Consider the following 69978-nt stretch of genomic DNA (forward strand, 5'->3'; position numbering starts at 1 on the left):
GGTATTAAATAAGGAGGCCTGGTCGTGTAAGGTCTTGTTGGGGAAACTGCTGACTTTCTTGCAGGTTAAATGCTTGAAGGAATTGCAGACTCAGGCTCCTAGAAAATGAGGACACACACCAAAAATCAGCACCTCAGCACACAACCAGGTGAGAACATCAGGTGGGGAGAGGAAAGCCAGTGCAAGGCCTTCTATCCCAATCTCCCTGCACCCCAGGAAGGATGCAGAGACTGCAGAGAGGAGCAGGTACTGCTGTCCCTGTACCTACCTGGCCACCACTTTTATCCCCTGGGATGGGGTTGCTCTGTGCAGCTCTGCCCAGGCTTTGAGAAAGCTGTTCCAACACTCACATCTGCTGGCTTGTAAATGCTGCTTTTGCCCTGCCACGGCCCGTGGGATGACTTTCAGTGCAGGCTGGAAGCATTCCCCAGGCTCCCATGGCTTTTCCTTTAAGGGAGGAGCTGAGATGTGCCTCAGCTTTGGAGCTGACTGAGCTCTCTGCTGGCATTTGTCACTCCTTGAATATTCTGGGCTAGAGCTTGTGGTCTGGTGTAAGAAAATAAATCCGCCTCTGAGGAAGCTTGAAGAGAAGTTCCAGTATCTGATCAGAGGTTTTGCTACTAAGGATGGGATCAGTTGCAGCTCTAGGAATGCCTTATTCCTCACACTTCTGCTGTGCTAAGGACAGCTGGGATGGGTCACTCTGTCCCTTGTGCAGCATCTGAGCCTTCGACTGAGGTTTCCACTCAGTATGTCCAAGTTTCTGACACCAAAAGCCTTGGGTGGAAACTTGCTTATGTCTGGCTGGTTGGCAGCAGGCAAAACTCTTGAAGGAAGAACAGCTAATTGCATATTCATAATGGCACATACTTGAGAAAAGCCCTTAATTTCTGCTGTGGTGGATCTGGAAATTCACCCCTGTCCATGCTCAGCAACACCCACCCCCAGTCTCTGAAGAATGTGGATCAAGCAGAGCTTTTTGGCCCTTTTCCTCTGAGAAAGAACCACTAATTTCTTCAGTTGGAGCACATTATTTTTTTTAACAAAAGAGCATGATACAGCTCTATACACCAGTTGGAAGCAACGTGATTTGTGTCATGAATACTAATATGCATTTGACGGTATCCTATAAATTCAACACGTTCTGAAGAGCGTTAACAAGAGTTGTAGGAACCATACTTAAATTCTTCCCCTACTTTTTTGTCAATTAAAGGAAAAGGAAGCTAGTGAGAGTCTGTATTTGTATCCAAAACAAATATGGCTTGGGTCACGACAAGACTTCTGCACGCCGTGCTAGACCTGGGTCTACAGCACATTCATTGATTTTTGTCTCCATGAATCACCCTAAAGCTATAGGCAACAAAAGCTGAAGCTATGTAGATGTGATTTCTAGTTCATTTGTTGTTCATTAGAAAGATTTTGTCTCTCTCATTTGCAGCACCCCTGCTGCTGCGTGTTCATTAGGAGAATGGAACGTATTCCAAATATTTCCTAGCTCTGGCAGGGCAGATGGTGGAAAGTAATTATCCAAACTCTTCTGGAAAAGGAGGGGTGGGGGGGGAAACACACCCAAATAACCCCAAGTCACCCCCTACATGCCAGAAGAATTTGGTATTTCTGAGTGCAGACGTGCCGTACACTCTCTGTCTCTCTGGTTGTACAGTGCAGCGTGTCGGAGTGGTGGGAAGTGTGTATGAATGGGAATGTATCACATTACATGTGGGATGTTAGCAGGGCTGGGATTTTTTTTCACAGGAAACTGCATTTGCAAAGAGCACACAGCAACACGCAGTACCCTAAAAGATGTGTGTGAAGGAGTGAGCAGGATTCATTTCCCTAAATCTTCTGGGCAACCCAATGCCTGAGGGAATCCCAGGGAGGGAGGACAGAGCCTGGGCCCCACTCCAGTTTCCAGCCCTGTGCAGAGGCGTGAGGAACTGGAAGCTTCTCAGACATCCCATTGCCATTGCCTGCCCTTGGCCGGCGAGGGCAGAAGGATGTCCCAGTGCTCAGACAATGGTGCAGGAAGCGGCTCTGGCTGCGTTTCCTTTCTGCTCCCTGGAGAGCCGGGGGAGCACACAAGGCAGGGCCAGATTTAGCTCTTGGATCCACATGAAATATCCCTGTGCCGACTGCTCCCTTCCTCCGTGCTGGGGCTCTTGTCTCGGGAGTGGAAGTGGCGCACACAAGGGGAACAGAGGGGCCGAGCCCGAGTGCAGCAGCAGGGCCGGGGACACAATGCGGGGGAAACAAAGAGCGGGGCTGTGTTTGCTGCCTTCCCGGAGCCATTCACTTCTGCTCAGAGCCCGTTTCCTCTTTTCAGAAGCCTCTTGACCTGCAGCTCCCTCTCCTCGGCAGCCAGACCCCCAAACCCCACGGCTGGATCCTAATGCCTCTTCAGATCAAACCAGCAAAACACTCGGCACACAGAGCCCGAGCTGTGTGTTTGCAGCCAGGCTTTAAGCTCCTTGGCGTTGGCACCAGGGGTTCCTGTTTGTTTTCCAACTCCTGGGGACAGCAATGGTGCTCTCGAAGTCACTACAAACAAACCAGGAGAGGCTTCGGCAGTGCCTTATCCAGTGCATTATCCAGTGCCTTATCCAGTGCATTATCCAGTGCCTTATCCAGTGCATTATCCAGTGCATTATCCAGTGCCTTATCCAGTGCATTATCCAGTGCCTTATCCAGTGCCTTATCCAGTGCCTTATCCAGTGCATTATCCAGTGCATTGTCCAGTGCATTGTCCAGTGCATTATCCAGTGCATTGTCCAGTGCATTATCCAGTGCATTATCCAGTGCCTTATCCAGTGCATTATCCAGTGCATTGTCCAGTGCCTTATCCAGTGCATTATCCAGTGCCTTATCCAGTGCATTATCCAGTGCATTATCCAGTGCCTTATCCAGTGCATTATCCAGTGCATTATCCAGTGCCTTATCCAGTGCATTGTCCAGTGCATTGTCCAGTGCATTATCCAGTGCATTATCCAGTGCCTTATCCAGTGCATTATCCAGTGCATTATCCAGTGCCTTATCCAGTGCATTATCCAGTGCATTATCCAAGTGCTGCCGTGCCTGGACTGGGCTTTGCTCCTGCCGATGGAAGGTGCCTCCAGCACTGACCTGGGCTGTCAGCTCAAACCTGCACACCCCAAATCTCACACAAAGAAACACGACAAAACACAGAACTTCCTCAAAACACGGGGGCAAATCGACCTGTCCGTGCCAAGCCACCCAGCCTGGGAGGGAGGTGCTCTGACAGCTGCTCTAAATCCCTGTCAGATTTCCAGAGCTCGCTATCAGTGATGGATTTTCAAGCCCCCTCTTTCTCCAGGCACTCCTGCAGTGAAGTGAGTGGGTGCAGGTGGAGGTGTTGGGGGCTCTCACTCGATTCATTTCATAGAATCACAGAATGGTTTATGTTGGAAAAGCTCTCTAAGGTCATCAAATCCAACCATTCCCCCAGTGCTGCCAAGGCCACCACTAAACCCTGTCCCTAAGCAACATTTACACACGTTTGACATGGAGCAGGAGGCAGGGGATCCCTCTGAGCCCCTGTTCAGCTGTCAGGCAGCTCCATGCCCTGGCATCCCGTAGTTCAGTGCCGGTGCCTACACGTGCTGCAGGCTCTGGGGAAGTGGGATGGGAAACGGATCCATCCCGGAGCCACTGTGACCTTAAACCCCACTGCTCGGTCAGGCAGCCGGAAAAACCAGAGCGTTCCTTCCCACCAGCCGAGCGTGGGGTCCTGTGGGAGCTGCCTTTCCTCTCGGGATGGCCAGAGCTTCCTCCAGCCGGGACTGTCCCACCAGCCGAGATTCAGGGATTTGTGGATCTCGCATCCAGTACCTGAGCCTGTGTTTCCCACAGCCAGGCTGAGTTTTAAACTCCTCTCCATCAGCTACATCCAGTGGCCTTCAGAGATGAGCAGGGGCTGTAATTGATTAGTCAGGGCTCCTGTTAATTGGGCTTTGCTCAACTGTTGTGATATATTTTGTTCCCGATTATTACGCTCTGGAGCCAAGGTTCCTTTAGGTAATTTACGCTGTAGCCTACGTATGTGTAAAAAATTTATTGCAATCATGTTTTTAATTAAAATGCATGCGATAATACTAAAAGCAGAGAGGGAGAGGGAGGGAGGAGAACGCAGATTAAGTTTTTAATTGTTTTAATAGTGAGATTTGTTTCAGAGAGAACAGGGCATATTGGTTTCCTTGGAAACATTGGCGATGTATTAGCTGTATAAATCTAGCATAAAAGATTTGAGAAAGTGAAGCCTTTAGGTTTTAACTGATGTTATAACTCTTTTCATTTGGAAAATAAGATTCACACATGTTCCCAGGAGTCCTGAAACAGTGTCTTTTTTGTGTTTTCTCTTAAACCTTAGAATTTATAATTTCGTAGATTATCAGAATCATTAGAAATCCAAAACTGCAATAACAACAAGAAAAAAACCCCTTCAACAATTCAATATCCCTGATTCATACGATTTAATTAGATGTGCCTGTAAGTTCTCTTTGTGCCAAACAGTACCAGGCTCAGGCAAGGCTCCATGTGATTTGAGAAAGAAGTGCAAAAAATTTGTCTTTTTTAAAGGTTCCAGTAAAACTAGAGATTGTTGGTAATGGACAGGGGGTGATGTTTACATACATCCTGTGTTATTTTATTGTACAGGATGTACAATATACAATGCACAGACAGGTTCAAGCTCAGGGAATCACTGAGGCTGCTGATGATGGTCTGCCCTCACACAAAGTCTTCAAGGCCTCTGTTTTTCCTGACTTATATTTTAGGAAGAGAGCCTCATCCCCAGAAACAGCATGTCAGGTTTGGGGCTACAACAACACTCCAAGGCAGTACAGGAGGTCAAATGTACATTTTAAAGACGTTCTCATCTGAAGTTAAAACACTTTCTCATCATTCTCTTTGAAAAGCAGGCTCTCAAATTATCAATTTTATCTCTGTGAGGGAGGATTCAGCTCTCTGCAGCCAAATGGGACCGAAACAACGACTTTTAATATCTGTGATTCACCTCTGAGCCCAAACTGTGATGATACAGTGCATCTGGGGATCAAATACTGCAAAACACTCTTTGAAACAAAAAGGGGGGGGGAAATAGACTGCAGACAAAGTACCAGATGTAGGATTTTGGACCATCAGAGAATGGATGGCTTGGTTTTAGCATGTAAGACTAATCACTCAGTTGAAATCATTTCAGCAGCTGACTAAATAGACTTATGGAAAAGACATTTATGGGAGCATTTGTGTTCCAGGATCCTCCCTCTTTCCTAGCCCTGCCGTTTGTTTGCTTTTCTGTCTAGCTGGTGTGGCAGCCTCCCCTCTCGCAGGTTTACGAGGCAGCGGTGCCGGTGTCGGCCGTGCCTTGTGCGAGCACAGGGGCCCGGGCAGCCCCGGCTGTGCCACCGGGCGATTGCCGGGGCGTCACGGGGAGCCACCGGCACCGTGTGGAATGAGTAAAGCCTAAAGGAAAGCCGAGTTTAAGGGCACGGGCCAGGCAGGCTCGGCCTGCACAGGGAACGGGGGACCTCATGGCCCAGCCCTGCCTGCTGGCCGTCTGTCCTGCCCGGCCCGAGCCCTGGCTGTCTGTCCGTCCGTCCGTCTGTGCCCGGCTCAGGGCAGGGCACGGTCAGCGCCCGGCACCCCGCAGAGGTGATGCCGTAAGTCCCAGCCTGCTGTGCCGGTTCATGACCGGGGCAGGAAGCGCTGGCACGGCCGCGGGTGCCGCGACGCTCCCGAGGCGCACGGCCCGCAGCGCCGGGGGTCGTGGCGGCCGCGGGCCCGCGCTGTCCCTTTAAAGCGGCGGCGCGGGAAGGCGCGCGCTGCCCCTTTGTCACGGCCCCGGGTCACGGCGCGGTCACGGCCCCGCCCCACGTGGCGCCGCCGCCCGCATTGCCGCGCGCCACGCCCCCTGCGCTGATTGGCTTCCTCGAGCACCGCGGCCGCCGTCGCCACTTCTGATTGGCTGATCCCGAGCGGCCTCTACCGGCGGGGGCGGGGCCGAGCCTGCCCGTGACACAGGGGCCATCTGGGGCTGCCCCGCGGCCTCCGCGCGATTTAAAGGGGCCGCGCCCCGCCGGGCTGGGCCATCTCGGTTCTGGGGGCACGGTCCCGCTGGGTTTGCCATGCGAGACCGCGGGCGCATTCCTGGGGATACCCTTATGGTACCCCGCGGGTGATGGTGATGGCGGGAGGAGGGCTCGGGCTCGCCCTGTGCTACCGCTGAATGGCGACTTAAGACATCTTCAGAGCCTCCTCCTGCTCCCCCCCGAGTTTCCCTGTGGCAGGCGCGGAGGGGCTCCAGGGATGAGTCCCGAGCTGCTGCCCGCAGTGAGCGGGGCCTGCCCGGCCCGGCAGCTCCAGCCCAGCCGTGTGAGGCCAGGCAGAAAAACGCAGGGCAGAGCCTGCGTCTGCCCGAGCTCACCTTTCATGCAAGAAACAAAAGCGCCAAAGCGCAGCAAATGTGTTTTGACAAACACCAGCGTGTGTAGTGTTTTTGCAGTGAGTGCACGGGCATCAAACAAGGCCAGGCCCATCCGTGAGCTGCTCCAGCTGCTCCGGTTCCGAGAGCGGTTCCGAGAGCGGTTCCGAGAGCGGTTCCGAGAGCGGTTCCGAGCTGCCTTCCAGCATCACTCAAGTGCTTCCTCGGATGAGCCTGAAGTCTTCACTTGGCTGTGGCAGAGCTCAGGGTCACCTTGGTTTGCTCTCCAGAGCGCCATTCCCCTCTCCAAAGCGCCTGGTGTTCCCTTAAATCAGGGGTTATTTTATGTCCATGCAGTTAGAACTCTTCCCTCGGCGCTGTTTTATTTTCCATGTGCCATCCCGGTTTCTCTAGCACAAGGAAATGAGGTGTGCTCAGGCGGGGAGCTGGGAATTCAGAGGGCGATGTATTTCCTACCAGTGCCTCAACAAAATGTAAAGGTAGGGTGGAGTCCTTCCAGTGATGTCAGCCGGAGTTATATCAGGCCCCTGATGAGACAGAATGGCTTGGAATTACATTCTGGTGGCTTCAGTGAAAAAAATTCATTGCAAATACTCACTGACTTTTTATTCCTCCTTGCTGGGAATAAAACCTCCTAAGTGGGACCCTTAACTAAAGCTGCTGAGCATCCGTGTCCCCGTGGCATTGTTCTCCTCTGTGGCAGCAGAGATCCTGTTCTAATTGTTGGGAAGAAAACCTGAGTTTCTGGTACCAAGCAGTTAAAAAAATAAACTTAAATTGAGAGTTAGTCACCAGAAAGTGGAAACCATGTCTGGAATTGTTAGAAATAAGGCTTGCTTGAAAATAAATATAGAATTATTCACCATGGTAACTATTGCCCTATTGCGTTAGTGTGTATCGATTTAACATTAATCCAAAGACTAATGCTGTGAAATATTTGGGCTCTTTAATGGACAACTGTTTAGTTAACAAAGCTTTGGGGAGTTGTGGAGTTTTTTTGTTTTGTTTTTCCTTAGGTTGTCTTGAACACGATTTGACTCGTAAGGTTACTTATTTCTCAGATGGATCTTGCTTTTCCATTACATTTTATGAATTTATCCATAGTGCTGTACTGTAATGATCTAAGTGATGCTGCAGTGAGGAATAAAAGGAAAGATTTAAATGTGACTGCACAGGCAAATGCCTGACTTCTGGTCTGGCAATGAGTGAAATTACGTTACAATCCCTGACTAGCAGAGCAGACTGATGTGCCCATGCCCTTCAGTTTGTCCAAGGATCCCAGATGATCTCAGAGCTCCTGTGTGTCCCTTTCCATGGCTGCAGAGCCAGAGGCCCTGGGAGCAGCCTTGGCTTTCCCTGAAATTTTACGGCAAACCCAGGAAGCGAAGGGAGATCTCACAGTTCCAGCCTCATCCTGGAGCCGTCTGAGGTGTCTCCAGGGAAAACGTAAAAAGAAATGGAAAAAAGCTGATCAGTGACAGAATACAGGAGCCAAAATCAACAACAGTGTGTTCTGGAAACGTCCCACAGATGAGCAGCACTCGCTGCTGGGACAGAAGCTCTGACAAATGCATTGGGCTGGAGGCTGGATGGTGTCATTACAAAGAACAGGGTGAAGCATTTAAGTTAGCTGATGTACTTTTAATTTTTACAAGCCCATCTGGGATGACTTTAATTATTTGTTCTTAAATCATGGTGGAAAAATGCTGATTATTCTTAAAGCCACATGAGTCGTTCAGATGAAATGGGGATGGTGGTAAACAGCATTTTTAAACCAGCATCGACTTGCAAACAGTTATTTTTTCTTTATTTTTAAAAAAGCTTGGAAAGATGTGTGAACTTGCAGCAGCCTGCACCTGAAACGGGAGCCTTTATCCACCAAAGCTTTGTGAACTTGTAAAAACTCCCCCCAGAAGGAGCTGATTCATGGGGCGAGGGCGGGCACCTCTGCCCCGCTGGAGCTGCCTCTGCCACAGCTCCAGGGCAGCCTGGGCACTGGGTTCTGGCAGTGCCAGTGCTCAGGCCACCCCATCTCCTGTCCCTGTGCCCAGGGTGATGCCTTTTGAAAGGCAAAGCCGTGCCTGTTGCAGTGGAAGCTGCAGAGCAGGACCCTCCACTCAAGGAACTGTCCTGCCTCAGAAGAATAATCCATTGCTTAGAGCTGCGTTCACTCTCTTGAGACCATTTGAGGGTGTCTGAAAATCCAAGAATTCTGAATCAAACGTGAAATGTGGCCTCATCCACGAGGCTGAAGAGCTCAGAGGGCTCGGCAGGGCTGGTGCTGCCAGCTGGGATCTCACGTGACACAGGGACACGTGCAGTCTTCACCTGGACTTATTTATGGCAATGCTACGTGTTTTAAGTGCAAAAGATGTTAGTTGCAAGCTGGTAGGCTCAGATAAGCTTCCAGCCACCTTTTCTGGCCAGTCAGGCAAGATCCTTTGGAAAAGTGTTGCTAATATTTGACTACCAAGTGTTTTAAACATAATATAAAGATATGTTTCCAGATAAATAATAATAAAAGTCATTTGATTGACAAAGCATATCTGAACTGGAATTTGTCTTCAGAATTTTGACTGTGTGTGTGCCTGGCTTTAACTTTCTTGATATCCTTTCTGGGGCTGGTGGGCCCAGTGTCCCTGGAACAGGGGTAATTTTTCTTCACATTTTCACAAAAAATTCTAAATTTTCATTTCTAAAAATCTGACTGCCACAATATAAACTGAGCCTCCAAAAATAACCTGAAGGAACCAAGATTACCCCTCCTGCGTTACTGATGAGGAAACTGAGGCAGGGAACAAAATAGAAAATAGGATTGGAAATGCTTTGTCTCCAGTTCTAGCACAGATTTTTTTTTTTCCAGTAATTGTCCCTAAGCTCCCTGCACACCAACTCCCACCTCTGGTGCCACCCCAGCACCTTCTCTTGCCTTTGGGAATGGCACTTGTTGGATAATTCACATCTGCCCAGTGCTGGGAAGCACAAACTTGCCAAAGCTCATTTCTGTCCGAGCCACACGGTCCTCTTCCGTGTTTCCTTTGGATTAGTAATTGTTGGGAGTTACCATCTGTTGAGTGGCAAAGAGTAAAAGATTAAACAACCTGGGAATTCCTTGTTCCTTCTCTCCAGGCATTTTCACAGTATTGGATGGGGCTGCAGGAGTAAAGTACAGGTGTGTATTTAACATTAGTTTGTAGTAGTCATGTAGAAATAAATTCCTTTTTTTTGGGCAGGGAAATAAAGGTAAAACCTTACCAATAAGTGCCACTGTCTCTGACCCAGATTTTGAGACCATTCATCTTCTGTGATTGCTTCAGCTTTGTAGGAATAGAATTTCTGCTGGTTGGTTGTCTGTCCCCACCTCGGTGCATCTTCCCAGCAGCATCTCTGGGGAATGCAGGCCCAGCTGGGGACGCCTCAGATACTCCCAAATCCTAAATCAGAGCTATCAACAGTTGTGGGGAAATGTGCTTTCTTAGGAGATAACTGAAGCTGCCTTTATCTCCCAGTAACAGGATTCACCAAGTATTATAGCAGCTACTTCACACCAGTGTAGTTAAGCTTGTTTCAGCATTTTTATTATAAACCTTTGTTTTACAGGTTTATTTCCCAGAAAAAAAAAAATCTGTCTTGACTAAAGCTTAGCACGTTGAGCCCTTAGGGAAGAGAGGATGTTTTTTCCTTTTACCTGTCTTGCAGTGAATGGGGTCACTCCATTTTACAGCATGTGGTTTGAAATAAAAGTGGGAATGTGTCATGAATAGTTCCTGAGCTCTGAGCAGCACCATTGGCACTACCATGGGAGCTAATGGTAGAATTTTCACTGAGCTCAGCCATTGAGAGAGGGAGCAGACTGGCCCTTACAGGTTTATCCCCCACATTTCTTTTCCAATCTTTCCCATTTTTCTGTCTGAAATGCTGCACTGGGGACTGGCTGTGTGAAGTGAGGATGAAGCCCTGTGGCTCAGTGCTGTGGGGCTGGGGCTGAAGGGGGTCCCTAGAGCGGGGTGGGTGTTGAGGAGTGAGCCTGACTTTCGGGTGCTTTTCCAGCAGGATACACAAATCCAGGTGCTTTTGGAGCTGATGTGCAAAAGCTCTGCCAGGTCCTGCTGGAGGCTGGGGGTGCCACTGGACCCACCTGGCCGGGCTCAGTGCAGGTGGTACTTTGAAGATGCGCTGTGGGTGGGAGGGTGCAGTAAATATGACTGGAACATCTCTGATGAGGAAAGGCTGAGAGAGCAGGGCCTGTTCAGACTCACGAAGGGACATCTGAGAGGGGACCTCATCAATGTGTGTAAATATCTAAAGGAAGGGTGCCAGGAAGATGAACCAGGCTCTGCTCGGCAATGCTGAGCACAGCACAAGAAGCTTCAAAACTGATGGCCAGGAATTTCCACCGGAACACGAGGAAGAGCTTTGTTCCTGTGCAGGTGAACGAACACGGAACAGATTGCCCGGAGAGGGTGTGGAGTGTGGAGTCTCCCTCACTGGAGATATTCCAGAAGTCTTCCGGACACAATCCTGTGCCCTGTGCTCTGGGATGACCCTGCCTGAGCCGGGAGGAGGGACACCAGGTGGCCCACGGTGGTCCCTGGAGTCTGACCCGCTCTGCGCTCCCGGGGGTCCCGTGACCCCGGCAGCCGCTGACCCGTCCGGGCGGAGCCGCACCGAGCGCTCCCCCAGCCCCGGTCCCGGTCCCGGTCCCGGCGGCGGCGCGGGGAGGGGGGGAAGGGAAGGGAAGGGAAGGGAAGGGAAGGGAAGGGAAGGGAAGGGAAGGGAAGGGAAGGGAAGGGAAGGGAAGGGAAGGGAAGGGAAGGGAAGGGAAGGGAAGGGAAGGGAAGGGAAGGGAAGGGAAGGGAAGGGAGGAAAGGGGAAAGGGAAGGGAAGGGAAGGGAAGGGAAGGGAAGGGAAGGAAGGGAAGGGAAGGGAAGGGAAGGGAAGGGAAGGGAAGGGAAGGAAAGGAAGGGAAGGGGAAGGGAGGAGAAGGGAAGGGAAGGGAAGGGAAGGGAAGGGAAGGGAAGGGAAGGGAAGGGAAGGGAAGGGAAGGGAAGGGAAGGGAAGGGAAGGGAAGGGAAGGGAAGGGAAGGGAAGGGGAAGGGAAGGGAAGGGAAGGGAAGGGAAGGGAAGGGAAGGGAAGGGAAGGGAAGGGAAGGGAAGGGAAGGGAAGGGAAGGGAAGGGAAGGGAAGGGAAGGGAAGGGAAGGGAAGGGAAGGGAAGGGAAGGGAAGGGAAGGGAAGGGAAGGGAAGGGAAGGGAAGGGAAGGGAAGGGAAGGGAAGGGAAGGGAAGGGAAGGGAAGGGAAGGGAAGGGAAGGGAAGGGAAGGGAAGGGAAGGGAAGGGAAGGGAAGGGAAGGGAAGGGAAGGGGGAAGGGAAGGGAAGGGAAGGGAAGGGAAGGGAAGGGAAGGGAAGGGAAGGAAGGGAAGGGAAGGGAAGGGCAGTCCCCGTCTGGCGCTGACGTCACGGTCCCGCCCGCGGCGGCGGCGGCGCGGCCGCGTCCCCGTGGCCGTGAATGAGCGCGGGGGGCGGGAGCGGAGCGGAGCGGGAGCGGGCGGGCCGCGCTCCCACCGCGCTCCCACCGCGCCGCGCCCCACAAAAGTGCGGGGCTGCCGCGGCCGGGCCCAGCGCTGCCGCTTCCCGGGCCGGAGGGGCGCGGAGCAGCCGCGGGGCCGAGCGGAGCCGCTGCCGGGGGCGCTGCGCCGCGCCGGGGTTTTTTATTTCCAATTTCTGATCGCAGCTGCATTTCCCTCCCTCCGCCCCCCCGCGCCGAGGAGGAGCCCCGGCTTTATGTGGTGCTGCCCGGGGAGCGCTCGGCGGCCGGGAAGTTCTTTGTGTCGCCGTCGCCTTCCCCCTTTTTTTTTTTTTTTTTTTTTTTTTTTTTTTTTTTTTTTTGGTGTGCGTGTTTAAATGTATAACTTCATGGGGCTGAACAGCACGGCCGTAGCTATTCAGCCCAATGTGTCCTGCACATGCAACTGCAAAAGGTCTTTGTTCCAGAGCATGGAGATCAGTAAGTACCCGTCCTGCTGCTCCGGGGGAGGGTGCGGGAGGTGCCCGGGGTGCGGGGGTGCCCGGCGGCCCCGCCGCGGGCGGGGAAGTTCCCGCGGGGGCTCCCGGCGGCTGCCGGGACCCTTGGCTGCGATGCGCTTTCCTCCCGGAGTGGTTTTCCTCCCCGCTGCGTGCGAGCCCCGCTCCCTCATCTGTTGCCGCTGGGATGTCGGTGCGGGTGTGACACGGCGCGGGCCGGGCTGGCGGAGCTGCCCGGGATCAGCCTCCCCCGGCCGCTCCCCGCCGGCACCGGGGCTGAGATCCCCGCTCTTCCCCATCGCGACTCCATCACCGCCCGCGTCTCGCCCTCTCCCCGCCGTGCCCCGGTGCCTCTGCCCCGCGCCTTCCCCTCCGGCGGGGGTGATGCTCGGGGACCCCCGAGCCTCCTCCGGGGCTCTGCGCTACCCCCGTGTAAATCACCGTCCCCTCGCTACCGGACACCCGAGCAGGGCTTCTATTTGGAAACCGGTTCTCCCCGTCTCCAGCCTCTCTGGGCTTTTTGTTCCGAAGGGCGATTTGGGGTTTTTCATTAATATTTTTCAACCCTCGCAGAGTAGCAGTGAGGGCAGTGCCTGACCTAAATATCCACCACTTCTCTATGTGCTCTTTTCCTCTTGGAAATGAAGTGCATGGAGGTGAGAGAGAAGGAATATCACTGGTGAGGGGAGAGGAATGAGTTGGGCTCTTTGGCAGTTTTAAGCAAATGGTATTTTCTGTAAAGGGAAGGTTTTCAAGGCATCCCAGACCGGGAGGGTTGTCAGGATTGTACCCTGCTTAGCGCCTTGTTCAGTGCCATGAAATCCAAACCCTGCACAGACTAATGCAAAATGGCCCAAAAGGAAAACTTGGGAAAGAGTCTGGATTTTGCATATATTCCTGGCACTGCGACGGGGCAGGCTGGCGCTCAATGCGTGCAGGGAGAGCCAGCTGAGCTGTGCCTGTTTCTGCTAGCACAAGATCTGCCCCGTTACCTCCAGCGGGGCTGCAGAGCATCTGTCCCTTGGTATTTTGGATGGCTTTGGTCCAGTGTCATCTGTCTTCTCCTTCTCCAGCTTCATCCTTGTTTAATTCAGGTGTCTGAGTCCCGGAGAAGGTCTGCAGGTATTTGTATACCGGGTACTAAAATGTATTCATTCTGAATTTTAGCATAAACCATACCCTTTGTACTGTATGCACTTTTAATCTTGATTTAATCTCATTCATGTTCAGACAAAACTAAGCTGGATTTGCCTGATTTTATTAACACTACCGGTACTGAATAGACCATTATTCTTCCCTGACTTTAACAGGCCAGGCTAGATGTGCATACCAATAGCAGTGTATAAATAATGAAGATACAGTTCTTTTTTGTATCAGCCAATTGCTGAACATAAACTGTGTCCCACAGAATCCCAAGGATGAGAGACTTGACTTTATGTCTGATCAAGGCTCATGGTTATGATAAAAGTTGTGAATTAAAATGTGTAATGTCTTTTGAAGAAAAATCTTCTATTCCAGTCTAACTCTTGGCATGAGGTTTTGTTGGAACAACTCAGGCTTTTAATTTCACTCCCTGACTTTTCAGAAATAGCATAGTTTATCATTTTCCCCCCCATTTTTGTCAGCATGTGAAGGGCTTGGTAAGATGCAGGTGCTGCTTATGGATGGGGTGTGTGAGAGACAGGGAACAGCAAATTACACCGGAGGAGACCTTGCCTGGATTCGGATGGATGCTGTGGGAGCCTCATGCCTGATGCTCTGGAGGTCCTTTCCTGACTTGTCCCCTGGCCTCTCTCGGCTCTGGGCTCCTGACACTCAGTTCCCATTAGCTCCTGGGATCCTTGGGCTGAGCTCCCTTATTGCTGCCCTTCCTTATTTCATGTTGGGGTAGGTTTCTTATCACCGATGTTATTATTTATTTCCTGCTGATGACGGGCAGCGTTCACTCACCTCTGTGCTACAGGAGAGCTTTGGTGGCACTACAGGGGCTGTTACCTGATCGCTTCCTCCACCTGGCTCCAGTGGAAAGGGCAGAGCTGATAAATAATAAGAGAGATAAATTCATTCTACAGCGTTTTTCCTCCTCCAGTGGCTTGATTTTGTGTATCTTTCTGATACGACTTGAAGGGAACCTCAGAGCAGCTACCACCAGATGCTCCTTGATTTTTCAGCCAAAATGTTCAGTTACCAGGCAGGAATGCCTCAGGAAGGCGGCACGGGGAGGAACACGCAAACTCCGCTGGTTTACAACCCTCTAAATAGGTTAACTGTCCAAGCGATGCCCAAACCCCTTTTCCTCGCAGGCTTTATTCCGTATGGCGGCTGCGGCGCTGCGGTGGAGGAAGCAGCTGGTTTCTGTGTGTGGCGCTCCCAGATTAGGATTATAAAAGGGTTTTTTTGGGGGCGGGGGCGCGAGTCTCGCCGGGCTGGAGTGCCAATATGCCGGGCGGTGCTAAGCAGCCAGACGTCTGCAGCAGTGGGCTCTAATCGCCTCGGCTGGGTGAAGGAGGTCAGGGGTGAGCGGAGTGAGCGGAAGAAGCTGTAAATAACTAATTATTTGGCACGGGCAGCGGAGCGAGGCTCCGTGCCTGCCTCCCCACCTGCCCGCTCCGGCCATCCCGCGGGCACCTGGGCATCCCTGCAGCTCTCTCCGCGCTGGGCGGCTCTCGGCAGAGGCTTTGCTCGTGCAGACACTTTGTTCGTGCACAGGAGTGATATCCGAGGAGTTTGGGATTTTTTGGGAGGTGTTTTTGCATCTCCAGGAGTCGAGGCCGATGCCCCCAATTGCAGCGCCGTGTCCGGCTGGACCGAGCGAACCCAGAGCGAGAGCGGGTTCCTGTCCAAGCCAAGACTTCTAGGTTTTCACATTCTTTGGTTTAATAACAAACCAAATGCATATGGCTCAACCAGGGATCACATCTCCTTTCCACTTTCACTCTGCTTTTCTGGCAAATGCATTTCTTTCCCGACACTGTCATCAGCACTTATGGTTTATTCCAGGGCAGGGTGGATAAGAACTGCGTGCTTCTTTATTCCCCCCACAAAGTTTTCCTCGTGGAGGGAAGCCAGAGCTTCTCCCAGCATTTCAGCAAGCTCGAAAGTGCTTGCACAGAGGATGTTCAGTTGTGGCATCTCAGTTTGACCTCAGCCAAAGCGGGGAGTTCCCTGTGTCTGGCTCTGGGCGGTGTGTCTGTGACAAGCTCTGCTTTTTGCTGAGATCAGCGTCCCAAGGTATGATCCTGGAGGAGCTGAGCACGGGTGGCTTTTGTTTATGGTGGCTCAAGAGCTGTCTGTGTGTGCCTTTGGTCATCTCAGGGGACTCAGCCACTCTGCAGCCCCAGCCCTGTGTGTCCCGTCTCATACCCTCAGCCTGGACAGCACAAGGGTCTTTATTAAAATTACAGTTTATTTTGTGCCCTCAGGTAGTGATTTTAATCTTAGTGTTTTATAATTGATGTCAAATGGGAGAATGAAAAGACGCAGAGAGGGAAATGCAGGGAAAATAGTCAAACTTTGGTTTTCTTTTTCCTGTGGGTGAACACCTGCATTGTGCTGTGCTGCACAGCAGGACTGGCACACGGCACCAGAGGTGATCCTGTATAATCAGAGGTGATCATTTATAATGCCAAGTGGAGGCAAGACATGGTTCATTCTTCCTTTTCAGGCAGTGTCAGGGTGTTTTCAGAGGAGGGTGTTTGCTGCACTAAGTCCTGTTACCTTCTGGCATGGAGGCATCCTGCACCCCCGAGTGTTTGCTTCCGTAGGGTGTTTTTGGATCCTGCTTGTGAGAACACCAGAACTGAAGGGTGTGTGGGGATTAGCAACCATATTCTTTTCCTTAAAGCTAGGAATTCCCAAGGTAGGATCTGGGATTTCTAAATTTTTGAGATATTGAATTAGCTGCTACCACTGCTTCCTTTGCAAATGGGGAGAAGAGCACCCAAAACTACATGTTCTTACTTTTATTTGCTGTTGCTCACCAAATGTACTAATAATTTTAGATTTCCCAGGCTGAAGTTGGTGGTTCGATAAATCCAGTTTTAGAATGAATTTGTAAACCCAAATTTTAAGTGGAGAGACATGAGGAGACCTTTCCAAGGGAAGTACCAAACTACATGGTGTCACTAAGAGAGGGTAATTACAATCCAGCTCCTTTCCTGAGTAACTCAGTGTACAGTCATGTCTGTCAGTGTTGTTTCATTCAGGTAGCAGCAGCCGTCAGAATTTGCTAAGCCTAATTAGTGAAAAAAAAGGTCATTTATTTGCAGTGTCGTCTCATGTGAAAACTGCCAACCAGTTTGCTTCCTGGAGGAAGATCCCATACTGGTGTGTGGTTTGTCTTATCAGATCCCTCCTGTTCTCTGGTACACAGTGCATCTGTTCCTGGCAGGTTTCATCAAAGGGATGAAGCCTGGCTGGAGAGCTGCTGAGCAGAGAGGTGCAAGGGCCACTTTGCTGCAATTAAGTGGAAACTTCCTTCACGCCATGAGCACGCTCCCAGACATCCATAAAGCACAGGAATCATTGGTGTCAATGGGGATGTTTTTATGCAGTGTTCTTCCTGTCTGTGTGGCTGAATTGCTGGGTGATTATTTTATAACTATTTTGGGTGACAGGAGGGTAGGTCAGTCGGGCAGGTCCCAGGTGAGGAAGTGCATCCCAGACCTGCTTGGTCTGCGAGCGGCGCGGCCGAGTCCAGCACGAGGAGGAACGGGCAGGAATTCTGTGGCAGCAGGACCTGACCCCTCATCTCCATCTTCCAGAAGTGATCAATGGCTGCTGTGTTGCTGCTTCCTTGTGCAGGGAATGCAGTAGTGGTCTGGAAGCTCCTCCAGGAGCGATGGGTGAGTGCAGGGTGTAGGGGAGCAGGTCAAGGGTGATCCCAGCGCTGAGCATGGGAACAGCTCCCTGAGTGCCAGCACCTGGAACCAGTGCTAAGAGCTGGAGAAACCCTGCACACACACCCTTCTGAGAGCTGGAGAGACTCTGCACACATGCTCCACCAAGGGCTGACAAGTTTTCAATACTTGAGGAGGTCTCGGGGTACTGCGTGTGTGCGCATGCAGGCATAAACACATCCGTGAAACTTAATTTAGTAATACAGGAAAGTGGCTCCAAATGAACTGGTTAATGAAGTAGTTGGTAACCAGAGAAAGGAGTTTTGGGGTTTGGGCTTTTTTGATTGTTTTTGTTTTTTGTTTGTTTTTTTAAAGCAGATAAATTTCAGTTGTAAGAATTTATCATTGAAATCAGAGGATTTTGGGGAGCTATTGAGAGTAAAGAGAGCTTTGATGATTTGGCAAGAAATACAGCTTCTAAGGCAGCACTTTGATCTGCATTTTAAATGCTTCTTTGTAATGACAGTTTCACAATTTCTTTTCTCATTTTGAGTCAGTTTTGCAGAGGTATGTTTTGAGAGAAAATAGTAACAGCACTCATTATTCTTGTTGGCTTTGGAGCCAGCTAGAACTTGTAGCTCATCCCAGATCTTTTGGCTACTGTGGTAAATTTATGACTGCACCAAAAAGGAAATTAGTAAAGATGTTAAATATTATCAAAGCTTTGCAAATCTTCTGAAATCTCTCCGGTGTGAAAACTAAACTTGAATTAGCATTTCTGCTGTGGTGTGTTGAACACTGTTTATCCAAGCATCCACCTAATACTGCAGGTTCCTGATTTAGCTGTTTTTTTTCCCTTCTGAAGGACACGCTACTGTTTAGCACATGCATCCTTTTAGTCATGACTTGCACCTGAAACCTTGGCTCTAATGACTCCAGCTTTCTAAAGACAACCCTACTGGGAACCTTTTTCCTTCCCTTCTATCTACAGCACCTCCTCAGATAAACTCTTGTTGGAGGGAGAAGGTCATTGGTGCCTGCATATTCTTATATGAGAAAGCTTGTTGCATTAATTCATGTAGCATGGAGTGGAGTAGGAATTTGGAATGTTTGTTAAGGTTTTAATTTAAGTTTTCTATGGCATCTTGATTCCAGTTTGGGGAGAGGTTTATACCTCTCATTGGAAATCAACAGCCTCAAGCATGAGAACAAATAAGCAGGTTTTCCCAAATTGGTTTGGAGATGTGTGGCAGCTCTTCTGCTGCTGGTTTTGGCCTCTCCTGTGGCTCTGATGAGCTGTACCAGGCTGGCAGCTCTCTGCTTGTGGAGCAGGTGTGTAAAACAGGACACACATTTCATTTGCAAGGTAAATTTGCCCAGGAAGTTGGGTCTTCAGTACATGCAGAGGGTACTGGTAGGCCTTAGATAAAGAATGCTGTGTGTACATTTGACTTGCATCCCTCCCAGACTGTCAGTGACTGTGCTCAGTGGGGCGTTATCCCTGTTTTTGGATCTCTTTGGTACAGGGTGCTGATTTGGAGCATGTGGCCCTGAGACATGTCAGTCATCCATCCCACTCAGAGGTGGTACAACCAGGACACTGTCTGTTTTCAGGCTCAGGTTGGCATCAAGTCCACCTTCACTTTTAGCTTGTTTTTAACTAAATGCTGCTTTTTCACTGCGTACAGCGAGGTAGCAGTGCTAAAGCTGTAATCCCTCAGTGTCTCCTTTTTCTCCAGGTAGTCAGACTTGCCATTTCTCACTGATGCAGGACTAGGCTAATGCTCCATTTAGAAGAGGGTGTGTTTTTTGCTGTGTGTGGTGTGTGTGTTCGCATGTCCCAGACTGTGGTGTTACATAAAGACACCTTGCACATCTTTGGAAACTTGCCTCACAAGTTGTCAGTGTTGGTGGATGTCCACAGTGCTTTCAAGTGGTTCACACATTTGTGTTTGGTGTATTCAGTCTCGCACATCTCTTTAATAAAATGCCTCAGACTGGGTAATTTTTCACTTGCAGTATACATTGAAAAACGTGCAGTTAGAAAGGCAAGTGCTTCTGCACATGGTGGTTCTCTGAACCATTCCTGAGACGCTGCTGATGCCTGCAGAGCTGAGGGATTGTGCCTGTGATGGTTTGTGCTCTTCAGCAGGTGCAACAGGATTTCCCACATTTGCAAACTTGGCCCAAGCAACCCAGCAAAGCAGAATTTAGCCTTGGCAAATGAAAACTGATTAACCCCCAGGCTTGGAGCGTACCAAGGATGAAAAAAGTTACTGGCACAAAAATCAAGGCTACTTTTCAAAGAATATGTGCAAGACATGGCTTGGGGATTTTTTTTCCATCTCTTCATTCTGTCCAATATGTAAAGTAGCTGGTTTGTTACTCTAACCCCCTACAAATGATTGTCAGTAATAATTCTGTAAAACTGTGAATCAACTCTGCATGACTTTGTGCAAATAGACTGAGTAATTTCTTTGTTCTTTTCTTCTTACTTTGTAATTGGAGTCTGTAAAAGCCCAAAGGTTTGGTCTTGTGGAAAGCATGATTCATTTATTGGTGTCTGTGCCGACTAGTTATCTTTCAGTAATTCCAGAGTGCTGCTACAAGCCAAGAGTGATTCATACATGGCTAAGTGCACAAACAAATGGGGTCATGGCCATCTGCAGAAACTTTTCTAATCTATTTATGGTATCGGAGAAAGAAGTGGGTGTATTAAGGATGATGGAATAGGTGTCAATTACATTAGTGACTATAACTGGTTAAGTAACGCTCACCATTACTCAAAACCACATCTGCTCCTTGCTAAAGATCACAACAGCAGGTCCTGTTTAAATGTTAATGCAGGTCTGATACGAGAGATGGATTGAGTGTCTAGCCTGCCTCCTGAGGAGCTCTCCATCCTCACAGCTCTTCTGCTTTCCTTGAGATTCAGACAGGGATCAGGAACTTGCACTGGGAATATCTGTAGCTAAGTCCATCTCTGCTGTTGCAGACCTTGGTCATTATAAGCTTTACACACAGAATTTGGCCTTATACTTGTGTTGATGTTCAGGGTAGGGTTTGTCATTGGCACACCAGGCAGAACGGGCTGTGCTGCATCTCACAGTGCTGGTCAGGTGGTCAGTTTTCCCTCAAATGCATCTTCAGCGGTGTAAAATCTTGAGGGAAGATGACCAGCATCTTACCAGGTGGCCTTTCTCTACTTCTGTCCCTTTTTACTAGTTGTGAGAATTAATTCTGCCTTTGTAACTCCGATAACAAAACATCCCTGACTGCAGCTTTGTCAGAACTGTGCTCTGGTCAGGCTTTAGGCTTTTACTTTGGGGGAGACCATTTGTTCCTGCCTTGCTCAGGGATGGAGGAGCCAGGCCCAGGGCTGGAGTTGGTTGTGAGGAAGAGAGAGCTTGGGACCAGTGATAGGAAAGAGCAGGGCAAGAAGCACTCCAGAGGTCTATGGTTGGGGGTCTCTGGGGGGCTCCCTCTGGCCCCCTGGCTGCCAGAGCCTGCCTGCTCTTCAGCCTTGGGTGCTGCAGCTGCTTTTGCACCTGAGATATGCATACCCAAGGAGATCTTGCCCTTGCAGAGCATGGAGGGGTCTCACAGTGCGTTAGAAGCATCCCACACCCGCAGGATGGATGAGTGTTACTCACGATGGGGTTTGGAAGTGGCCACGGCCTTGTCTCCCGAGCCCTGGGAGATCCTTACAGTCACTGCTAAGTTTTTGATTTCAGAGGACTTGATTAGAACACAGAGCTCACAGACTTCAGTTTTTGTAAACTGAATTTAAGCATCAGCACTGGCCAGAAATATGGAAGAATTTGGCAATACATTGTTGTTGTCCTTTGACTGATGTTTTGAGTGCTGTGTTCTGCTGCACCCTCACTGCACGTGCTCCCATGAAGGGACACAAGGCCTGGCTGACTCCCTGTGAGTTCTCTGTGGGGGGGGAGGTGACCCAGACTTTTGCCCAAAGGACTGATGAGCCTCTCCTGATGTCTGAGCAGCTTTCTTCTCCTGCCCTTGCTTTACTTAAGTCAACAGATTGTGTAAGCCACATGCGAGATTTACCTGCAGGGCAAGTGGGAGAGAAGCAGTGCCATTTGGATGAATTCCCAAGAGACATCTAACCACTGAGTGTTCAGACTCACATTTCCAAGCCCAAGTCCTAAAACAGTCCTGAGTCTGCTCGTCGCCTCTTCCATCCGTGGCTTTGGCTGCCGAGGATGAGTCCCAGGGAATTTGCCGGCTGCAGCCGCTGGCTGGCAGCTCCCCTGCGGGCTGGGCTCTGTGCTGAGCAAGCTTGGAAATTCTCCCCCTTAGTGGTTTCTGTTTAATGTTATGATTAATGTCGTTGTTTCTTACAAAAACAAAAGATCCCCCCAAAGCAGAGCGGATCCCCGCACTGCCCACACCCTCCCACGCTGTTTCCCACGGTGCTCAGGGTACATGGGGCTCACCCTTGCAGCCCTGAGCTCTCTTCACAGAGAAGAAGAGAACCCACAGCTCAGCAGCTGAAACGACCCAGGGTTGGGCTTGTCCTTGGTGCCTGGTCCAGGCCTGAAACCAGGCTGGATTTCCTTGTGCTCTTCCCAGGTGTTGGTGCAATGAGACCTCGAGTCAGTGGTTGTCGGTGTCCCCTGCGCTGGCTTGGCTGAAAGGGCTCACTGAGGGCAGATGTCTTTCCTGGAGGAGCAAGTCCTGCTCTTTCTGTGTTATTTTCATTATTTCCACCATTATTCCACTTTACCAAGGGTGGTCTCTTGGCTTCAATACCTCAGAATAGCATATACAGATTAGGCTGTTCATCACTGAGCTCTGAAAGTACCTTGGCCTGCTAGGTGCTCTCATTAGGACACTGAAGAAACAATGATTGATGGGCACTTGCTTCACACAATTCAGGGGAAAATTATCTTAAATTGCAATTATTTCCTATGTAATAAGCAGGAATCTCATTTTTGTTGTTACACTTACATTACTGTAATGGGACTTTGCTTGAATGGGAAGATGTGTTTTCAAATTCAGCATTTCCCTCTCCAACTGCTCAGACACACTCAAGGTGTGTAACACTTAATGATACTGATCACTGGTGTGTAATGCAATCAGGGTTTATGTTTCTCTAATGTGACTTATTCATAGCAGTATATACACACTGCACCTTCCTCAGCTTTTTTTCTGGGAATGCAGGTGCTGGCTGTCCTGTCAGCTGATGAGCCAGAGATGGGCTCAAAAACAAGGGGAGGGGGAAGAAATCTCTGATGGGGGTCCTGTGTGAGGTGCAGAACAAACTGCAGTGTTACAAACACGTTCTGTCCTGCTGATAGCTTTTAATCCTCATTGTCTCATGGGTTTTCTTGATAAATATACTTCTCAACCTCCACTGAGTTGCCTGAATTGTAAGGAACAATAAACATAATGGACAGACTCAATTTAATAGATTTTGCTATGAGCTATTTATTAGTGCAGCTTTTTAAAAAAATAAGGAAAAAGAGATGACTGCATTTATTTACTTGAAGTGCAGAAAGTAGCTCTTGGAAATCCAAGGGAAGCATGCCTGAGTGGGCTCAGTTCAGCTGGTGGCTGTGGAATGAGGGAAGGATCCATCCTGCTGCGGAGCGCCAGCTGGTCTGGAATGGGTTAACAGTGCGTGCAGATGTTCAGGAATTCCTCTTTTGACTTGACCGTGGGGTTTTGCTGCTCTTCAGAGCACAAGTGCACTCCAGTCGCAGCAGGTTCATGGGTTTGGAGATGCCTTTCATCCTCTCCTGTTCTTGCTGCGTGCTCGGGAAGGGATCACGCCGTATCTTGCAGCCATGTGTCTTCCTTGGTTGCGTTCCTAGAGATTTGCAGACCCACATAAAGCATCCATTAAATTAAGCAGAATGGCCTTTAGAAAGCTACGTTTCAAGTGGAAGAAATGCTTTATGTAACGTAGGGGTATGTGAGGGGACCTAAATACAAGCTTAAATTGGCTGTTACGAAAATAGGTATAATTGGGTTTTTGCACAGTGATTTTACAGCTTCTGAGTTTAATGTCCTGATGAAATCCTGCATCCAGTCCACGTGCAGCCGAGGAGATGGGGGTTGAGGAGCCTGAGTAATAGGACTTGTTCTAGGAACCGCCTTGCCCTCGATTGCAAAACTGGACATACCTGCCATTTGCTGTGTCTGAGAGGTGTCTGGGGTGGTGATTCCCTGTCACCTGTATTTGCCCTTCGGTCTCTCCCCTCAGCCGCCCCGTGTCAGGGGAAGGGGCATCTCCAACCGTGCTTGTGACTGCTTGCAGGTGAAAAATGCAGCTGTACCCTCCTAACTGGGCACATGCCAAGAGCTGCAGCTTTGTTTTCCAGCCAGATCAATGCAGTTCGTTTAAGTCGTTGGGTAATTTAGTAGCTGGAGGCACTTCTGTGGGCTTGGCGTGAGAGCGACTGCTTCACTTCCCCCCTCGGGAAGGCTGGGAAGGGTTTCCCTCTGAACCCAGGCTTCCCCAGCTGCATCTGGCACAGGTGATGCTGTGGGGTCCTTGCCCAGCCATTCTGGGACCAGGAGCCTCAGGAAGTGGAGGATATCACATTTTGACCTTGCATCCTCACATTAGTCCCGATGGTTTTTCCTGCTTTATTATTTAAAGCCTTTCCGTTCTTCTGTCTGGGGAGACAGGGTATTGGCTCTCCTGGGTAAAGACTGACCCATCCTCTTTCAGAAAGCTCGTCCCAAAGCAGGTTTTCTTCATGGAATTCAAGGTGCCTTCAAATCCTGTTGGCAGGAATTGGAAGAATAATTTTTTTCTTCGGTCTTCCTTCAACCAGTTAGGCCTGAGACCTGGTTTCCTTTCTAGCTTACTAAGGTCTTGCAAGGATGCAAAAAACTCTGTTGCTTTCCTTGGAATCTCTTAGCCAAGGCATGGGAGGAAAGCCTGGTACTGCGAGACAGGGTGGAAAAAGCTCAGATAGTATTTGCTGCTTCTTTGAAACGATCCCTTTTTAATTGTCTAAACAGTGTTTCAAAGAAAATCTCTGCTCTTCTCTATCTTCTTCCAGCATTATAATTTTATATAATCACTTTTCTTTCTCTAAAAGAATAGAGCGTGATTTTTTTTTTTTTTTCAGAAGGGGGAAGGGATAAATTCCAGATGTTGCTGGGATACACTTTTTGCCTGTGTTTAATGTTTAGTGGCTTTCAGTAAATATGCTCTAAGAGGTGGGGCTGATGTTTTTATTCCAGGACAAATCATCTACAACAAATCCCATCTGCAGATGAAGGGAGAGCATTGGGTGTGACCTGGTGGGGTTAGAGCTGATTCTGCCAGAGACTGAGGCTGGCCCAGGTGTTCCTTTGGGGTCTTTGCCCTTGGTCACTCATGGTCTTCATGCTTCCCTTCCCACACCACTGCTAAGCTCCTGATCCGTGAGCACGGGGGTCGGATCCCTGGCATGGGAGTGGGCACTTCTGCTCTAAACTGGCCCAGGGAATTTTTGGGAGCAGCTCTGCTGTGCAGGCAGCCCTGGCTGGGTGAGGGCTGTCATGTCCTCTGTGCTGTCCCACTTGGGATGCTCAGTTTAGCGAGACTCCCCTGGCAAGCCAGGCTTTTTGGTGCTGGTGTTGCAGCCCAGCAAAGAACATCTGTGTGTCCTGTACCGGTGTGGGGCTGGATCCAGAAGATCCAGAAGCTGGGCTCTGCAGATGGGCAGTCCTTTTCCCTCATTTCTTGCCTTTTCAGTGCATGGCATGCTTGTCCCTCTCTGCAGCCTTGCAGGCTGAAGCAGCAGTGATTTTCCAGCATGTGCTGCACAGAGGCGTTGTGGGACCAACACAGCAGCTCCGTTCCCTGTTTCATGTTTTCACCTGTTTAGGCAAAGTACATCCCTGCTTTGTTGGCAGCCTGTTGGGTTGCACAAACAGTGTAAGACAAAACCACGAGCAGGTGTTGGTCCAGCCAGGGTAATTACTGGTTCTCTGCTGGTAGGCAGAGAGCCTGAGCCACCCTTCCCATGGAGCTGTCTGGCAGCACTGCGGCTGCAGAAGGGCTCCGGGCTCGGCTCAGCCACTCCCTGGAGCTCTTCCCTGCTGCCGATTGCATAAAAAAAGTTTATGCATATAAGGAGGGAGGGAGGAGAGCTGAGGGTGGCTCTGGTCAGGTTTAAAGCACCGACTTTATGTGCCAATTCTTATTTGCATTTAAAAAGTTGGCAAATGCGTGGCTGAACCTAAAAGGCAGATGTGAGGATGGGAGAGGCAGGCTTGCTGAGAGGGGAGAAGCAGCATCCCAAAATCTTGCCTGACTTCAGAGGGTTCAGGCTGGTTTCTCCCACACAGCCCAGACCATGGCCAAAGATCTTGGATGAGACACGATGGGAGCACATGTCCACACACACACAGGGTGTCACGCTGTGTCACCTGGGCTGTGCAGCAGGGAGGGGACAGACATTGCTTTCTACCCTCTTGGAAATTTAGCCAGAGAAGAGCTGATCCTGATCCAGCCAGCTGCATGCACAGGGTTTCTTTTTCTGAACCTTTACATTTCCTTTGGACTCCCACCCTTTTGTGTCTCCCAAGTCATTTTGGCATCCCCTTTTTCTCAGACTCTACATTTTACTTTTGGGACTCCCACCCTTTTTGGCCTCCAGTCTTTTGGCCTTTCACTCCTTTTCAGCCTCCCACCCCTTTTCAGGCTTTGTGCAGTGAGCTGGCTGAGCAGGAGGAGGAGGATGAGGTCCAAGCTTGTTGCCACACGTTGGTGTTTGGCTCGGCAGAATTCCTTTCTTTCCTTTCTTGTCATGCTCGGTGTTGGTGCCCGTTCCAGCAGGGTGGTGGTGCTGCATATGGGCCTGGAGGCTCTTGGCTGCCTGTGGGCATTCAGGTGACACCTGATGTGTGCAGGCCCACTTCTGAACACCCACATGTGAAGCATCTAAATCATCCTGACTTCACATCAGTGAGCCCAGCCTATGACCCCTTGTTATTTAGCTGCTGCAGTAACTGACAGTGACTGCTCCTGAATCTTTTCCTGGGACTAAAAAGTTGCTTTTCTTTGTCCTCCCAGGTACATGGAAAGTAGCTTTTTAAAGCTTTATTTGAGAGCAGTGATGTGCTGATATATTCCCTTGAGCCTGCCAGTCTGCTCTCTTGCTGCAGAGGCAGGAGCAGTGTGAGGAGCGGGCGGTGTGTCCGTGGCCTCAGCGTGCTGTGTCTGGCAGCCACATCCTCCCTTGCTCTCGGGTTAAAGGCCACTTTTATAGGCCAGTAGGACTCCTTCCGATCAGACTGTAGTAATTAGTACCAATTAACCATTATCAGTGACAGACAGTTCTTACAGGCTTCACAAAAGAGTCCTGTGTACACGTGTTTCTCTGGCGAGCATCCTATGGGATGCAGAGCTCCCACCCAGCCCAGAATGTCTCAGCTTGCCAGGCACTGGGAAGGATCCATGTCCTGTAATCCTTTCAGTGTTGCAGGCAGTCACACATTGATGGCTGAGAGAGAAGCCATGAGTTGTCTTTTGTTGCAAACTTTTTGCTGCTTTGCTGTTCTCACTTGGAAATACATCTGCTGGGCATTGCTCCCGGGGTGTCGTGCAAGATTTTGCTGTGGCTCTTCATTTTCAGCACTCCACAGTGCTGTGGGCATGGGGTGTCAGCAGACCCTGAGCTTTCACCAGGCTCAACAGAGTGTGGGGCTTAGCTCTGTGTGTTTGCAGTGGAGACAGTGTGTGATAAACAGTCCACCAGTGCCTTGAAGTGCAGAGTGCTGCCCTGGGCCATGGACAGACAGTCTGGCACTGTTGGATGTGGCAGGGACGTCTCTGGGGTGGGCTGAGTGATCCCAGAAACTTCACAAACCTCTGTGAAGCTTTGGCATTGCTGTCAGGTGAGATCAGGAGAGCAGTCCTGAGGAAGCAGGGCAGAGAGGAACGGGACCTTGTGTGACCTTGTCTGGTGTGGGAAGAGCATGTGGGGTCATTAGCCAGGAGTGGTGGCACCTCTGGTGGTGCTGGCCCTGTGGAGATGGTGGGAGCAGGTGTCTGCTGTCCAGGGGGAGCTCTGCCAGGACGAGTCCCCAGGAGGGGAGCTGGGGTGTGTGTGCAGCCGCTCGGACGTGGCTCCCATCACTGACGGATCCTTTCTGTTTTTCTTTCAAATGTCTCCAGGCACTGAATGTTTAGGTCGCACCTTTCCAGGTAAACTGGGTAAGTGAAGTATTTCAAGAGTTGCCAAGATGTAATTACGAAGGCTGATTGCATGATTGCAGCTGCTGTGCCATAAACACCCCGGTTACTGCTCCACGGAACGGGTGGGACATTGCCGGCCCCCAGAGCAGCAGGTACCTGCTCTCCTGCTGCACAGGGGGATGCAGTGGTGTCTTCAGAGGCTGACTCTGCAAACCTGCTGGCTTTTGTCTATCCATATCTGGCTGCACTTTGGTAATCCTGGATGGGATTTCTTTTTCTTCTGTTGTTCATGTGTAGAAACATGTACAAAAGCTGAGTGTCATTTTCAGCACCAGTACTCTTTCGTTTGCTGCTACTCTGGCAAACTAATGAGCAGTGTTAATTTGAGGAAAGAGGCTCTATTCTATGAAAGTAGTTGGCATCCTGAAACTTTTTTAAGTCATGGGATGTGGGACTTCTGCTGAGTGTGGTCAGAGCATGTTCATGTTCAGCACAGACAAAACCAGGTGTTGGAAGCCCTGTTAAACCAGGCTCCTGGATCTGAGCTGAACCTGTTTGCAAAAGAGTCTTTAAAAATACACTGTTATAATGTTTACGGGTCTGTCTCTCAGTTTAGAACTGAGTTTGTGACAGTACCTCAAAACTAAGGTGTCATTGCTGAAATATGATGTCCCAAGCCTGCTGGGGAAGAATCAGCTAAATAAATTGTTAACAAGTGGTGAATGAATGATTTTAATAAATTGCAAATCAATTGCTATAGAGCTTGGAAAGTCAATAGAGCTTATGACCTTGGCTTATAACCACACTCAGATCCTTAATATGCTTATAATGCCTACAAATCATTCATTAGGCTTTTATCAAGCATCAATTAGTAGAAGTCATAATCTAAAATAAGAGGAAAAAAAGAATTATTTCAGTTCCTTTATTTTGAGCCTGGTGGCACAATTTGGCTGCACAGCAGGATAGTCCTTGCTTATGCAGAAAAGCTGTGAGACACCACCAGTCCCCCCGGCAGCGTTATCGTGGTGCAGACATCAGGCAGGGGAACTGCGGGAGCCTGAGGCTGGGATCAGCCCCAGAGCTGGGACACTCACACCAGCCCGTAGGGAAACTGTCCTGCAGCAATCAATGGTTTATTTACATTTATTTTATATTAACGCTGTAAGATCTCAGCAGATCAGGCGGGCAAAGGGAGCCACGGTGTCCCAGTGCTCTGAGCGGCTGCTCGGGGCGTTTTCGCTCCAGCAAGAGGTGTTTGGCTGTTGCTCCATGGCTGTAAAACTCACACCCGTTTTCTTGTGCTGTGATTTGGGAAAGCGTGTGAGCGGGGATGTGTTTGAGTTGTGCTGCTCTTCCTGCTTTCCCTGGCCTTCCCATTTTGTGTGTGTGTGTGTTTGTGCCTCAGGGAGGCAGGCAGAGATGCAAGTGAAAACATGCGGTTTTCTTAGAATATAAATAACAGAAAATTAAGTATAATTTTTGTTTGTTGTAGAGTCATTCCCTGCAGTCTCCAGTTGTTTGCTCCTTTGCTGCACTCCTGTACTCTTTGTGTTTTTTTCATCTTACCAGATGGATACTATTTGGAGTGTGCTGCAGGACACTTTAGTGATCTTGCTGCGGGGTTAATTGTGCGCCCAGTGAAGAGCTGTGCTTGCAGACATCAGTGCATGCCCGGGCTTCTGAAAGCCCGGCCTGCCAGACGGGGCTGCCTCTATCAGACGGCTTTTTGCCTCGCCTTTGTTGTCTGGGTCCTTGTCTGCAGCTCCAGCCTGGGCCAGCATTCCCAGACATCGCTACCTCCAACACCCGCGTCCTCCCGGAGCGTCCTGGTGCTGCCTGCAGAGTCAGAACCCCGGGGAGAGATGCCCGTGCCCATCCCAGAGAGATGCCCGTGCCCATCCCAGAGAGATGCCCGTGCCCATCCCAGAGAGATGCCCGTGCCCACCCCAGAGAGATGCCCGTGCCCATCCCTATGCCACTTGGGATGAAGCCCTGCACATGGTGGGTCAGAACACCAAACCTGGGCAGGGAGCTGCACTACCTCCTGCAAGGGAGGCTTGGCTTTCTCCAGGCTTTTTTTCCTGGGTTTTTAAGGTATTCCACCATTTCCCTGGTAACTCCTGGGTGTCTGTGAATGTCAGACTCTTGGATTCCTGTAAATGACTTGTGGATCCCTCTTGTGCCTGCTGAGAGGGAACAGTTTGGCTGAGCTGCAGCCTCTGCCCAGATCTGTGCACTGGGGCATGGTCAGGCACCACTGTGTCCCCTCCATGGGGAGTAAAAGAAGAGGTGCTGCAGTTTCTGGTGGATTTTGTGTCAGCTGTCCTGCTTCTCACAGAAGGTGGCTTGGAAATCAGTACAGAGGGGGAAGGAGAGAATGCCCTCAGCAAACAGCTATTCATCTTACTTAGGAGGAGATTGAACTCTGTAAAATCAAAGGGCAGGGTGAAGGGTTTGCACCAAGCAAAATTCACATAGCTAAACATGTAAGTACATGAAAATGTGTGCTTTCTTGAAAGTTTGAGTGAATTCTGAGAGAAGCTGGGTCATGCCGTGCATTCACTGTGTTGCTCCCATGTGAAAATGCCAACGTGCACCGTTCTTTATTTATTGTTGTGGGTTTGGGCATTTTGTTATATTAGTCTTAAATGCGTTTGTTTCCATAGCTGCGCACTGCTGATAAATTCCCAGTGTGGGATCTCTCACTCTCCTTGTGTATGTGCACCAAAAATAAATCCCAGGCAGTTGTCAGGAGATGAGCTGCTGCCATGGCAGGTGCCAGGCTGTGAGGAAGTTCTGGCTGGACCCTGCTGAAGCTGCAGGTATGTGGCATCTTGCTCCGGTGCCACCATCCAGTGTCCTGCCACAGCTCCTGGCTCTGTTGGTGCCTCAGTAGTCCCAGGGACCTGGAGCACCTGGGGAAGGAGCTGCCACAGCACTGGTGATGTTTTGGAGATGGGGTAGGAAGCAACCGAGGCAAGTGGAGAAGAAAGTCCTCATCCCTCACCTTTTTGTTGTGTAAGGTGTGGATGTGGTGAGGTGTGCTGGTGAAGGATTGGCATCTGGTGGCTAGCAGGATACTGAAACTCCTCTCTTGCTCTGAATTCATTGTATTCCCCATCAGCTGTTGATTTATCACCTCTCATCAGAAGGAGGTGGGGATTTAATAGCTGTTTAAACGATCTCGGTTGTTGGGTCTGGTTTTGCTTGGTCTCAGGCTGTAACTCCAGAGCTCCAGCCTGGAGCTGGCAGGAGTGGGGGGTTCCCTGCAGCAGCCTGAGGTGGCTGCTGGCTGTGCCCAGGGTTGCAGGTCCCATGTGCAGCGGTGCCACTGGTCCAGTGTCACTGACCAGTGTGCCCAGGGTGCCACCGTGGGTCACACTGGTTTTACATCTGTACTGCTGGGCTGGAGCACATCTTCCAGGTATTTACCTTCAGGAACAGTGGAACTAAAGGGTTTTGTTTTGCCCAGAGCTCTGATCTGTGGGTTCCCAGGTTTGTGTGCAGCCCCATTCTGTGCTGGGTGTGCTCGGGGCAGCTGCTGCTCCTGCTGTCTGTGCTGGCATGGTCAGGGCATGGCCAGGGCATGGGATCACCCCAAAACCTCATCCTGAGGGCACATGGGGATGGTTGGCCGGGAGTGCCTCCCCTCACTGCTCTGCCGGGGGTGTCCTTAACCCCCCTGAATGCTCTCTCTCCTTTAATGCATCTTTTTAAGTACTGGGTAGTACTGTTTTCTTTCTGGCAGAGATGAAGAACGAGGGCTTTTAATAGGTCTTTTATTTTCTCTTCGTGCAGTTCCCTGGCAGTAACCTGCCATTAGCTCCAGCATTTATTTAGGTTTATGTTTGTATTTTTATGTGTGGGGAGCTCAACACTGGGAAGCCAAGGGGTTTGATCAGGGTCACACAAAAAATACGTGTATAAGGTTGGGATTTCGGCTTTTTCTGAGTGTCGAGCTGACCTCTAGGTTTGGCAGAGAGGGAACATCTTGGTTTGTCCCCTTTTGACAGAGCCGGACAGAGAAAGCAGAAAATAAAGGCTCTGTGGAAGGAAGCATATATTTTTTCTTTGCCCCTTCCTGTTGGCAATCTGCACGGGGCTGGAATTGCAGGATCCCTGCGTTCAGGAGCGTGAGGATGCTGCGTGCGAAACACACGGAGGCAAAGCGGGGAAACCCGGGGCTGGCAATCTGACGGCTTCCTTCACCTCCACGGGTTCCAGCTGTGCTGGGAAGTGGAAGCAGTCCTGCAAACCCTTCCAGCCGTGTTGTGGGGAGGCAGGGTGGGCTGTGCGGGCCCCCTCCCCCGGCAGCAGCGGTTCGGGCGCTGCCGCAGCTGCGGCCGCCTCGCTGCTCCTGCCCCGCAGCGCCTCCGAGCCCGCCCTGTCTGAGCAGCCCCAGTGTGCCCGAGCACAATGCTCCCTTCACTCCCCGGCAGACTGCAGGTCTAGACGCTCTCCTTGCCTTTTGTTGTCAGGGTCACAGGTTAGGGAGCGTTCCCAGCTCCTTTTCCCTCCGCTGATCAGGGATCGCTCCCCGCGTCCCTGCGCCGGGGCACCCCTCCGGAGGGAGTCACCCCGCTGGCCAAACACACGCAGACTTCAAATTATTGTGGCAGCTCCCAGAAAGAAATGTGCTTTTGAAAGGCAGTCGGGATCACCCCCACTCCAGTTCTTGCCGGCACAGATGCTCAGCTGACACCAGCTAAATAGAAACCTTTTAGCCCTTGCCAGTAAGTCTGGAGCAAACTGCCAAAAAGCATCGAGGACCAAGACACAAAACGAAGTCAGGCCCGAGCAAAGTACTTGCAAATGAAGGATGGAACTGATGGGTTCTGTCTCTTGATTTTTAGCACATGAGGTGCTTCAGTCTCAGGATTGTTTTTTGTTTTTTTTCTAAATACAATGGTGGCATTTTAAAGGTTTTCAGCAGATATAAAGCAAGGAAGTCCCCTAGCAACAAAGGGAAGGTTTTTCCCTTAATGCGGGCTTTTTTAACGTGAAGCGTTTGTGAAATTTTTCTTCCCCCTTAAAGACAAGTTTAGAGAAGGAGACATTTTTAGTGGCTTTTAGACATGTTTAGAGATGGGACTGTGATGTTGTCCCTGTCCCAGCCCACCCTTGTCAGCCTTGCCCTGGCCAGGAGGTGCCTCTGGGATGCAGCCCCTTGTCTGGAGGAGGGATGTGCAGAGGGGGGAATGGTTTGATAAAGAAGTTGGGAACAACTTTTTTCTTCTTCCTGGCAAGAAGGCATAACAAAAAATTGGCAGGTTCATGCTTTTTAATATTGAATTAAAATCTATTAAATAGTCACAGAGAGCCAAAACCTGGAATTGCTGTTAGGCACTGCTTCTTGGTAAAGTGAAATGCTTCTGGATCTGGCTCACTTCTGCATTTTGTGTGTGTGTGTGCATGTGTATCATGTGTGAAGAATGAGTCTGTGAAGCTGAAATAGAGGTTTTAAATAGAAATAATGCTGGCAGCTCTTTCTCCCTGAATCCAGGGCTATTATGTGTCTGGCTCTTGCCAATGTGAGTTGCAGAGGAAGTTCATGTGAACTCCATGGCTGATTTGACAGCTGCACAGCCACAGTGGGTTCAAAGCCCATGCACTGTTGAGCAGAAGCGATGACATTTTTTGGTGTTTCTTCTTTTCAGAGGGTGAGGGCAGACCAAGAGAGCCCCAGTCCTGGCGCATACAGGGATGGGCATGTTGAGCAGTGGTGGCCCAACTCTTTCCCCAAAGCTTTAGCTGTGGTCCCAGATGCTTCCACGCTCAGGGGGATGTCACTGCTTTGTGCTGCCTGGGGGACACGAGGGGGACACAGACCATCCTGCTGGAAGTGGTGGAGACCACAGAGCCTCCAGACCTGTCCCTCTCACCCCTGTGAATCCTCATGCACCTGTGTGCAGTGGGAACAGTTTGGGGTTAATTCCTCTGCAAACCCGCAGTGCAGTGAATGATGCTGCTTGTATGGGGCGTGGGGGGAAATAATGTTAAATTAAACTCTCCGTAAAGGAAGAAAAGCATCCAGCCCCATTCTTTACTGCTCATTTTAGTAATTTCTTCCAGATAACCTACACATCTGTGTCAGTGCAATTAAAGCAGAAATTCTGTCTAATGAACAGTTGTAGCCCTTGGGCTATTGCGGAATGAACAATGAAGTTGGAAACAGTCTTACTAAAATAATAATTAAGAAACAAGGGTTGGGAGACAGAGGGAGGTGCAGATGAGGTGGTGGTGGGATGCTATAGGGTGAGGAGCAGAGAAGAACTGAATTCAAGCTGGTTCTGGACTTCCAGGGGTGACTCCCACCGTGACCCCCCCCCGTAGAAGGGACTGGGCAGTGAGGTTGGACCAGGGGCTGGGCACAGGGTCATGCCAGGGCCATGTGGTCATGCCATGTCACAACAAAACAGTCTCAGGCCAGTCTTGCCCTGGGAAGCGTTGGCCCAGGGATGGCTGTGGCCTGGCCCTGTCACAGGCAGCGTTTGCCCTCCTCTTCAGCAGATCAGTGATTTCGCCTGTGTGTTTTATTTTGGGGTTTTTTGGTTCTTCAACAATTGATGAAGCTCAGAGAGGAAGGAGAGTGTTTCTTTTGTTAGACAGGATTATATTTTGTTTTGCTTTTCCCAGAAAACTGTCCTTTCTCAGTAAAAAAAACAACACTCAGCACACCCACATAGTTTGCTTTAACTTTCTTTTCTTTTTTGCATTCCTGAGGACTGGGACTGGGCAGGCTCAGCTGTGTAAGTGATGGGGACTGGCCAGTTTTTCTCATGTGATACAGTTTATTCTTTTGTTTCGAGGTAAATAAAACCAAAAAATTCTTTTTCAGTGTTGTTAACCCTTGGGGTTATAATAGTGTTTCTCCACAAGTCATCATTTTATGCAAATAAATCAGTTAGAACTTGGAGCTAGCTTTTTCGAACTTAATACACTCCTATTTAGAAATGCATGTGCTGCAGAAAACTACTGACATCTCAAATTAATAAATTTTTTTAAAAAATAACAAATTCCATAAAGAAAGAGGCCAGAGAAATCCCACTGGAATTATACATTGGAATGATTTTAGTGGGATTTATATCTATGAGCTGTGGGGGTTTTGTGGGGTTTTTTTTCCTTTTGAAATGGTTGTGAACCAGAGTGATTACTTATCATTTTCATTTTAACTCCGTCTGACAAATCGTTTTAGATGGAGAAAGCAATACTGCGTCTTTAAATGGCTACTCTGTCAGCGCATCTTGCAGGGCTTTAAATGCCCTTTGTTATCGCAGTCTAGACAGGACGCAGGCAGAATATTTGATATGTTATAAGGCAGAGATGTGACAAGGTTGAATTAATTTACTGGCTTATTTAAAGCTGAATTTCAAAACATTTTTCCTTACAAACTTGTCTTTTTCTCTCTCTATCCTATATATATTTTTTTTTCGAAGTTCATGCAGTACGTTTCAACCATTTAGACTGGGAGAGGAGACATTGGCTTACTGCAGCCTGCAGTACTTTAATTGCCCTTTTTATGACTGTCTAGACATCATGCAGATGCATGTTTGTGGTGAGAAGACATTTCCCCCTCTGGTTATACGATAGTCTGAAGCCTTTACATTCCCTATCTCCTTACCCCCTCTGCCTTGGAATGCGCTTTACTCCCTCCACCCCCGAAAAATCACTTTTTCCCTCAGTTTTATTTTTCGAAGGACACTTGGGCCCCCGTTTTCCTGCTCTTTTCCACATGCTGGTGTGCAAGCGCTTCTTGGGGCTGGAGGTGTGAGGAGGGGATGGCTCTGGGGTGTCCCCGCACCGAAGGTGTCCCCGCACCGGGGGTGTCCCCGCTGCCCTGTCCCCGCCGTGGCTGCGGGTCCCCCGTAGGAGCGAACACATCGGCGGGAGTTTTAGTTATGCAAATCGATGCATTAATTAACCCCGTTGCTATAGCTACTGCTTTATTGTTAAATGCAGTGAAAAGGGGACAGGCTGTGTCCATGGATAATCCTCCCGTCGGTGCTGTGCCCTCTCCCGCCCTGCGCCCGGTGCAGGGCAGCTGCCGCATCCCGCATCCCAAATCCCGCATCCCACATCCCACATCCCGCATCCCGCATCCCGCATCCTACATCCCGCATCCCACATCCCGCATCCCACATCCCGCATCCCAAATCCCAAATCCCGCATCCCACATCCCACATCCCGCATCCCACATCCCGCATCCCACATCCCGCATCCCACATCCCAAATCCCGCATCCCACATCCTACATCCCACATCCCGCATCCCAAATCCCGCATCCCAAATCCCGCATCCCAAATCCCGCATCCCGCATCCCACATCCCACATCCCGCATCCCAAATCCCGCATCCCACATCCCAAATCCCGCATCCCGCATCCCAAATCCTGCATCCCACATCCCGCATCCCAAATCCCACATCCCGCATCCCGCATCCCGCATCCCAAATCCCACATCCCAAATCCCAAATCCCGCATCCTGCATCCCAAATCCCACATCCCAAATCCTGCATCCCGCATCCCAAATCCCACATCCCAAATCCCGCATCCCAAATCCCACATCGCACATCCCGCATCCCACATCCCACATCCCACATCCCGCATCCCACATCCCGCATCCCACATCCCGCATCCCGGCGGGCAGGTGGCGGGGCAGGGCCGGCCCCACAGCGGCCAGGATGGGCCAGTCGGGGCTCCATCGCCTCCCCCCGAGCCCATTGTGGGGGCTAACCCGGGGGACGGCTCCCCACAGCCCCCCTGCCCTGCGTGTCCAGGGATGGGACGGGGGAGCGGGACAATGGGGCTGCAGCAGGGATACAGATGGGCCGGGATGGGCTGAGAAGGGGCAGAGCACCCGGGGATGGGGATGCCTGGGGAGGGCAGGGATCCCTGGGATGGAGATTGGTTTTTTTGCGGATGGCAGGGAAGTCCAGGATGAGGATGCTCAGGGAGGCCCAGGATGAGGATGCTCAGGAAGGACAGGTGACCCCAGCCCTGTTCTTGGCCCCAAACCCCATCTGTGCCTGGCCTTCTCTTTGTGTGCATCCTCCTAAAACCTGCACATGCAGAACTCCCCAACGAAACAGACTTCCCAGCAGATATGCTGTGGGAGTTAAAACCTTTCTCAGGCTGTTGCTGCAGCTGAGGTGGAAGTAAATTTATTACCTTTAATTTTGTCAGATTTGGGGCGGTTGTACTCACCTCCCCCATTCACTCTGGTGTGTGTGTGTGTATATATATATATATATATATATATATAAAAATATAATTTTTTTTCACATCTCTGTGAGAGTGTGCACATGCATTCGCTCCCATCTGGTGGTAGCGACCAGTTCAGACCAGTTCAAGAGCTGAACTTGAATCCTGCAGTGACCAGACACAATGTGCCTTGTCTGGGCATTTGCATGCATTTTGCATACTTTTTCCCTGCAATCCATAATTTTGCCTATAACTTAAGATTGTCCTTGTTCCCTGGGAGTAGCTTGCCTTGTGAAAGGTCACTCCTCTGGCGAGTGTGAGCTGCAGAGTGGCACAGATGATAACGGCGCTTGGGAAGAGGCAGAGCAGGGAGTGTTCCCTGTTTTTTGGCCCTGGACCGTGCTGAGGAAATCCGGTCGCAGTTGCAGCCCTGCCATGACCTGTGTGGCTTTGGCCAGCTTGCTCAATCTGGATTTCAACACCGTCTGCGAGCCAGGGCAGCTCCTGTGGCACTGCTGCCCGGGGCTGCGTGTCCTGGAGCCCCTGGGGGAGCTGCAGCCTCAGGACACGGGCATGGCTGGGTCCCCAGCACCGTTCCCAAGTGTCAGGGGGCTCCTCGGGGCTGTGCTGGTGGATATTCGAGGTGGTGTGAAGGAGCCACGCTGGTATGGAGTAGAAATGCTGGAGGAGCACAGGTTACCCAGCCACAATTCGGGGTGCTTCGTGGCTTTTCTGCACTTCAGTCGTGTCCCTGAGGCGGGTGCTGGGGGTGAGCTGATGGTGTTGTGCTCATGGCAGGGAGGCACAGGCACTGCTGCTGTCAGTGTCTCCCTCGAGGTGCCCCTGGTCCCGCAGAACTTGCTGGGCACCGTGACAGGGGCTGGCTGCTGCCACCAGGGCACCTGGAGCTGCTTTGGGCTCCGACAGGGTCGTGGCTCAGCGCACTGGGAATTGACCAGTGGGTGTTTTCCCCAAGAATAAGTGGAAATTTAAACTTTCTAGGGGACAGCCAGGGTGGAGAGACACCTGGTGAAACCTGGTGTATACAGCATTTGTTCAGCTGGGAGAGGCTGTGGTTGATGCCAATGCCATCCACAAACCCCCATCTCCACACCCACTGTGTCTGCAGTGTCCCACTCACAGGACAGCCTGTCCAGCTCCCTGCCCTGCTGCTGCCTGCCTTTCTGTGTGCACAGCAAGTGCAGCCTGCCCGCTCCTCGTGACCTCCAGAATTCAGGGTGCCTTGTTGTGCTGGGTGACAAATGAATCCCATGTTCCCTGGTGTCCCCACGGCAGCAGGAGGAGGGAGCAGGCTCCGGCACTGCCGGGTGATGCTGTGGCGCAGGTGGATGCAGCTGAGGGAGGCTGCAGGTGCCCTGGCAGTGTGAGGCAGCTCTGTTGCAGTGGGAGACAGGGCTGGGAGGAAGCTGGAATCAGAAACCCAATCCCTGTAATTGCTGTTAGCTTTCTGGAGAGGGGCAAATCCCTCCCTGCATGGAGCACTTGCTCTCCTTGGAGCGTCCGCGTCTGGCAATTTGTCTGTCGAAACAGATGTGGGCAGCGACAAACATCTATTTCTATAACTAGAAACAAATTTGGTAATTGCCTCTTTCAACAGGACTTGCTCAAGCAGGAAATGAAATTCCTAAATGGCAGTTAGCAAAAGTATTTATAGCTAAGTTCATAAATGAGATGTGCTTTCCTTTGTCATGAGTTTCTGCTGGGTGGAAGGAAAAAAAACCCTCTACAGTAGCAAGCCACATATTGATCAGGAGTGTTTCCAGGCTATACGAAAATACTTATTTATTAATGTGTTTATTTTTATTGGCTGTTAGAAATACCCCTGACAAACAAAACCTGTTTGGTCTTTCAGGGCCAGCCGGTGGGGTTTGATCCGGATATTGTGTGCTGTGTTTTTTCACTCATTATTTGGTAGATTTATTTTTTTTTTTTTCTGGTTCAGTCTATTTATGATTGCAGATGGTAAACTCTTTATTCTTGTGTCCCTCTCTTTTGGTTCTCTTGTTCAAAGGGGTGGGTGATCTGCCCTCACCCCGTGCCCAGACATCATCCAGGCCTTTTTGGCCTCCATGCTTTTGGGAAGCAGGAGATATTTTGGATGTTCTCAGCTTGGTGGGGACCATGAGCCCTGCTCAGCATTTTCTAGTGAGCAAGCAAATTTACTTTTCTTTTAAGTGCAAAATCAAAATGACTTTATTCTTTTAATCCAGTTCAGCTGTTCTCACCCTTGGGAGTAACTTCAAAAGCCATGTACTCCTTCCAGTCATCTCAGTAGGCTGGGATCAGCCTGGCTGTGTGTGAAATACCTTGTCTAAAAATCCTGGGGGAGGGTGAGAGAAATAGACACAGAAAAGAGAGAAGGGGTTGGCATATATGAGATTTCAGAGAGTCTGTGTGTCCCAAGGAACCTTGTTAGTTCTCATTGCTCTGAGGGAGCTGTCTCATGTCTTCAGGAGTTTCTCTAAACAAGTGTCTGGTTGACAGGTCTCTGCTCGGAACCAGGCAGCGTCCTGGCTGACAGAGCTGCTGACCCCAGCTCTCACATTTGCCATTTCCCTGTAAAAGTTGAGTTCTGCCCTGCTGATCCTGCCTCTCTGGCCCTTGGATGCGTGTCCTGCTCCCCACAGCTGCCACCGAGCTGGGTGAGCTCGGGAAGTTCACCTTCTGAAAACAGGCCCAGTGGCACGGCCAGGACAGTTGCTGTGTTTTTTAAGCACTAAAAAAAGTTCTGAGGCCTAACCAGTCTGATATTTCTGTGACTGTAAAGCGTAAAATGGGGCTGTTTCTTTAAAACGATCAAAAATGGAGGTGGAGGGTTAGGCCATCATTTGCCAGTGACTCAGAGGATGTGATGCTTGATCACCTGGGGGGACATCTGAAGAAAAAGAACTATATTAAACACAGTTATGGCCCAAGGCTTGGCACTATGAACAGGACTTCTTGAGGCCCTATCCCCTGTTTTCCAGCAGTGTTTTGGTGGTTTTTTTTCAACTGGCTCCTTTTCTAAGTCTCACTTGCTCCCTGCCCTCCTGCCCCATCTCAGCCTGTCATCACTGGCTCGCACGGTGTCATCTCTGCTCCCTGCATCACAATTGACCCTGCTGGTCCAGAAATGAAGTTTATCTGTTCACTGTCCTGATGATGCATGATACAGGCCCAAAATGATCTCTTCCCAGCTGTCCTGCCTGTTGTCCCAGACCTGGTCCTGGCCCCTTTGATGCCTCAGTGTTGCTGCAGCTGCAAGGTGCTGCCAGTCAGTGCCAGGAGCGGCACTCTCAGTATTGAGATCATGGTCTGTGTCTATCTGCAGTACTTCCCCTGCTGTCTTGTAAACAAACACAATTGTTGACAATCTGATGGGCCCTTCCTATCTGGTTTTATGGAGGTATTAGAAGATAAATGTAGCAGATGCTAATACAAAAATAGTGCAGTAATGACTTTGCCTGCTCTGATTGTTTCTGAGATGACCTAACAGATGAGTGAGGGTGAGTAATCTGCCATCTGAAGTTCTTTGTTCTTTCATCTCTTCTTTGCTGTCCACAGCCTCTGAGAGGGAGAACACTCTTTAAGGAGAGTAAGAGTATGTGTGAGTGTGTAAGAATGTGTAAGAGTGTGTGTGTGTTTGAGTGAGTGTGTTAAGAATATATAACTGTGTGTGGGTGTGTAAGAGAGTGTGTGTGTTCAGAGTGTGAGGGTTTTTTTAACTTTTTTCCTTAGGAGTTATGGCAAGTGCAGCAACATTTCTTCATTTTAGCCATTATCTCCTGAGTAACTTCACTTCTTCTCATCACTTCTCACATGATGCACAATTCCAGTACATATAGAAATTGTAACTGAAGCTCAGGGATGACTGGTTTGACCTGCAGATGTGTGTTATACCTGGCTGAAAGCACAGGTCATCTTGGCTGAGACCCTGCCTGTAAGCTGTTCTGTCCACCTGTAAATGATAGCTGGAGTGTCTGGAATGATTGCAGCAAAATACAGGTTTTGGTCTGTTGTTTTTATTCTCTTTTATACTTGTGGTGGTTTGGAGAGTTTGTCTTCTGCAGAGATAGTCTGCGTGGAAAGAAGAGCATTAATAAAGTTTATAGGAAGCATTTTATGAACTGAAATGTAGCTGTAAAAGGCAAGGCAATGCATTTAAAGTGTAATACAGCCTCACCTCCCCTGCGGCTGTGAGGGTGCTCCCAACATCACCATTGACTCAAATCACTTTCCCTCCTTGTAAATATATTAATTAATTTGAACTTGTGGGTGCCAGTATTTTGTTTACAAGGACTCGAGGAAGCTCCCAGATGTACCTACCTTCCTGCAGCAGCTTTTGTGGAGCCATGAGTGTGGTCTGCAACGGGAAGAGTGTGGCTGGCACCTCAGTGTAGGACCCACACATAAAATCCATAGATTTCAGACACTTCAGAGCTATGGTCTTGATGACTGGGCAGCAGGGTGGGCAACAAAAGCATGAGCTTCTTCTGAATACAGGAGAGTGGAGTCCCCAGGCTTTGGGAAGCAGAATATCTTTATCCCTCATTAATCCACCTCCATAATCCACTGCGAAGCCCTTGTCCAAGGCCACGCGTGGTTTGAAGTGGCAAGCGAGCGGTGAACGTGAAGAATGGGACGTGACAAGTGCTTCTCCTTGGTCACGAATATCCCCTTTTAGGGTGGTGAGAATCTGGGGGGAAAAAAATGCTTAGTTGCAAAACAGTTGCACGCACAGTGCCCGGCTCCCTGAGCTGCCGTGTCTAGACAGAAAATACGGAAAAGCAGGTTGTGTCACTTAAATGTGATGTCTGAACCTGTTAGTTTGAAATGTATTCTGGAATAAAAATTATGCAAAATTAAATTAGTGTGACCTTGCTTTGCATTTGGAGGCGGAATATGCCCATCTTGTAAAGCCTAGTGCATTTATAACACTTCCCTTGGGGAAAATTACAGAGAGAAATGGAATGAGGTCTCTTCTAATTGAAAAGTGACAATGATTAGGAAGCCAAATACAAAATGTGTTGAGTATTTTTTTCTTGTTTTGTTGTGTGTGTGTTTTTAAGAATACCAGTAGAATTATAAATTATGTGCTTTGCAGTTTGGCTTGTTTTTCATTCCCCAAAGGCTTTTTATTAGCATAGCAGCTGAATTGCACTTGTATAATAACATATTAACTCAAACTTTGGGTTTTTAATGATCTTTCTTCATTAGTTTGACTGAGCTGCTTGGATAAAAATCTTACTGAGTATATCCAGCTTTCCAGTGTGTTGGGTTTGTTTTCCCTTCTGCAGAAAAGAAGTCCATGAAGACAAGTTAAAACAGAGGGAGAGTTGGCAGAAACTTTGGTGCCTCGAGTGGGTATGAGTCTCTTGAAACATGAAAAGCACAAATTGAGTGTGTGGGATATTTTTTTGTTTGTTTGGTTTGACTTTTATTTTTTTCCAAAGGCCAGATTGGGCAACCTGAGTGTTCTTGGGATTAAAGCTCATCTCTGCATACGGGGTGGGTTTGCTCCTGGGCATGGGAAGGCTGGGCTGCTCCTCAGAGCCTGGGCTTGGGGTAGAGATGGGGCAGGAGGAGCATCCCTGCTGGAAAGCAGCATCCCCTTTGTTCTGGTAATCATCCTGTGCCTTTTCAGCTCTTGGTGAGCGTTGTATAATCCCCAATTACAGCAGACTCAGAGCACTGAGGGATGGAGGAGACACTGGTGTGTTTTCCCAGATGCTGATGCAATTCCCACCCTTTCTTCTGCTTCAGACTCTGTTGATTCTGTGTCTGTGTGTGCAGGAAGCCTGGTTTAGGTCATTTGTAAGTGACACATCTCATGTGTTCCTTCCTGGGAAGGAGTTGGGGCAAAATGGCCAAAACTTCACCTGTGTCACTGAGGCACCAGGACCAATTTAGCAAGGTTTGCTTCATTTAAGGGATCTCTTGTCCTAGGAAAGGAACTTTTCTTTACTACTACTCTGGCCATGGTTTTCTTTAGAAATATAACCCCTTTTAACACAAAAGGAAGTTTTCCATCACTGGCTCCATTTATATTTTTTCTTGTGTTTTCTTACTGTGGCCAAAGCATATGCTGCATTTTGAGGCTGAAGTGACTCATCTTCTTAAAACATTTGGGGTTTTTTTGCTTAGTTTTTTCTTTTCCATAATGATTTGTGCAAAAGGTGAGCTTTGCAACCAGGCTGGGTGGCTGCTCTGCTGCCCACAGGGAGGGCAGGCACAGGGGCTCTGGGGTCTGGGGGGTGACCAGGGAAGCACCCAGGGGAGCTGTAGGGTTCCCTGGGCCTGCCTGGGGTGCTGGGGGGATGCTGTCAGTGCTCAGTTACAGCTGGCACCAGGACATGTCTTTGGGATATGTAGGGACACCCCTGCACAGTGGGGGTGACATGGGAAGAGTCACTGTGCCTGTTTTTAAATGGTTTTGCATCGTCCCTTTTCCCAGCCCTTTAGGTTTTGGTGTGTTTGTGCCTGTGGTCAGTCTGGGTTCTGCTCAGAAGCTCTTGTTCCAGCACAGGACACCAGGGGCAGCTTTTGGGTCCCACAGATGAGCTGTGTTGCTTTGGGGTTGGATCAGATTTTTGGGAATGTGGTTTTCTTCCATGCTCTTCCTCTCACAGTGGCATTGGGCAACTTGTTGGAGTTGCTGTGAAAGACTCAGAGCTTGTCCTTTATTCTATCTAAAAATCATTTTTAAGGCAAAACTCCTGTACAATGGTTGGCTTTTAACCCCTCTCTTCCCACACTGTGTGCAACCTTCCAGAGTAGAGACAGCTGCATTTCAGGGGTGCTGGAAGGATCTGGGCTCCAAGTCCCTCATCCATCCAGCTAGAAGTGCCAGATAAGGCTCCTGCTTTCAAGGCATAATTCTGCTTTCTGCAGACAGTGGGCAGAGCTGGTGGAGCATTTTGGGCAGTGGCAGAAATAGCTGCTGTTAAGCAGAAAGAGATCCAAGGTAACTGGCAGCACTCACCACCTGGACTGTTTTCTTGACATTTATTTGCTTTTACTGGCACTCAAATGCCACCTGTCAGGAGAAAACTTTCCATTAAAAAAAGTCCCCCCAAAAAACCCCAAACAAACAAAGAAAAAACACAAAAAAACCCCAACCAAAAATGTAATAAATTTGCCTGACTCAGCAGAAGCCACCCCAGCTGGTGTGAGTGGTGCTCTTGGAGGTCTGGTGGGCCTTGCTGTGTGTCTGCAGATGTATATGTGTGTTTGTATAGATTAAATATAGATGGCAGCATCCATGATAGCTTAGGGCATGGCTTTCCCAAACTGGATTTTATAGCTGTCACTGCTGAGAAGCAAAGTGCAAATCCCTGGAATGATTGAATTTTGCTGTCTGGCCCCTCCTTTTTGCTGGGCATTGGAGTTGCTGCTGCCCAGTCCTGGGCACTGCTGGCGTGAAGGGAGCTGGGGGGAAGGACTGAGCAGTTTGGGAATGGCATGTACTCCCTGGGCACCAAATTCACGGAAATAATGACCCAGCACAATGTTTGCCTCCAGTACTCGATTTTCCTAAGCCTCAGAGAGGTGTGAGGAATTATTTCCTTAGGAAATTTTAGGAGCGCCTTCTCGCTGCCTCCTGCCAAGTGTCTGCAGAGTTAACCGGATAGTCTGTTGTTTGCTTGTTCTTGTTTGTTTGGAGGGGTTTTGGCAGTTTTCCTTTCTGCCAGTTGAAGCCACTCAAGCTGCCGCTGTCAGCTGGCCGAGCCCCGAGCCGAGGGCTGTCTGGAGCTGCGGGATGCGGCCCCTGGCAGACGCATCGCACCCATCTGGCGTCTCACCCAAAAGCAGGAGGTCTCCTCGCCTGCTTCCTCTGCTGGGTGGGCAGCCCTGGGGATGGGGGCTGCCACTGCCTGCTGTGCTGTGCTGTCCCCTGGGCCACCACTGTCTGACCCCTGGGACAGGAGGGACGTGTGCTTGTGCAGGGATGTGCTAAGGAGGGCTCAGTCCCGTCCTCCCTGGAGGAAGGAGTGGTGGTGATGGGGAGAGAGCTGCAGAAATTTAGCTTGCATTTAGCTGACCTGTTCCATTAGGATGACTTCTGTTGGTTTATGGCTCTGCAGCCCCAAGAGAGGCACGTGAGGCACTGGGATGCTCCTGGGGGACATCCAGGAGGTCTTTGGGAAGTCCAGTCTGTGCTGTAGCCAGGAAACACTCTGCAGTATAGATTGTCTGCAAAGATCTCTCCTGGAGACTCTTCTGTGACACTGAAAAAGTGAATGAATGAGGTTTTTGTGGGTTCAGGGCACACAGAGCCCTGTGAGAGCTGTAACAGGAAGGGTTGTCAGTGTTGTCTCAGCCACTTCAGTTGTCCTTGTGCTCAGTTACCTGCTGCTATTCCTGATGGCTCAAAGTCTGTCTGTCTCTCTTGCAGCGGAGTTGGAGTTTGTACAGATAATCATAATCGTGGTGGTGATGATGGTGATGGTGGTGGTGATCACATGTCTGCTGAACCACTACAAACTCTCTGCACGATCCTTCATCAGCCGGCACAGCCAGGGCAGGCGGCGAGACGAGAACCTCTCCTCAGTAAGTCACACCCTGCTCTTCCAGACACACATCATGTTTGGCCTTGGCATCATCTGTCCCTGTTTTTGGGTGTGGGGGGTCTTTTAGGGGTGCCTCTGGCTCCTTAGGGTGCTGTGTGTACGGACAGCCATAGCCTCTGCCTTTGCCCTGAGCTTTGCATTTCAGGTTTTACATCAGTAAAAAATAAATGACTTCACGCGGCTGTTCTTGGCCTGTTCCTGACACCACCACCCCCAGCTGCTTGGGGTTCATATGCCTTGCTTTAGCAGTCCCAAACTATCCAGTCCTTTGGCTTCAGTTAGAGTCTCCAGTGACTGTGTAAAAACTTCCTGCCTGCCCTGCAGAGAGCAGGAAATCCTGACTGTATTGCTTCCATTTTCACCAGTGCTGCTGCCATTACTGCGGTGGAAGGGACAGAAAACACTTGTCAGCCAGACAGGCAGAGATCTCTCCAAGGGGATGTGCGAGAGGCTCTCTGTAGCCCTCTGTAGCTCTCTTTTCATAAAAGCCTGAGGAGAAACGTGTGAATTGTACCTCTGACAGGGATTTGAGGGACGCCGCGCCAGCCTCGAGGCAGATGCTGGTTCATGCAGTTTCCTCAAATATAGTGGCTCAGAGAGACTTAGGAGGATGTATAGAGAAAAAGCATTACATTTCCACTGCTGCCTCCATGGCTCTGTCTTTAGTGCAGGGATGTCTTGTACTGATACTTGTCTTTTTTAGCATTCACCCTGAAGTGAATTCACCCTTCAAATAGTGCTCCCTCAAGGTCACTGCTGCCAATCCCTCCTCTGCAGGCTGCCAGGGCAGGCTGGACACACAGCTGGTGCTGTGGGGTGCTCTGTGTGGGGCTGTGCTCCCCTGAATCAAATCCATACTTGTTGCAGGAAAAAGATCGAATACAGGAATTGCTTGGGGTTTTTTCCTTCTGCTTTTCCATTTTCTTTCCTCTATTTTTTTTTCCTTTTGAGAGGGATAGCTGAGCTCTTTCAGTAAGCCAGCCTTCAGTTGCAGCTGCCCAGGGCTGTCCCTCGTAGCTGCTGTTTTTGTCACACACAGCAGACAGAGGTCCCTTCTTGGCCCCTTTGGGAGGGGGATGCCCCATGGGGGGAGGAGAGCTGTGCAAACCCCAACCCCATTAACCCCTCCTCGTTCTGTGGGCTGTGGAGCACCTCTCCAGAGGCACAGCGTGATCCCAGCTCGGGGTCAGCTGTCATTGCCGCAGCGGGATCTGAGTGCTGGGAATGCCTGATCCCACGGGATGATCCCACGTGAAACCAGCTGGTGTGAGGGTGGAGATGGCTCAGGCACCTCCTGCTTGGGGGATCAGAGCCCAGCTCCCCACACATATCCCAGCTCCACCCGGAAATCTTTATGGTCCCGCTTCCAGCAGCGGCAGCAGAGTGTGGGCATCCGAGCGCATGAGTTATTTAAAATAGCAGAAACATTGTTTTCCCATTTTCAGATTCTTTCATTGTATTACCATGCCTGGAATGTTTTACCTGCACAATGCCAAATGTGTCGTTTTAAGTTTCCAAAGCAAAGTTCAGATCAAGCCCTCTTTATTTTAATACAGTAATTTTTCTTTTCTTAAGTGGCCTGCATTTATTTTCTTTAAAAAGAGTTAAGAAGGCTAACATGGAAAGAAAAGAGAAAATCACATGGAGATTGACCCAAAATTTCATGTTGAATGAAAAATTGACTCTTCAAAAAACAACTTCCTTTTCTCCTTTATTATTTTTTTCTATTTTAAATTTTACCAGGCCAAAATTTCCAGCCATTTTTTTGGCTCAGCTCTGTTACTTATTCAGCCTTCAGACACATTAGTGATTAAATGGCTTTTCATCAGTGTTTTACATCTGCACCTCTGCTTAACCCTAGTGAGGATGTGGAGTCTTTAAAGCCTTTTTTGGAGCTAAGGAGAGAAATAGGAATGTATAATTTTGGGTATTTTTTTTTTCACTTTTTCCTGTCTTTATGGTTGTTCCCCATCTCCCTGCCCTGTCCATGCTGTGTGTGCAGCACTGATGGAGTGGAGCAGAGATTCCCTGTGGTCCCAGCACCCTCCTGAAGGGACAGAGAAGCCCCTCGTGTGCTAACGAGCTGGGAGCTCGTTACAGTGGGATCCAGCATCATAAAGACCTTACAGGCAGCACCTCTCAGGCTCAGCACATCTGTCAGTGGAAAACAGCTCCAGTCTGAAGGAGGGCTGCAGCCTGGCAGGGAGAGGCCTCACTGGGCTGGATACTGGTTTATGCAATCCATTAAACTTGCTCTGAACTGGTGTTGGGCTTTTTTAAATCCCAAACTTCATTTTGGTGTCGTGACCGCAGACGGGCACTGGAGCTGCATTCACGCTTTTCATCTGCTGAAATATTAAAGCAGTTCATCCCATGGTCAGGATGCTGCTGGGTCTGCTGGAGTTGTCCTTTTTTGTAGCTGCAGCTCAAAAATTACAGCTGAAGGAGAAATTAATTTCCCTAAAGGGTTTTTTAATGCGGCTCTCACTGGCAAGCAGTTTTTGTATTACTTCATGCACTTCTCCATCACTGTTCTCACTGTACTTAAACTCTTGTCTCCTTATGACAAGTACCTTTTATTTTCCAGAACTAAGAATATTTAAGAAATGCTACTGATAACTTATTTTTTGCTATAAGAATAGCATTGTCCCTGCACTTTTGGAACAGTGGTATCCCACACTCCCCAGAAGATGTAGTGTAAGTGCAATTTCTGAGTACACCTTTGTCCCCCAAAATAGAAAATGAGTCTTCCTGAAGGCTCAGAGACTTAATCTGTACCATGCAGCTTTACAGAGCAAATTCTCTGACATCACTAAAACAAGTAGTTCTAAAAAAGTTGAAGATTGATGTCTAAAAAGAGATTTTAAAGTAATTTTAGGTTCTGCAGCGAGTCCTGCAATACTTGCAGAGGCTTTTACAGCTGTGTTGCTCACCAGACAGCGGAATCCTACCTTTCATTTCAGAAACCTGTGGCTTTCTAGACTGTTCGTTGTTGAGATGGATTCAAGTCCTAAATACTCTGAAAATCAGAGATGGTTGAGGGGAGGCTGAGGGTTTGCAGTGATGTTGCTCCTGCAGATTTCCTTGGCTCAGTGGGGCTGTGGAGCCATCCCAGGGCCAGAGTGAAGGGTAAAAGCAGGGGTGTATTGTGTCCCTGAGGCTTTGCCCTCCTCTAACTACTGATTTCCAGCAGTTTTAATCTTGCTGTGGAGTTTTTATGGGAGCTGAGCTGCTCCCCAGCTGGGTTTCATGGCAGTGTGTGAGGCAGAGGTTGGTGTTGGGGAGCACTGGGTGCCTGTGGTCAGTCAGCCATGGGCACAAGAGCGTGGCCAGGCCCTGGAGTCCTGGGAGAGGTTGTCAATAATGGCTGCAGACACCCAGCTCCTACAGAAAATGAGTTTCCTGTCTGCTCCTCCTCTCTCTGCACATCCCATTTTAATGCTGTTTCTGCTGGTTCGCTACTCTTGCATCCACGTGTTGCCCAGGGCACCATTCCTGGACCTCATCTGTGCAAACAGATGAATGGTGTGTGAGCCAGAGCTTTGATTCCAAGCACAGGGGCAGGATCCTGGGGCAGGCTCTGGGTGAGGGGGCACAGGGCAGGGCATGGTTTGGGTGGAGCAGCCCTGCTGGGGTGTCCCAGCTGAGCCTGGCAGGGCTGGGAAGCACCAGGCTGCAGCCACCCTCGTGGGAGCTGGCTGACATCACTCCCGGGAAAGGGGGGAGCAGATGGGATATTGCCATGGCACTGCCCACTGCCAAGTTAAATATAAAACATCTAGCAGAAGGCAGCAGGGTACTCGCTGCTCAGGAAGTCTGCCACGGGGGCACGGCAAAGTAAACACAATTTTGGGAGTGCTTCCCGCTCCTGCCCACTGCTTGGGCGTCCTTTGGGATGAGGTGACAGGCTGGCAGCGCTGTGGTGGCACTGGGAATCCTCCCTGGGCCCTTTGGTGTCAGTGCCTGAGCACAGAGTTGGAGGTGAGGATTTGTCCTGTGGCAGATGAAGTTCCTGTGCTGGGGGAGTTTGACTGCAGACTCTCCCTGCAGGCACGGAATCCATGTAAAATGGACCAGCCTAAACAGTCGATGCCTGTGTAAACAGTTGCATGTTGGAGTCTCGAGGTCTGGAATGGAACAGGGCTGTCTTGCTCGGGAAGGGCTGTGGGGCTGCAGCTCAGCCAGCACATTCCTCAGCTGTGGCCAGGGAACGTGCTGGCATTGCAGCACTTCACCTCTGCTCCAAGGAGATTCACCTGAAAAAGCCATGGAGAAGGGGGAAGACCCTGGCCAGTCTCATTTCCATTTAAATCACCATTTTCCTTGCACTGACACCAGCCCTGCCTTGAGGTTTCTGTGCAGAGCTGAGCTTCAAAACCCAGAACCTGATGGATTCTCTTCGTACCTGAGACCACGTGCTGTGCCGAAGGAGAAAATACATTCCAGCATTGGGGAAAGATGAAAAAACAGGAGGGTGGGGGATATAACAGGTGATTTATTTGGAGATTTTAACGTGGTGCTGGTGCTGTGTTTGAGGCAGGTAGAGAAACAGGAATTCTCATAGGGGGAATGTGTGTGGTTTGCTCAGACCAGGCTCTCAGTGCAACAATTAAAGGGGAAAAGGGGGTTTCTTTTTCCCTTGGCATTTTTTTTCCCACTGGTGCTAAATACTTCTGCCTGTGCCTGGCTTACTAGTGCCAGAATTGGAGATTCACCTGCAAGGAACTGGGAAGTTCCAAGTTATAATTACAAGCCTTCTGGCTGTTTTCCTCCAGCTCTGCCTGCCAGAGGGATGTTGCTATATGTGAATATTAGCAATATTTAAATATTGCAGTTCCTAAGGCAAAAAAGTCTGGGGTGAACTAGGCGTGCTCAGAGTATCACCAGCAGATGGGAAGAACCTTTGTTTGTTTGTTTTGATCATGAATTGTAAACTAGTCTCAGGGTTTGGGGGAAATTGTGGCTTCACCGTGCCCGGGGTTGTTGGCACTGAGGTTTGGATATCAGGATCAGGGTGATGCTTGCAGTGTGAGAAAGCCTCTCCCAGTTCAGTCTATTTAAGCCAAGGACCACTTACTCCTTGGGGAAAAATACTCTGAAACCATCCTGTTGCTACAGTATTTTTCTTTTTTTCTTTTTTTTTTTTTTAAGCCAAATCAAAATTAGACTCAACATTTGGTTATTCGCTTATTATCTTTATTTTCCCATGATGGCTGTGGTTGTGAGCATCAGAATGTGGGTGTGAGGGTTTTTATTTTTTTGGTTTGGTTTTTGTTTTTGTTGTGTTTTTTTTTTTTAATTTTGTCATTATTTCATGGAGCATTTTTTGATGTCTTGTGAATCACCCACGGCTCATGGATCACAAATTGAAAAGTACTCCTCTGGCATGTTTGAACCGGGGAAAGAACCGTGCTGGGGGTGTGGGGGCGGGAGGGGGGAAGTCTGCAAACGGGAGAGGGTTGTTTGCTGGTGCCATTCTCATCATTCATTCTGCAAACGATCCATTAAATGGAGATGGAGGAGCAAGGGGAGGGAAGTTTTGATCCAAGGGGTGTTTTCAGTGCTGATGTGGTCACATTCGAGCGCGCATTCCACGTGATGCCCAGCACTCATGATCGTAGCTGGAGATGGAGTTGGTGCAGGAATGCGTTGGTGGCAGTGTCTTCTCTAGGTGGCACCTGCCACGAGCTGTTTGCACAAGGAGCGTGACCCCCCTGGCATCAGACTCACCCTTCCCTCTCTTCTCCTTTCCCGTGCAGGAGGGAAGCCTGTGGCCTTCGGAGAGCACGGTGTCGGGGACCGGCATAACCGAGGTGAGGTTCCGCGGCTGCCGCCGCCCGTCCCGCTGTCCCACCGCGCCCTCTCGCACCTCTCACCCTCTTTTCTCTCCCGTCCCTTCCAGCAGCAGATCTACACCCCGCGGCCCAGCGAGCGCCTGGCAGTGCCCTCCTTCCTGCAGAGGGACCGCTTCAACCGCTTCCAGCCCACGTACCCGTACCTGCAGCACGAGATCGACCTGCCGCCCACCATCTCGCTGTCGGACGGCGAGGAGCCCCCGCCCTACCAGGGACCCTGCACGCTGCAGCTGCGCGACCCCGAGCAGCAGATGGAGCTCAACAGGGAGTCCGTGCGCGCCCCCCCAAACAGAACCATCTTCGACAGTGACTTGATAGATAACTCCGTGTTCGGGGGGCCGTGCCCCCCCAGCAGTAACTCTGGCATCAGTGCCACCTGCTACGGCAGCAGCGGCAGGATGGAGGGGCCGCCGCCGACCTACAGCGAGGTGATCGGCCACTACCCCGGCTCCACCTTCTACCAGCACCAGCAGAACACCAACGGGATGCCCCCCATCCTGGAGGGCAGCAGACTCCATCCCTCACAGATCAATGGCCTTGAGAGCACAACGACGACGACGACGACGATGGCGTGGAACAAAGAGAAAGAGAAACAGAAAGGGCACCCCTTTTAAAAAAAAAAAAAAAAAAAAAAAAAAAAAGAAGAAAAAAAAAAAAGGAAAAAAAGTTTTAAAAAAAAGGCAAGAAATTAAATGAAACACTCTGCACTTCTCGTTGAAAGAAAAAGGAGAGAGAGAGTTGAGGAAGATGAGCAAAGAAAAAAAAAAAAAAAAGCCCTTCCCCATCTCTCGTGTATAAATATTTACTTGTTATGTCTGGTCTGAATGCACAAGCCTACCAAGCTTGCAAAAACATTTCTTTATTGAGCTGTGTCTAGACGTTTAAAAAGGAAAAAAAAAAAATCAACTGTAGTCTTTTTTTTTGTTTGTTTCTAGTTGGGCTGTGTGTGAATGCTTTTCTTTTTTTTTTGTTTGATTATTTCACTTATCTTTAAAAACAAAATATTTGCACAAAAACCATTTTGTTTAAAGATCTGCAATATAAATATATAAATATATATTAAAAATAAGAGAAAGTGTATGTGTAAGGAGCAGGAGTATTTTTGTATTAGAAGAGGCCTATTCAAAAAAAAAAAAGTTGTTTTCTGAACTAGAAGAAAAATGGCAATTTTTTGAGTGCCAACTCAAAAAGCATGTATTACATTGTAAAAAAACAAAAAACAACAAAAAAAAAATCAAAAGCAGGGGTTTAGAGTTATTTATATAAATGTTGAAATTTTGCACTATTTTTTAATATAAATATGTCAGTGCTTGTGTTGGTCGAAGCCTCTATCATGTCTACCATGAACCTGTTAAGGGATCTATGTGGAAGTGAAGAACAAAGTAGCTGGAAGGGGAGGAGGATCGCTGGAGTGGAGATGCCAGCCCTGGGAGGAGCGGTGAGCAAGACTGCAGCTTATGCAAATCCTTAATTTTCCAGAGTCCCTGCGCGTGGCTGCCGACAGCCACGGCTTTTATACATTCCCTACAAAGCAAGAGGAGTTGGTGTGTGTCTGTTTGTCACCCGGTGGGATTATTGGAGTAACAAGGTAAAATGAAAACTCCCTGCTTCCCTCAGTCAGGAATGACTGAAGCAGGCAAAAATTACTTGATTTTTCTTTTTTTTTTTTTTTTTCCCCTTTTTTTTTTTTTTTTTTTTGGACAACCTCTAACTTTTTGGAGGGGAGGGTGGTGGGGGTTGAGAATAAACTGTGTCTGAAGGAACAAAAGTGTTTTTTGGTTTATTTCTTTCCATGTTCAACTGAAGGGCCCTGTTGGAGCCAAAGCGGTTGTGGAAGTCGATGTGAGGAGCTGGTAACTCACCCACTGGCTGCCCTTCAGCTGGGTTTAAATGTCTCTTTGAAAGGATGAGGTGGAAAGTGTGGTGGTGGTGAACATCATTTTCATTTTGTTTCAACCTCCCAAACCTCAATTTGGGATAAACGGGCACAGCCGTGTCCCGCGGCTCCGCCGTCCCTGCTTGTCGCTATTTTTTATATTCTCCAGCTAGAGAGGCACCAGGCACAGTAGATGGAAATGAATCTGCTCCTGTGTTGTATTAATTAAAAGCTACAAAAATAATGCTTAAGGCTTTAGAAGCAACCTCCCCCCCTTACCTCTTCTGCGACGTCCTCCCCCCCCAGGTCCCGCCTGGTTAATTTATCTCGGTTTTGGAAACAATTTGTCTTGCTCTGCTCTTGTTTACATTTTGTGTCACCCCGGTGTCTGGTCAGGGCCTCACCCTCGCCGTGAATTCGTGGGTGACCGAGTGGGTGAGTGGGAAAGCTGAGAGAGCGAGGGGGAGAAGGCAAAAGGGAAGAATTCCGTGGTGGGTCCGGTCTCTGCGAGCGCGAGGAAGGGTCGGTGGGGAGCCACAGAGAGCGAGGATTTTACAAGGGGGTGTGATTCCATTTCCTGCAGGATGCTATCTAGTAGAGTGACATAAATGAAAGATATAAAGGCAATAACTATTGTTTTTAAGCAACTTTTTTATTACTTGAAAAAGAAAAAAAAAAGCATAACCATGAGAACGGTTTTGAAGTTCTGACCATTTGAACAATATTTATATATATTTTAAAGAAGATGATGAATAGCTGAACTTGAAGTTTGATCATTATTTTTTTTTGCTTTTTGCTTTTTATTTCTGCCTAGAAATAGTCCTGTACCTTCTCAGTACTTCAAACTGCTTTTCCACAGCTCTTGAAATCTTCATAGTTTCACAGTCAAGTAACCTAAATTTCGATGACCTAAAAAAAAAAAAAATAGAAAAAAAAAAAGCCACAAAAAAAAAGTAATGCAAAGGAATAAATCTAGTTTGTCATGAAAGGTACAAAACTGATGAATTTGTACGAGTTTTTAAAATGTATCTTTCCTTTATGTAACATGTCTATTTAGTGCCTTATTAAAGAAACAGTAACCCTCCCTTATTAGAGAGAGGGACACAAAATCATCCTTAGCATTACGAGTAACCAGCGTCTGGTCTCTTGCTCCTTTGGACCTTGCATTCACTTTTCCAGTCCCTTTTTCCCGGAGCAGCTCCCTGTGCCTGGCCACACCTGCTGCTCCCTTGGCCGCTGCTCTGCTCCGACTGTTCTTAGGGAACTTGAACACGTTTTATGCACATTATCCTGCCCAGGGAGGTGGGAATCTGTGGTGGATATTGTAAATGAGATACCAACCAAAAGAGAAAGCGAAATATAATATCTACTGCCCTCTTGAGCCAAAATGCGTGAATAGTGTTGTTGGGGTTGGGTGTTTGCTCTTTTTGTTTTGTTTTTTTGGGGAGGGAGGGGTGGGTTGTTCAGTGATCTGAACTTGTTTTGTTATTTAAAAAATACGGTTACCTCAGCAGATTTTGGGTGGAATATGCATCACATGTTTAAAACTGAGCAGTGAGTAAAGAGGTGGTGTGTGGGGACCAGAGGTTGTTAAGGAATGAGATTGTCTTGTCACAGGGTGTCACCTGGCCACCAAACCCTGTGGAAAAGTCAGGGAAGTGGGCAGGGGGCTGGATAGGCACAGAGGGGTAGTGGGAGAGGGTCTGAAGATGCAGTGCAATTGAACCCAGCTCTCATGCTTGAAAGTCCTCAAAATTTCAACCAATTCTCTTTTTCTTTTCCCCCTATTTTTTTTCCCTCCCTCCCCAGTCCTCTCCCAGTGTGAGCTTTTATTTGTCTAGCATCACCCCAAGCTCTGCAGCTGAGTGATCAGTTTGTTGAGTTCCTGGGCCCAGTTTCACTTACCTCTTTCTCTAGTTTGGGGAGCTTAATGAGTGTGAAATGGGTTGGCTCATCAGCACCAAATTTCTGTTGCAAATGATGCCTTCCAGCCCATCCATACACAAACCCCAAGCTGCCACCTCTCCCTGCTCTGCTGCAGCTCCAGTGGGGAGAGCCCCAGGTCCCAGGCAGTGGGTGCAGCCCCTCAGCAGAGCTCAGTTGTTATCTTCTGTCTTTCTTCTGTCCCTCCCTCTCTTTGCAGTCCTGAGAACTGTGTATTTCCAGTGCAGATACCAGATCTGGGGCCCAGATCAACTCCAAGTTCTTGAATGGGTGTTTAGAAATAATGGTCTGTTCTTTTTTTTATTATTATTATTATTATTGTTGTTGTTGTTATTGTTGTTATTATTATTATTATTACTACTATTTAATGTTACTTTTCACCTCGGGGTCCATTTCTTCCCCATTCCCACATCCCAATTTGCCACCAAGGCAGGGAATTTGCTTTGCACACCCTTGCTGATGCCCCATTCCCTCTGGCCTTGGTGCAGCTCAGTGGAGAGTGGTGCTAGAGTGTCCTGCAGCTGCCAGCACAGAGATTCAGGCCCCTTAAAACTGATTTATTTTTAAAGAAATACAGAAGAATCAAGGCATTGCTAATGCTTAGCAACCTCACGTCCTAGCCTGCCTTTTTGCTCGGAGTTTTAAGTCGTGTTAGCTTTAAAAGGGGTTGTTCATCCTACAGAGTTTCTTAGCTTACAGTATGGCAAACAGCATCCTTAAAGTGCTCCCAAACCTTACTGGCCTGGAATGGGAACGTGGCTTTGTTGATTCTGGTGGGGAGGAAGGATGGGTTTCATTTGGGGCTGACACTGGTCAAACACGTGTTCCCTTCACAACCCTTGGTTACACCAGTTTGAAGATTCAGCTTTACTAATCCAGCGTGTTGTTTTCATAAGTGTTACAAAATTCATTCTGTCTTAAGTGGGGTCTGAGGAAATCCAGTTGCTTTCTGGAGAATCACCCTTTTTTGTATGTGTATTGAATTATAAAATTGCACTAACTGCTATATTAAAAAATAAAGAAATCAAAGCCCAATGTTTTCCCTAAGGATTGGGAAAAGATCGAATCAGATGTGTAGCATTAACAGTGCTAGGCTGGAACAGATTGAATTTTAATCTCTTCTGTCTCTGTACTGCTCAGAGATCTTCTGTGTACAACACAAAGCTACAAAAACAAACAAAAAAAAAAACCACAAAAAGAAGTTTTCCAGAAACTGCGCTTCAAATTTTTGCTGTACTATAGAAGCTCATGAAGGACAACATTAAAGTCCTAATTTGCCTGCCTTATAGACACATTTCATTGTATTAATATTTTCTTAAACTTCCAGTTGCATTGTGTTGGCTTTGGAGTTTGTTATAGGCAGTCCTGTATCCTGAGTTCTGTTCAATTTAAACTTATGTAAACTATTGACAGCACATGCAATGCAGTACTTATCTATATTTTGCTGTTTTAGTATGAATATGTACTCTGATGCCAATTTACAAAAATCTGTTGTAAACGCTTCTTGTGTACCAGTAACCAATAGTGGCAATTATATGTCATTCTAAAAGCTGCAATACTTATACAATAAATTTTACAATACTTTGGAAAATTTGCCTTCACCTTTTGCTTTGTTACCAAAAAAAAAAAAAAAAAAAAGAAAAAAAAAAGAAAAAAAATCAGGGTTTGTCAACACAATGTAATTTCAATTTTCCTATTTTCTTCTGGAATGTTGGAAAATGAATCTGCTCAGTTTTGGATATTTGTGTGGGTTCCCCCCTTCCTCGTTCTGAACCACGGCCCCACCTCTGTACTGCCACCCGTGTTGTCCCCGTGGAGCTGTAGCTGGTTCCTGGTGTATTTGCATGCTCCATGTGTGTGTGTGTGCGTGTACAACCGTTTCCTTTCGAGTAGATCAGGTGGCACAGCTCCAATCCCAGAAGAAGCATTCCTGGTTTGCACCACCCTGTCCAACACTCGTGGTCCTGCCTTTCAGCCAAGAACGTCACTGATGCTCAGAAGGTCTTAACTTGAATAACGTCAGTCAACAAGAACTGCCTAGATTGACTCAAATCCTAAGCACAGAGAATTTGTGTGACCTTTTTTTTTTTTTTTTTTTTTTCCTTTCTGAATCTGTGGTCAAATTGCAGAGATCACATTAAAGCGATTGAAAACTTGACTGTTTGCAGGGGGTTTTCTTTTGTGTGGCTGAAGGATGGCTGTCCTGTAGATTCACCCAGACCCTGGGTTCCCTCTTGGGGCTGGGGGATGTGGAGTCATTAATCCCTGGGTTTTGCTGCCCAAGCCCTCAGTGTCCCCAGGCTCTCTCTGGCTGGGCACAAACCTGTTTTGGGTGGCAGCACTGTTAGCAGCGGCCTGGCTTTGGCAAGAGCTCCTCCAGCTGCTTGGGATGGGCAAGTGGTGGGCACTTGGCTTTGATTTGGGCACGAGGAGCTCCTGTGGGCTTCAGCAGGATGCTGGGATGCTCTTTCTTGTAACAAAGCCCCAGGCTGATGGTCAGCTGGGAGAATATCTCTGGTAAGGAATCAATCAGCTTAATTGCAGCCCAGGGAGGAGAACCCCAAATCTGCCCCTCTGGCCCCAATTCTGAACCGTGCCGTTCACCTCCGGGTCATGGATTGTTCTGGGGGATTCCTGGTGTCCTCTGTGCATTGCTGCAGGAACAACAGCCCGGGGTGACACAGTGCTGGGAAGCAGCTGGCCTTGGTTGGAACACTTTTCCCTGTGGTAGGAAGTCAGATGATTTCAAGGCTGTGCCAGTGCTGTGACCCCAGCGCTGGCTCGAGCAGCTCCAAACCCTCTTTCCCATCTCCTGCCCAAAGAAATGCCAAAACACAAAATTTCTGAGAGCAGGCAATGCCCCTGCCCCAACGCCAGGACCACAAACATCAAGTGGAATACACGCACCTTGCCCCAGGCATGGTGAGGCAGGGAAAGGGCAGGGTTTGGTCTGAAACGCTGTTTTGAAATGACATTTTTTGGAATCACAGCTGAAACCAACATCTTCCCACAGAAAAAAGAGAACTCTGCTGAAACCACAGTTTCCAAAAGAGAATTTTTTAAAATGACAAAAAAAAAAAAAAAAAAGGAAATCAAGTTCAACCAGTGCAGTGTGTGGGAATGGGCAGAGGTAGCTGTTACTAAGCTACCTTTCCACATCTGTTGAGGAGATCTGGGGACACTGCAGCACCACTGATTGGCAAAAGATTATTTTTAAATTTTGGGGTTTTGGTCAGGTTGTTTTTTTTCAGCTCAATGGAAGAAACAACTTTGTGACTTTTGGAAACCACAGGTGGCAAAGCCTTTGATTTCAAACAGATTTCTGTGCTGCAAATGGAATGGGAGTTAAGAAATCATGTTCAGATTTTCCCTGTGCTTTAGCATCGAAGCCCTTCTTGCAGATCTTGTGGGCCTCCATGGTGTGCTGGCTGGAAGCTGCAAACTCCCACTGCAGAGAATTTAAACTTCATAGAACCACTTTTTGTTTTTTCTTTTTTGTCTCTGTATTTGCCCTGTTTGTCCTGATCCAGCTCTTCTCTCTGCTGCTGCCTCTGCTGTCCACTGGAGTCCTGTCCCTCCTGCTCTCGTGGCAGATGATTCACTGCTCACGCTCATGTCTGTGTTTAATCTGGTTTGTGCCTGGAGGGAACGAAGAAAAACCCCTCTGGGGCTTGTCCAGCTCTAGTCCTGGTGCCCAGGGATGGTCCCACCAGTGATTCCTTCCCAGGAAAGACGAGGATGGCTTGGGATGCTTGAGGTGGGGAGGGTGTGAAACCTGGAGGCAGCCTCTTGCTTTTTAACCTGCTCAAGTTGCATTTCCCTGGGTTGATTTATTGGAGGTTTTTTCCTCCATGCTGTGCAGGCAGAGCCCTGTCTCACCACTGAGGGAGGGGAAGCCTTGACCAGGGATAGAAACCCTGAGTAAAGTGGCTGGAAACAGATTCCCCCTGCAGGGATGGGTTTCACTGAGATTTGTTAAGAAGGCAATGTGCTCTCACAGGGATCCTGCTGATGACTCTCACAGCTGTAATGGGAATTTACTCCAAATACTTGCTGCCCCCATTATAAAAAAAATAAAAGGAAAAAAAAAAGTGTAGAAATTCCCACTGCCTTGGCATAAAACAGGACTGTGTAACAGTATTAGTAACAAAAGCAAAAGACCAGACAGGAGAGAAGAGGAAATAATTCCTGCCTTGGGCTTCTAGACATGCTCTAGACAGGCTGGAAAAGTACTGCCCAAGGGTCAAAACTGATTCCCTCTCCCTCTTTCCCCAGCTCAGGAGCCCTGCAGACAGCTCTCCCCTCTCCCTGGAGCTCTCAGGGGCTTTGCTCAGGGATGGGCAGGGGTGGGCAGCTGGCCCAGGTGGGGGATGTGGCCCAGGTGGCCACGATCTTGCCATGGCCCCAGAGGCAAATTGAAGCAGCTCCAGGGAAGATGCTGATTTGCTCTGGGGGTTTCTCTTTTCTGTTGAGTCAGAGCAATAGGAGGGTTTGCAGAGCCTTTCCTGACCGGGTTTCTGAAGCTGCCTGGATGACGTGAAGAAAAGATAAACCCTCTGAAAGAGCTGCCACCTTTTTTTGAGGTGAGATTGGGATTTAAGGCATTTTTAAGGGTACCCAGAAGTGGGTTTCAGGCTGTCCTGGAGTCACACACTGCCAGAGCCATAGGTGTACTTTTTCTTCCTCTGTGGCTGAAAGCCCATTGACCAAGGCAGCTCCAGGGCCTCCTTCCTGTCCCCTTCTCCCTGGGGAAGCTGTCCCCTTCTCCCTGAGTGAGCAGGGCTGCTGGGGATCATCCCCACGCTGTCCAGCAGGTCAGGCTGGTGGCTGCACCACCTTTGAGTTTTCTCCCTGTCTTCTGCCCACGGAGAGCCTGTTGTCAGGTAAGATTGAAAGGTGCATCAGTGAAATTTAGAGCTTTGGCTGACCAGACTGATGGCTCTGCCCTAGACAGGGGAGAGGTGACATGGAGCCCTGCATGCAGTGAGCTTGGAGTGGGGTTTGCAATGCAGAAATGGGGGAGAGCACTGACTGCAGGATTCATCACTTGTGAGTGGGTGTTCATTCCCCCCTTGCTCAGTCCTGAATCAGTTCAAATGCACACGGTTGCCTTGGGATTGATTGTTATCAGCAGCAATAAATCACAATCACAGCAGCCAGTGGTGAGTTTTGGATGACAGTCAAAATGCTGCTCCTCAGAGCGTTTATCTCTGCGACGGCAGGGAACCTGGACATTGAACAATTAGATCAGCGTGGCTCTGTGAAGCTGCATTTGATTAAGAGAGTAACTGCAGTAAAGTTATTGCTTGGTGTTGCTGTGCATTGCTAATAAGCAGCCTGGCTTTAAAAACAGAGAGGCTGGAGCAGAGAACACCTCTGCATCGCTCTCCAAGCAGCACCAGGACCCCACCTTGTCCTTCCTGCTGTGGCCTCGCTGCTGCTAAGACATAAAAAGGAGAGAAGAGGTGGCTTTTTCTGCAGTGGAAGCGTGGCACAGGTGTCCTATCTTGTTTCCTCTTTCCACAGGAGCTACTGGGTGAGTTCAAAGACTTTTCAGATGGGTCCAGGTGACCCAGAGCCTGTGGGCAGGGCGTGGGGCAGTGGCTGAATGTCCCAGACAGTCCCTGCAGTGTCACAGGTGGGAATTCCCAGTTTGCCACTCTGTGTTCCCAACAAGGGATGGGCTTGGCCACAGCTCCTGCTCCAAGACAGCACCATTGAATCCACATCTCCAGTACCAGGAGCCACCAGCTGCCTTTCTGTCTTTACAGATTTCTGCTACTTGGGCCCATTAAGGTGGGAATTAAACATCCAAAACACTCCAGCTCTAAAATAGTCATGCAAGCTCACAGTCCTGCAAGACCAGCCCCTTCTGGGTGTTTTGGGGAGGGTCTCTGCAGGTCTGGGGTGATCAGCAGAGTGTGAGGGAGCTAGGTTAGGTTTTAACCTGGGATCAGTGCACACCAAGGGCTTTCCCAGGGAAGAAGGCTCATAACACTTCTCAATTCACGATTGCTCCAGACAATTTACTAATGTGCACACACAATTTTTATTTTTTTTTTCTCCTTGAATCTCAAGCCCAGGCTCTGCAAGGTTCAGATGAGCAGAACCAGGTTAACAAACAAATGTTGAATGACCCTCGAGGGCCCCACTGCCTATATCCTCTCTATTTTTCTCTTGAGAGCTGCTGTTTCTCTCTGCTCTGCTGAGCAGGTCTGTTGATTTTCTGTTCTGAGGAGGAAAGCCTGAGGTTCTCCAAGAGCCTGGCCCTGGTGCTCTGCCTCCCTGCTCCCAGGGCAGCCCTTCCATGGGCATGGAGGAGCCTGAGCTAAATATAAGCTGTGGAGGGGAAAACAGGGGGAGTTGGAGGAGGTTGAGCGAGAGGATCTGTTTATTTTCCCTCTGATCTCTGAGCCCTGTTATGTTTTATTGCTTTGCAAACAGGAGGTCTGGAACGCTTCCTTCCCTCCTGTGCCAGTGCAAGGTCAGCTGGGTGCATAATTCCTGCACTTGAAGGAAAAAATACCAACTATTTACAGTAATGTTGTACAAGTGGCATGAAACTGGAACTCTATTTACTTTCTCCAGGCCAGGTTTTACTGTAAATGCCCAAATAAGCTATTTATATAAACAATTTCTGTATATTTGCTCTGTGCCTGGATGTATTTCCACCCTGCTGCTGAGAATTTAGATCTGATGAGTAACCTGTGGCAGAAGAGCAACTTTGATTGCAGAAAACCCCCTGGAAGGTGATGCAGGCAGGTGCTTTATGTGCAGTGATCTCAAGGAAGGTGAGGCACCTCCATCACGCTTGTTCCTTCCATCTGCAGAAGGATGTGGTGCCCATAGCCTGGCAATGCTCCCAAAGAATCCCATTTTGGGGTGTGTGGTATTTGAGAAGCTGTGTCAGAGAACAAAGCAACACCAAGGAATGTAACTGAGATTCCTCGTGCTGTAGAAAAGGCTGGCATGAGGTAAGGCATGAAGGAAGCAGACTAACTCAAAAAAATGTGTTCAGGTTTACTCAGCTCTTCCCATCCGTCAGAACATGCCCAAGTCCTCAGTGAGGTTTCAGCTCCGAACCGAGATCTCGGACTGAGTCATGAGCAAATGTAACTGTGAGTAATTGCTGTAGCCAAATGTCAGCTTGGAAAACGGGCTTTGTCTCTTCTCTAAGAGTTCTGGTTTATGGGAAAAGGCAGTGGTTTTCCTTTCTGCTCTGGCTGTCGGTTCCCTGTGTGGGTAAAACACAGTCGCTGCTCCTGGGGGTGTGTGGGAGTTCGGCACCCCAGGGCTGCTTTCTGTCTTGGTCCTCAGCTTCTGCACTGCCTTTGGGCTTGGGCCAATGGGACAAATGTCATCCAGCACAGGCACATGCTGCTTTTAAAGAAATGCTGCATTCTCAGCCTTACACAGAAAAAACCCTCCCCAAACCCTGAGGCACAGCATCCTGCTGTGTGGCCCTCTCTGTGCCCTCTCTGCTCCTGGAGCCCTGTGAGCCCAGGACTTGTCCAAGGTCCAGCTGCACAAAGAGCCCAGTGCCCCAGCCCTGTCCCCAGTGCAGCCCAAGGGCTTCATGGCAAACCCAGGGTGACACTTCCCACCGCTGTGATCCCTGACCTGCCTTTCCTGGATATTGCAATTTCTCCTCCAGACCTGGCTGAGATACAGGGTGACAGGCCAGAACTCGAGTGGAATCAAAATTGCATTTTAATTATAAACATTTGTCCAGAAATTAATGTTTCTGAACTAATGTTTCTCTCCGACCAGTGTGTTCAGAAGCAAATGACTCTCACTAATTGATTTTCTCCTGTATGATGGGAATTGTACACGTAGAAATTCAACCATGCATAATTGAAAATCCCCCTCTTTCAGCAGGTATCCACATAATCACTCAACTGATGTTTGCTTGTCCTCTGGCAGATATCACCTAGGAGTCACATGGCTGGCTGGAGGGAGCTAATTTTTCCAATTTTTGTTCCTTGTGCCGGATTAAACATTGAAAATCACTCTAAACAGGCTTCCATATCAAATAAATTTGCTTATAATCCCAAACATGTACCCATGAGGGAAGGTTATAGATGGCTTTCTCCTTTGGAAATGTGTATTTTATACCTTTACACCTCGGAGATCAGTAATCCTGTTTGTCCCAATAAATAAAACAGTTTTGAGCAACTTCCAGGAGCCTTTCAGCAGTGAAGGCAGAAAGGATTTGGAATGGCTCTGAAGCCCTTGGCTCTGCTGTGCCAAACCAAGTGCCTGAAACCCCCAGGACCCTCCCAGAGAACTGACAGCCCGAGGGAGTGGGAGCAGAGGAGAGAAGTGTAAAATCAGCTGTGAAACTGAAAAGCTGTGATTCACTGTCAGATTCTCCTAAGAGGCAGGTGAGATCTTGCCCTGCTGCCAACCAGGTCTTGAGGGTGACAACAGATTTCAGTCATTTTAGGAGGTTTGGGAGCGAGTCTGGTGTGGAAATGGGTGTGTTTTAGGGGAGCTTTGGGGTCGTTGTGATGGTTTTCATCACTTTTGCCTCTCCCAGTAACACCCACGATGGGTCCCAGCATCGTGTGGTGCTTTACAGGAGTTTCCCCAAGGTGCTTTGACCTCTCTTACCACCAGCCTTAACAGGCAAAACTAATCAAGGTTTGTTCAAAAGTAATTTTTCCTCACAGCTTCTGTTGAGGAGCAGATAATCAGGTTTTATTTATTTATTTGTTTGTTAATAAAGCTGTATAACAGAGGATTTCATCATTCCAGTGATACTGAATGCAATGTGCTTGCAATAATTAATGCCACTACTAATGGAGGATTGGAATTTTGCCTTAATTATATCATTAAGACACATTTCATGCATTTAATTGTTTTTGTAAAATGACAGCCAAGCTCTCCTGCCGCATATTTCCCATTTCCAGATTCAATTACTTCCCATGCAAGGGCAACCTGCTAGTAATGGCCTCTCACAGCTTTTGCTTTCCAGGGGAAATCAAGTGGGTTTTGGTTAGATATGCCAATACTTTTCAGGTTAGCAAAGCTTTTACGTGTTGTTTGTCAATGTTAGTGATGAACAGATGCACTGAACTCTCCCTTCCTCCTTGCTGGCCTGGATTTAATGAAAAATAGGGGTGGGGGGAAGGGGAAAATGTGTCAAGACAGAACAAGAAAGTTAAAAATCAGTTACAGGCTTGATCCACATGCCCTGCTGCACCTGTGGGAGGCTAAGTCTGGGTAAAATACACCGTGTCTGGTCCAAAAGCAGGAGCCTTGGAATCAGCAGCCTCAGAGGGGATGATGCTGTGATTGTTCTCATGGGACACCACCAGCCAGGGGGCTCAGGGCTTCCTGTGAAAAGGTTCCTGCTTCTTCTTTGGAACTGAGCTTGTGTCTGTAAGGCCAGAATCAGTCACCCAGCAAGCCCAGGCTCCTGGAGAGGCACCTCAGAAGTGTGTGAATCAGTGAGGTCCATTGTGCTCCAAAGCAGGACCCAGAGCCCTTGGCAGTGGTGACACACGTGGATTTGTTTGGGATGAGTAAATACAGTTTTCACCAGACAGGAATTTATAGTTATGTCTGTAGCTTCCAGCTGCTCAGGGGGATGGGAGTGGTGTGTTCTCTCTAGTTTGTGCCTTCTCTGTCTGCAGCTCTTTCCCAAATCTGTAATCATTGCTGCATAACTACATAAAGGCAAAGTGCAGGGTGGGGATGGTAGGAAATGGGAATCTCTGCTGCAACACAGAAAATATCAAGTTGCCTGAGGGTCATCACTGCTAGATTTTGGACCATCTGAGATAAGCCAAAGCCTCCCCAAATGCCATGAAGGTGGCTATGGCTGTTTGCAAGGCAAAGCCAGCAGCCCACAGGTGGAATGTAACAAAAAGCAGGTAAAGCAAGAGGAGGAATGCAAGTGGATTGTGCAGGAATGGAAACTCCCATGCCAGGCAGCAGACACAGCAACTGCTGAATAGTTTGAAAGCCTTTCCAAATTGTTCCTGCAGCACTGACTGTGGGAAGCATTTGGGAGCAGGTTTTCCTCTCAGACTGTAACCACGCTGCTGACTTGACAAGCCCTTGACCTCAATTAGTTCCGTTCGTTATTGGGAGCCCAGTGGGAGTGAAGTCAACTGTGCTTTCCTTCTCTTCTTTCTTCCCATCCTCTCTTGCATGGTGTATGAAAGAGCTGAAACTTGGCCACGGCACAAGCCCCCTTCAGCCCTTGTTGGGTTTTGCCCTGGGGGATCTGCAGGAGAGGTGGAGGAGCCCTGGGAGCTGTGCAGACAAGGATGGAGAGGAATCCATCAGAAGAAATGTCCTGCTGGATATGCTGCACGTCTGCTTTGCCACTGGCCTGCTGGAAACCTTGAGCAAGAAGCTTCACCTGTCTCTCCCTTGTCTAAAAAATGATGAGGGGAATCCAGGCATCACATCCTGGTTGCATGAAGCCCACTTGCAAAGATAACTGAGACACCAGATACAAAAAATCTAAATAAGAGGTGTGAGAAGCACTGATTTCCTCTGTACAAAGCAGAGCAATGCAGTCTCAATCCTTTCTACAAGGAAACTGAATTCCCAGTTCAGTTTTGCTTCTAGATTCTGTGTCTGGAGTGTTTCATCAATAAATACCTTCACCCCCCAGCCCCCTCCTTTCTGTGATTGTTAGTAACAAATTTATGTTGTGTTTCATTTCAGGTTGTCCAACAAATTTTGGAACAAAACTGAGCACCATTAATTGTCGTTCTCAGAATAAACCAACAACATAATTTATCAATGTGGCAATAACAGTAATGTTGTATTTCCCAGTCTTGAAATACTTGGATTGGAGATGACAGCATTATAATTGAAAATAATGGTAATTATCTGTCTGCAAACATGTTTTGCTGCTATGCTCAATATCTTCTTTGAAACCAGTCATGAACAGAAGTCACCATAAGCAACAATAAACTAAAAGTTCATTTTCCTAGAGATTGGTGCGCTGCATCTGTTGTGTGGGAAATAACTCTGATTTTTCTTTTGTTTCCAAAGTGGTCTGCGGATGGAGAACTTCAAATCAATACCATCAGGAAAAATCAACTGCTTCTATTTAGCTGAATTTGAAATGTTATATGATAATAGGAGTGTTTTTGATATATGGATATATATGTATGTACACCTTGAGATCATTCATATGGAAACAAGACACCTGCTGTATCAAGATGAGAAGGGAAAATCAACATAATTCTTCACACTTCCCTAGTGAAAATTGCCAAATATATGTTGTCAAACTGTGGGCAACATATCGAGCTGGGAATGAGCTGAGCACTGCCTGAGCCCAAGGACCAGCATTTCCTGCAGGGCTCAGGGCCCTGGGCACTGCTCCCACCTGCCCTGAGCTCCAGGAGCCTGGGCAGGGGCTCAGGCAGGTCTCACCCAGCCCCAGCAAATTTTGGTTGGGTGTTTTTTCTGGAGCAGGCTTAAACTTGAATACTAAAATACATTCTGAGTCCTTCCCTGGAAAATAATGTAGCAGGGCAGGGATGTTTTAGCTTGTGTTTTGTACACATTCCCTTTTTTATTGCTGGTTTGAAGTCACATCTCCCCTTTTGCCTTGCCAGTGCCAGCAGGTGAGACACCCATCCCAGCTCCCCAGCAGGGACAGGGGAACCACGGAGCAGCATCTCTGCAGAGCATCACCAGGGCTGGCAAGAGCCAAATGAGAATTTTGGAGCCTTCCAACTTGGATATGGGGCAGGAGGAGGCTGGCAAGAGCTTTGAAGGTGACAGCCCACAGCTGGACTCAGGGAGGGACCCTCGGTGTCAGGGTGGGGTCCAGCACCCCTCCACACAGCCATTTAACACCTTCTCCTTGGATCCTCATTTCACTGCCAGCTATTGAAGTGATTCCCTTATGAACTAGTTTCTGTTGTCCTTATTAACCAAGGACTAATTAATTATTAATTAAGCAACCAAGGCTACTTATTAATTCAACTTCTTAATTAAGTATAGGATGCTAATGAGGCAGCTTGTTAATTGAGTTGTCAGGGGAAAGTGAGGATGGAGAGGAGGATTTTTTTCTGCCCAGTTCCTGTAGCAGAGCCAGAAATGTGGCTGTGTGGGGACATTGGTCATGGGAGCTTCCTGAGTGGGGTCAGGCAGTCACAGCTTGGGAGAAGTTTTATTTACATTTATTCCCTTTTCTTGTCAGCCCAAAACAACCTTTCAAGAAGAGACTGCAGGACTTGCAGCCCAATATTTCAGTGCTATGTGCAGGACCAAGCTGGGCAAGCATGGGGACAGGACCAGTGTGCCCAGGAATAGAGGCATGGAGATGACCTGGAGCTGTGGGGCATCATGGACAGCAGTGGCCTCCTGCTTTTCTCAGTCTTAATGAGATGCACAAATGGGAATTTTTCTCCTTGAAATGCCTTTAGCCTAAGACAAGAAGAGTCTGCAATTTACAGACAACAACAGGAGCAAGAGATGAGGAGCTCTCTGCCTTGCCAGAGCCTTGGCAGGGAGACCCACATTTCTCTGGCACATTGGACTTACCTTGGGTGTGCCCCAGCCCTGCTCTTTTGTTTGCAGGATCAGGCCAGGACCCACTGAGGATCCCTGAGCTGTGAGGACAAGCTCCTCCAGTGCTGAGACTTTGTGGGACAGCCCCACACAGCATCTTGCTGGGCATTAGTGCCAGGTGGCCAGGACTGGCACGGTAATTCCAGGATGTTTTCTCTGGAAAGTTTGCTGATGGGCCATTTCTTATTGCCAGCAAGACTCCAGCATCAGTGGTTTGTTCCACTGCAAATGCCATTCCCCAGGCAAGCTGAAAATAAAACCTTTTCTAATCACTTCTGAAAGTTTCTGAAAAGATCTGGGGGAGGGGGAGAGCTAATGAGGAAAACACACAGCTTTAGAAACAGGAGAGCATTCCCTGAAGTCAACAGAATAAAAAAAAAAAAATCTTTTTGAATATTCATTTCTACTGAGATTTTCTATCGCTATAATTAATTTGTCACAAATACCTTGACAAAGCATTTCTGGTGGAGTGATGAAGGCTACAGGCAGAGGTTTACTTAGCCTCTTTTGAAGGAAAATAACTAGCTATCAAATAACTTTAAACTCCTAAAGCTTTTCTGGCTTGATCCTGCTTTCATTAAAGAATGTTACTTGGCTTTGAAGACATTTAAAGCCTTTGCAAAATTGTTATATGGATTTATTTTTGGGTTATTCGGGTGTATTGGTGTATTATTCATGGACACTTTGAGAGGCATTGGCTGTTTGTTTTCTCTTCATGGAGAAGGACACAACAAAGCCTTTAAAGCACCCATGGAGCCATTCAGGCTGAGTTCTGCTGGTTTTCCCCTTCCTTCCTGCAGAAACTCAGGATCCTTGGCACCTTTACCCAAAAGAAAAGATTTCTGGCAGCAGTCCAATAGCAGATCAATGCTGAATATTTCAAATGAGTGACAGGTAAAGACTCTGCCTCCTTAGATTGATCAGGATCCCTGCTGGTCCGTGTGGGGAATTCAAGTCTTCAAGGTTTCCTCTCCTGTCTTTCTACCTCCAAATTTCTGCTCAATGACAGGACTTCCTTGCAGGACCCAGCAACTGACTCAAAGCAGCAAAAATATTTGTGTGATGGGAGAAGGATGAGGCTGGATTCTGTAATCATTCCTCACCCCAAGGAGCACCAGTTCAATCAGATTGCTCATGAAAGGAAGCCTTCACTGATGTGAGTAATCGTGGCAGATTCTGGCCCTGAGTTATTACATGAAACCATCTCAAGCTCAGGAGAAAGCTGCGCGACTCAGACCTAGCTTTAAAAAATAAAAGTTTTAAATCCCAAGTTAGGATGTGCCATTTGGCTCCTGCTGAAGTTGGGCTTAAAAGGCAGCACTGAATAATAAAAAAGATCAAGCTTTTGATGTTAAATTGCATGTTCAAGCATAAAATCCAGCCTTGATGATGAAGCTTAGCCTGGCTTATTTCACTCGGGCAAAGACACTAAACAAGAGCCTTACACTCTTTCTCACTTAGAGGAAATGTCTGTGCATTTAAAATAAGCAAAAAAAAAAAGTTTTGACAGATAAGTAATTAGGAAACATCTGGCCAAACTGAAGGCAATAGAAGTGATTCCAATCAGAGGTGGTTCAGTGAAAGCTTTTCATCTCAACTCCAACAGAAACAGCAAATTTAGCACTTAAAAAAAATAAATAAATAAAAATTCCAGCTTCTGATGAAGTGTTAAAAAGTGGGAGAGAGAGAAGTGCAGACATCCACCCAGCCCAGGGCTGTGAGGAGGAGGAGGAGGGATGAGGGCCCTGGCTGTGAGCAGGATGAGGAGTGTGCCAAGGACCCAGAGGCAGGTCCTGTGCTGGACCAGTGGCACCCTGCTTTGTATGGAACTCCCAGGTTCTTTGGGTGGAATTCCCAGGTCCTTTGGATGGAATTCCCAGGTGCTGTGTGTGGAATTCCCAGGTTCTTTGGGTGGAATTCCCAGGTTCTTTGGGTGGAATTCCCAGGTTCTTTGGGTGGAATTCCCAGCGTGGCTGATGTGTCCCTGTGGATGCTGGCCCCTGGCTGCTGTGGTGCTCCTGCAGCACCCTGTGCCCCTACCTGAGGGCACCAGGACAGGTGAGGCTCACACCAGCTCTGTGTGGGTGGCTCAGGGGTCACTGCTGTCCTGGCAGCCCTCATCTCACCCCTCCTTCTCCAAAGCTCCCTGGGAGCCGTGCAGTGGTGAAATATCCTTACTGGGATTTGGGGGGAGGGATGCTCCCTTTCAGTTTTCACTCTGCACTGTGTTTGGAAGCGCTTTTCCCACATTCAGTGAATGCTGGTGGTTTGGAGGCTCCATTAAAATAAATGCCAGGATTCTGTGTGTGCTTCCTCACCTAACTGGAAGAACTTCAGTGAGCTCCCTCAGACGTGATGTGTTCTCATGATGTTCTGGCTGCTGAGTGCCTGCTGGAAACAGTCCTGGCTGCTTTCAGTCTCATACAAGCTTCATTCTGAGTTTTTGGGAAAGGTTTTAGATATTTATTTTTCTTCAAGCTGGCAGATTTACCCATCCTGTCCA

The 69978-nt window shown here is 48.8% G+C and overlaps 1 protein-coding gene and 1 long non-coding RNA gene across 4 annotated transcripts; both read left to right on the top strand.

The window, feature by feature from the left end:
* The first annotated feature begins 12130 nt into the window (after positions 1–12130).
* PMEPA1 (prostate transmembrane protein, androgen induced 1) lies at positions 12131–56520 on the top strand. Of its 3 annotated transcripts, none has more exons than XM_014254097.2 (5): positions 12345–12464; positions 27467–27505; positions 45080–45234; positions 51014–51067; positions 51157–56520. In XM_014254097.2, the coding sequence occupies exons 1-5, from the start codon at positions 12362–12364 to the stop codon at positions 51721–51723; spliced, it is 918 nt and encodes a 305-aa protein (XP_014109572.1). In that variant the 5' UTR covers positions 12345–12361; the 3' UTR covers positions 51724–56520. The 3 variants fall into 3 exon arrangements, with proteins under 3 accessions (XP_005524905.1, XP_014109572.1, XP_087920752.1); XM_088064626.1 differs by having other exon boundaries at positions 51160–56520; XM_005524848.3 differs by lacking the exon at positions 27467–27505 and having other exon boundaries at positions 12131–12464.
* Positions 56521–65642: 9122 nt separating this feature from the next.
* LOC148182828 (uncharacterized) lies at positions 65643–67365 on the top strand. The gene is made up of 3 exons (XR_015774134.1): positions 65643–65772; positions 66515–66676; positions 67105–67365. It is a non-coding gene; the product is annotated as an uncharacterized LOC148182828 (long non-coding RNA).
* The last annotated feature ends 2613 nt before the right edge of the window (positions 67366–69978 follow it).

The sequence above is a fragment of the Pseudopodoces humilis genome, chromosome 19 (genome assembly GCF_049639895.1).
Source record: "Pseudopodoces humilis isolate 2021_Gansu_Grassland_sample_001 chromosome 19, ASM4963989v1, whole genome shotgun sequence".
Taxonomy (NCBI): Eukaryota; Metazoa; Chordata; class Aves; order Passeriformes; family Paridae; genus Pseudopodoces; species Pseudopodoces humilis.

Coding starts and splice junctions, on each gene's coding strand:
- PMEPA1 (XM_014254097.2), top strand. CDS start 12,362: ATGTATAACTTCATGGGGCTGAACAGCACGGCCGTAGCTATTCAGCCC. Junction 12,465..27,466: donor GTTCCAGAGCATGGAGATCA/GTAAGTACCCGT, acceptor AAATGTCTCCAG/GCACTGAATGTTTAGGTCGC. Junction 51,068..51,156: donor CGGGGACCGGCATAACCGAG/GTGAGGTTCCGC, acceptor CGTCCCTTCCAG/CAGCAGATCTACACCCCGCG.